This window comes from Acinonyx jubatus, chromosome E1, assembly GCF_027475565.1.
Source record: "Acinonyx jubatus isolate Ajub_Pintada_27869175 chromosome E1, VMU_Ajub_asm_v1.0, whole genome shotgun sequence".
NCBI lineage: Eukaryota > Metazoa > Chordata > Mammalia > Carnivora > Felidae > Acinonyx > Acinonyx jubatus.
The window spans coordinates 41,367,116-41,432,869 of record NC_069397.1 but is presented as its reverse complement, the minus strand read 5'-3'; the positions used below and the strand labels follow the sequence as shown (position 1 = coordinate 41,432,869).

General features: G+C 54.3%; 5 protein-coding genes and 1 long non-coding RNA gene across 21 annotated transcripts in view; 2 read left to right on the top strand and 4 right to left on the bottom strand.

Moving 5' to 3' along the window:
* Window positions 1–12,615, top strand: part of UBTF (upstream binding transcription factor) — a 16,001-nt gene extending 3,386 nt beyond the window's left edge. For 5 of the 7 annotated variants that reach the window (XM_053211595.1, XM_053211593.1, XM_053211594.1 and 2 more), the window contains 19 exons: window positions 1–138; window positions 1,562–1,737; window positions 2,292–2,375; window positions 2,473–2,628; window positions 4,808–4,872; window positions 5,159–5,279; window positions 5,637–5,747; window positions 6,090–6,223; window positions 6,383–6,524; window positions 6,786–6,827; window positions 6,955–7,068; window positions 7,159–7,314; window positions 7,719–7,874; window positions 7,977–8,087; window positions 8,529–8,617; window positions 8,720–8,909; window positions 9,758–9,805; window positions 9,898–9,969; window positions 10,067–12,615. The exon at window positions 1–138 is cut by the window's left edge. In XM_053211595.1, coding sequence (XP_053067570.1) covers window positions 81–138; window positions 1,562–1,737; window positions 2,292–2,375; window positions 2,473–2,628; window positions 4,808–4,872; window positions 5,159–5,279; window positions 5,637–5,747; window positions 6,090–6,223; window positions 6,383–6,524; window positions 6,786–6,827; window positions 6,955–7,068; window positions 7,159–7,314; window positions 7,719–7,874; window positions 7,977–8,087; window positions 8,529–8,617; window positions 8,720–8,909; window positions 9,758–9,805; window positions 9,898–9,969; window positions 10,067–11,107 — 3,066 coding nt within the window. In that variant the 5' untranslated portion in view covers window positions 1–80 and the 3' untranslated portion in view covers window positions 11,108–12,615. The remainder of the gene's footprint in view (window positions 139–1,561; window positions 1,738–2,291; window positions 2,376–2,472; window positions 2,629–4,807; window positions 4,873–5,158; window positions 5,280–5,636; window positions 5,748–6,089; window positions 6,224–6,382; window positions 6,525–6,785; window positions 6,828–6,954; window positions 7,069–7,158; window positions 7,315–7,718; window positions 7,875–7,976; window positions 8,088–8,528; window positions 8,618–8,719; window positions 8,910–9,757; window positions 9,806–9,897; window positions 9,970–10,066) is intronic. The other 2 variants (XM_027049060.2, XM_053211598.1) reach the window with 2 other exon arrangements.
* Window positions 12,616–14,990: 2,375 nt separating this feature from the next.
* Window positions 14,991–19,257, bottom strand: LOC106974315 (uncharacterized). The gene is made up of 4 exons (XR_008293963.1): window positions 19,121–19,257; window positions 17,572–19,036; window positions 15,896–16,065; window positions 14,991–15,724 (listed from the first exon to the last, which is right to left on the bottom strand). It is a non-coding gene; the product is annotated as an uncharacterized LOC106974315 (long non-coding RNA).
* ATXN7L3 (ataxin 7 like 3) lies at window positions 18,171–25,788 on the top strand. Of its 5 annotated transcripts, none has more exons than XM_027049040.2 (13): window positions 18,171–18,371; window positions 19,731–19,841; window positions 20,141–20,273; window positions 20,478–20,649; window positions 20,841–20,938; window positions 21,102–21,124; window positions 21,453–21,498; window positions 21,650–21,735; window positions 22,044–22,112; window positions 22,386–22,429; window positions 22,706–22,777; window positions 22,871–23,028; window positions 23,141–25,788. In XM_027049040.2, exons 2-13 carry the CDS (start codon window positions 19,791–19,793, stop codon window positions 23,287–23,289), a joined length of 1,101 nt encoding a protein of 366 aa, XP_026904841.1. In that variant the 5' UTR covers window positions 18,171–18,371; window positions 19,731–19,790; the 3' UTR covers window positions 23,290–25,788. The 5 variants fall into 5 exon arrangements, with proteins under 5 accessions (XP_026904841.1, XP_026904842.1, XP_026904840.1 ...); XM_027049041.2 differs by having other exon boundaries at window positions 21,432–21,498; window positions 21,707–21,735; XM_027049039.2 differs by having other exon boundaries at window positions 21,432–21,498.
* A 62-nt stretch (window positions 25,789–25,850) lies between these two features.
* TMUB2 (transmembrane and ubiquitin like domain containing 2) lies at window positions 25,851–30,101 on the bottom strand. Of its 4 annotated transcripts, none has more exons than XM_015071529.3 (4): window positions 29,944–30,101; window positions 29,266–29,390; window positions 27,391–27,957; window positions 25,851–27,134 (listed from the first exon to the last, which is right to left on the bottom strand). In XM_015071529.3, exons 2-4 carry the CDS (start codon window positions 29,298–29,300, stop codon window positions 26,768–26,770), a joined length of 969 nt encoding a protein of 322 aa, XP_014927015.1. In that variant the 5' UTR covers window positions 29,301–29,390; window positions 29,944–30,101; the 3' UTR covers window positions 25,851–26,767. The 4 variants fall into 4 exon arrangements, with proteins under 4 accessions (XP_014927015.1, XP_053067538.1, XP_053067539.1 ...); XM_053211563.1 differs by lacking the exon at window positions 29,944–30,101 and adding an exon at window positions 28,480–29,134 and having other exon boundaries at window positions 29,266–29,912; XM_053211564.1 differs by lacking the exon at window positions 29,944–30,101 and adding an exon at window positions 28,778–29,134 and having other exon boundaries at window positions 29,266–29,912.
* Window positions 30,102–38,035: 7,934 nt separating this feature from the next.
* On the bottom strand, window positions 38,036–45,791 carry ASB16 (ankyrin repeat and SOCS box containing 16). The gene is made up of 5 exons (XM_027048870.2): window positions 44,959–45,791; window positions 42,961–43,228; window positions 40,226–40,718; window positions 39,735–39,848; window positions 38,036–39,280 (listed from the first exon to the last, which is right to left on the bottom strand). Exons 1-5 carry the CDS (start codon window positions 45,521–45,523, stop codon window positions 39,095–39,097), a joined length of 1,626 nt encoding a protein of 541 aa, XP_026904671.1. The 5' UTR covers window positions 45,524–45,791; the 3' UTR covers window positions 38,036–39,094.
* A 3,762-nt stretch (window positions 45,792–49,553) lies between these two features.
* On the bottom strand, window positions 49,554–65,022 carry HROB (homologous recombination factor with OB-fold). Of its 3 annotated transcripts, none has more exons than XM_015071523.3 (10): window positions 64,770–65,020; window positions 63,743–63,793; window positions 58,290–59,465; window positions 56,785–56,868; window positions 55,193–55,333; window positions 54,493–54,601; window positions 54,220–54,305; window positions 53,746–53,871; window positions 52,265–52,382; window positions 49,554–50,167 (listed from the first exon to the last, which is right to left on the bottom strand). In XM_015071523.3, exons 1-10 carry the CDS (start codon window positions 64,770–64,772, stop codon window positions 50,076–50,078), a joined length of 1,986 nt encoding a protein of 661 aa, XP_014927009.2. In that variant the 5' UTR covers window positions 64,773–65,020; the 3' UTR covers window positions 49,554–50,075. The 3 variants fall into 3 exon arrangements, with proteins under 3 accessions (XP_014927009.2, XP_053067897.1, XP_026904670.2); XM_053211922.1 differs by lacking the exon at window positions 64,770–65,020 and adding an exon at window positions 63,983–64,514; XM_027048869.2 differs by lacking the exons at window positions 49,554–50,167; window positions 52,265–52,382; window positions 53,746–53,871 and having other exon boundaries at window positions 54,279–54,407; window positions 64,770–65,022.
* Window positions 65,023–65,754: the final 732 nt, after the last annotated feature.

Here is a 65,754-nt window from a genome sequence, read left to right as displayed (position 1 = left end):
GTGAGGTGGTTTTGACCGCGGGTTGCCCGGCCAGCACGACCCGAGGAGGTGGCTGGAGGAGGTGGCTGGACGGCTAAAGAATGAACGGAGAAGCTGACTGCCCCACAGACCTGGAAATGGCCGCCCCCAAAGGCCAAGGTAGGAGCTCTTTAACTTAAGCTCTCTTTTTCACATGGCTGTCTGCAGGGTCCGCTCTCCTTCAAAAGGGTTGCCGTCTGCATTCTCTGAATTGAGATGAGGTCGGTGTCTTCAGTTTTATGAGTTAAGTTCGACCAAACCCAAATTATTTGGCCTTGAGACAGTAAGCTGTATTTTTCACACTCCGTTTCCTCTCTTAGAGAGGGAGAGGGAGGCCTGTGCGAGCCTTCTTTCTGGGGCTCCCAGGCAGACCCCAGTGTGCCCTCTCTACACCCGGTGTCGGGGAATGGGAGGTAGGACGAGGAATGTGGGGGGAAGAGGGAGAAAAGAGGGATTGGGAAGGCTTTTCAGGTTTTTATTGTTATTAAGAGGACAAGATTTTTGGTGAGGCAGGTGGAGAGAGAGGATGTTTTGGTGGCTTTGAGGCTCCAAGCCATAGGCCGTCCATAACTAGACCCTATCCCATCCAGTAGGGATCCCATGGGGGGGAGGGGGCAGGGGGTAGGATGAAGATGAGCATCTGGCCATGACTGTGGGACACTGAGAGGAGAAAGGATTATGGGTCCATGTGACCCACCCTGCGGAAACCCTGACCAGATGCAAATGCAAATGAAGAGCCCTTTTGACTACTAGCCTTGGATATCTGTTCTCCTATCTCACTTTCCAGAGTCACCAACCTCCAGGGAGGCCTTCTGGAGCTGTATTTCAGTGACTGGAAATCGCTGGTTCAGACCCACCCCTTTTTTTTTGCCTCCCTAGGGAGTTGGGCTCAACTCCCTGGATCCGGGGGATCCGGTTCTCCCTGGAGCCAGGGCCCTTTGCCCACCTGCCCGTCTTGCCTCCCAACTCCCCTGTATGGTTCTTCTGTTTCCACTCCATTTTTCTTACTGGCCCCAAATTTTCCTTTGGTCTTCCCTGAGAGGCCAAGAGGGAGTGGGGGATGATGGGATACCCATGTCTTTAAGGTTAGTTTCCAGTTGCGCTGGAGAAAAACGTCTGCATGGATTCTCCTTACTGCCCACACTCCATCCTGTCTTTGCACATCTCCGGTGTCTGCCTAGAACTTAAACTTGGCAACACATATCAATGTGTTGTGCCTCCCTCCCCTCTCCCAGTAAGTTAGCTGTTTTCCCACTGAGCCCCAAATCACTGTAGCTCATTTCTTCCTCTCCCCTGTAATAAACAGTAGCCTGTGGCGGCCTAGCGTGTTAGAAACAGTCGTAGTCTTGGTGCCTTCTGGACGGGAATCCCAGCTCTAATCCATATGGTCACAGTTTTCCCTTATGACAAGGTCGTGTCTTGTGCGTGCCTTCCCATATAGGAGGCAACCGGGGATGTGGGGTTCTCTGGGAAAGAAGGACTAGGGAAGAGATGAGGGGAAAGGATGGAGCTGGGCATGACTGCCTTTCTTTCCCCTCCCCAGACCGCTGGTCTCAGGAAGACATGCTGACTTTGCTGGAATGCATGAAGAACAACCTTCCATCCAACGACAGCTCCAAGTTCAAAACCACCGAGTCACATATGGACTGGGAAAAAGTAGCATTTAAAGATTTTTCTGGAGATATGTGCAAGCTCAAATGGGTGGAGATTTCTAATGAGGTAACTGATCTCCCCCCCCCCCCCTTCCTGACACAGCTACACGAACTCTGCCTCAACCTTCCTGGTGGGGGAGAGGAAACAGAAGTCTGTAAACAGGAAGGAAAGAGACCAGGCGAGGTGCTCATGTGGTCGTCCTTGTGCGTTTGGGAGGTGGCATGGTTGACAGCACTGGCCTAGAGTTCTCAGTTCTGCCACTTTCTAGCTGTGTGGCCTTGAATACTTACCGTCTTGGAGCTTCTGTCGCCTGAGCTGTTCTGGGGATTGAATGAGGTGCTGGCATGGACAACCGCATCGAGGTCAGGTGGTCACCTTGTTGCTGTCCTTTGGTGTATACGGACTGCCTGGTCCTCTGCAGTAGGCATGGGCCAGCGCCTGGGTGCCTGCCTGGGGTGTCAGGGGCTGTCTGAGTTGTGTGGCTGTTGGCCTCTGCTCCTCCCGTGATAAATTCAGCCTAGTGGAAAATAGAGGAGACCTGCTGGAAAAGGGGTTAGGCTCTGGGGTGGTGTTTCCCCGTCCTGAACGTCCTCTTGCACTCACTTCCCTTCTTCCTCCAGGTGAGGAAGTTCCGTACGTTGACAGAATTGATCCTTGATGCTCAGGAACACGTTAAAAATCCTTACAAAGGCAAAAAACTCAAGGTGAGTTTCCAAGAGGAGGAGCATGGCATGTAGGAGAGGAATGGTCCAAAGAACGGATGCTGTCTGACCTTCACCGTGTCCTTGACCCTCCTTCCAGAAACACCCGGACTTCCCAAAGAAGCCCCTGACCCCTTATTTCCGCTTCTTCATGGAGAAGCGGGCCAAGTATGCGAAACTCCACCCTGAGATGAGCAACCTGGACCTGACCAAGATTTTGTCCAAGAAATACAAGGAGCTGCCGGAGAAGAAGAAGGTGGGGGGAGGGGGGCTTTGGCGGGAGGAAGGGAGAGGCAGGTAGCAGCTGGTTTGGTGTAGGTCAGCCGTCGGGGGGAGGCTCAGACAGAGGGACTGGGCGTCAGGGATACGGGTGGGTCAGCGTAGCAGAGTGTAGGGTCTTGGGCAGCCACACTTGATCTCCCCGTCCCGCACACCGTCAGGCATGGGCATTGTCGAAGGTGTAATCCAAACTGAAGCAGGCGCTCAGACCAACATTTTGCCCCCTGGATCATTCACAGCGTTCTCTCACTCGGCTCTGCCCCTGTGCACGCGTCCTCGCTCTGAGGCTGGCACAGCAGGTCTACCCTCTGATATTTCCCAGTGTGGTCTCATTTGATGTGTGCCGTATCCTTGGAAAGGTAACCCCCCGGAGGAGGAGTTATTCCGATCCTGTGGGCAAGGAACTGAGGCTCAGGTGGGACTCGTGTCCCGGGTCCCACAACTAGTGACAGCAGAGCAGGACTTGGGTCCGGTGCTCTTCTCACTGCTGTGTCCGTCCGTACGTTATCAGGTGGGCTTCCTTCCTCCGTACGCATGTTCGCCCAAGGACATACCTTGTCCTTTGGGGCCTTGTGCTATCCCGGGCCATCGGAGATCCTTAACCTTGGGCGGAGGTTACCCGAGTCGCCCAGGGCAGGGGTGGACACGAGCGCAGTGAGGTCAGGTGGACCCTCACAGAAGCTGGCAGCAAAGCAGTGGAGGAGCCTGTAGCAGGGCCCGAGGGAGTTGGGGTGGGGAGAGAGACAGACACCGCTGGTGCTGGACTTGCAGGGTGGAGCCAGGGAGAGGAGTCGGGGAGGGGCAGCGGGAGAGGCAAGAGGGCACGTTTGCCGGAAGAGGAAACAAAGCCATAACCCAGCCGGCACACCACGCGCAGCCTTCTTCTGGTCTGTGTACTCTGGCTGCAGGCTCACGTGCCCTTGGTTCTGTGCCCAAAAAGGAGCCAGCTTGGCTGGGGGAAACCGGCTGCCCAGGCCAAGCAGGAGTAGGAACTGGCGGAGTTCTCCTTGACCCCTCTGATGGGGATGTTGCAGAGCTGGCTGCCCATACGACGCCCAGACACACACGGGATGGGAGGGAGAGGCAGAGGGTCCAAGGACCAGGGAAGGACAAGAAGCTACATGGTAGGGTGGACAGGGTGCTGGCCTGGGGGACGCAAGACTGGGGCCTGGTCTCCTGACTACCACTGAATTGCTCTGTATGTGACCTTTGGTAAGTTACTTCGTTTCTCTGGACATGGTCTTTATCTGAGGTGCAGAGAGTAAGCCCGATCCATCCGGTGCCTTCCTGTTCTGAAGGCTGCTGAGTTGTGTGAGGAGGGCCAGAATTGGGGCAGGGTAGGCTGGGCGCTGCTCCCTGTCTTCTGCAGGAACCACAGGGGAAAGTGAAGCTGTCCCTTCCCGTGCCTCGTGCCTCTTCCGTGAGAGGCAGGGGTTAGGCTTGGTTGTCATGAGCCCCTGGTCCCTTCTAAGGCTGACTCTTGTGAATGGGGGAGAAAGGAGAGCTGGACACCGAGTGGGAGCCAGGACAGGAGGCAGATGAAAGGAAAGAACGGATTGGAAAGGAAGTTTGAGGAAGGAGCCTGGAAGAAGGGATTGGAGTCAGGGAAGAAGGTGATGGGAGGGGGTTAGGAATGGGAACTGGATGTAGTGGCTTGGGAAGAAAACCCAAATTCAAGAGACAGATCTATCAGAATGTCATTTACATTGCAAGAATTCACTCTAGGTTCCTTCAACACCATCTCCCCTCAGCCCTCGAAAACGGGGTCCAGCCTGGCCCTGGCCCTGTGGGCCACCCCTGAGGCAGCAAACCATTATCAGCTGCCACAGACATTGGAGGATCATTGGAGGAGGGAATGATCCGGAGGAGGCCTACACCCCCCCCCCCCCCCAGCTCCTCATCATGGAGAGTTTTGCGGTGCTGGGGAAAGGTGGGGAGGTAGGGTCAGGGGGAGTCCCAGCCCGGTCGCTGCTCACTGTGACTGGCTACGGTTGAGTCTCCCCAGCCCACTGGAAGGCAGGCCACCATCTCCTGCGAGCTCATGCCACCCTCTGTCCACGTCACCACTGGGAGGCAGAATAGCTAGCAAGGAGGACTCGGTGGTTTTTATAGCTCAGGCTTTGGGTCCTGGATGACCCCGTCCCCTCCTCCCCCAGATGAAATATATTCAGGACTTCCAGAGAGAAAAACAGGAGTTCGAGCGAAACCTGGCCCGGTTCAGGTAAGGCAGTGGAGCCCAGAGGAGGGCCACAGGGCATTGGGTGTGGCAGGATAGGGTGACACTGACCAGAGCCTCGAGTTTGCCATTTGTGAGGCATGGAAGATGGATGGGTCCTGTGTAGACCCTAGTGGGTCATGCTCAAGGGCAGGGACAGGCAGGCGGCTGCTGTCCCAAGAGGCCCCGATTGATAGGCCTAGGAGCCTTGGTGGGTGGGGCAGCTAGACGGGGTCTCCCGGGCAGGATTCCCCCCGCACCCACTGATTGTTGCTCCCCGTGCCCTGGCTAGGGAGGATCACCCTGACCTAATCCAGAATGCCAAGAAGTCGGACATCCCCGAGAAGCCCAAAACCCCCCAGCAGCTGTGGTACACCCATGAGAAGAAGGTGTATCTCAAAGTGCGGCCAGATGTGAGTGTCCGGCCAGGGGGTGGGGATGGAGGGCGCACGGTGGTGGCAAGGGGGGAGCCGCGCCAGGTCGGCCGGGCACGGTGCAGGGGAGCAGGAGAGGAGGCCCCTCCCCAGGGGTGGGCTGCATGGACAGGGCCTGGGCCAGCTGGCGTGCGAGCGTGTGCGTGCGTGCGTGTGTGAGCCTGTCCCCTTGCACCCAGGCGGGACCCCCGCCTCTCCACCTTCCCCTCCTGGCCTGTGGGGGACACTCATGTGACCTCCTGTGGCCTGAGGGGGCGGGGGCCTCTGTGCCCCCCTCCCCCTCCCCTCCCCCTGCCCCTGGCTGCCTGTGTGTGTCTGACGGCTTTTGGTTTGCAGGCCACTACGAAGGAGGTGAAGGACTCCCTGGGGAAGCAGTGGTCTCAGCTCTCGGACAAAAAGAGGCTGAAATGGATTCATAAGGCCCTGGAGCAGCGGAAGGAGTACGAGGTTAGGCTTCCGCTGCGCTCCTCCCCATCCGGCTCTTCAAGAGCCTCTGCCCTCCGTCTCTGTGACCTCCGCACTCTGCGGGAGGTGGTCACTCCCTGTCCCTCCATTGAGGGAGGGGCCTTCTGGGCCCCTCACCTCTGCCCCTACCTTCCCCGCCCCCCTCCCCTCCATGAGATCTCAGGCTAGGGCAGGGCAGGGCACCACGTCTCGTGTGACATAGCAGACACACGGCCACCCCCCCAGCTTTGCTCCCTGCCTCCCCTCCCCAGCGGCTCTCCCCCCTCCCCGGCCCCGGCTAACCCCACACCCCGTTGCCCTCCATCCCCCCACCTCACTCTGCAGGAGATTATGCGTGACTATATCCAGAAGCACCCCGAGCTGAACATCAGTGAGGAGGGCATCACCAAGTCCACCCTCACCAAGGCCGAACGCCAGCTCAAGGACAAGTTTGATGGGCGACCCACCAAGCCACCTCCGTGAGCGCTGCCCTGGGGTGGGGTGGGCGAGTGGGCAAGCGGGCATCTAGGGAGCTGGGCCAGCAACATTGGCCAACGTCCGAAGTTGAGGAAGCCTGTCGCCTTGAGCCGCCCCGGTCACTCAGGGAGATGCTCCTCCTTTCCTGCTGGTTCTGATAGGAACAGCTACTCGCTGTACTGCGCGGAGCTGATGGCCAACATGAAGGACGTGCCCAGCACTGAGCGAATGGTGTTATGCAGCCAGCAGTGGAAGCTGCTCTCCCAGAAGGAGAAGGATGCCTATCACAAGAAGTGTGACCAGGTGAGCTATGCTGAGGAACTTCTGGAGACCCTTGGGCCTGGCCTCAGAAACCTGAAGCATGACATCTGGCCCCAGCTAGGGGTCAGTCAGGGATTGACCAAACGGATCTTGGGCGCCTGCTACAGACTCGGTAGTGTCTGGGCTGATGTCTACCACCTATAGGGGAAAATGAGGTCCTGTCCGGGTTCTGGACATTTTGCAGAGGACTACTGTCCCTTGAGAACTGGAGGGCCTGACCCTGACTCCCCCTTCCTTCCCCAGAAAAAGAAAGATTACGAAGTGGAGCTGCTCCGTTTTCTAGAGGTGAGCGTTGTTATAGGCGGGGCATTGGGCAGACAGGCATTGGGATGGAACAAGTCCCTTTGGACAACCTGGGAGCAGGCTGGGAGCCAGGTGCACAGCCCCATGCCACCTCTTGTCTCTGGACCAGAGCCTTCCTGAGGAGGAACAGCAGCGGGTCCTGGGGGAGGAGAAGATGTTAAGCATCAACAAGAAGCAGGCCACCAGCCCAGCCTCCAAGAAGCCCTCCCAGGAAGGGGGCAAGGTGGGCAGGGGGCAGAACTGGGGCGGAGGGGGGAAGATGGGGCTCCCCACCAACACCCCATGGGACCCGGCCATCTTCGTTCACCTGTAGGGAGGCTCAGAGAAGCCCAAGCGGCCCGTCTCGGCCATGTTCATCTTCTCTGAAGAAAAGCGGCGGCAGCTGCAAGAGGAACGGCCCGAGCTCTCGGAGAGCGAGCTGACCCGGCTTCTGGCCCGCATGTGGAACGACTTGTCGGAAAAGAAGAAGGTCAGGCTCCCTAGGCCAGAGGGGGCTGCCGGGCCGAGACCAGGCCGCTTCTCCCCCAGGGGCTAGCTTCACTTCCTCACCCTTGACCTGTGTGAGCCACACGTGTGCCTGAGCTCAGAGCGAGCGAGCGAGTGAGTGAGCTGAGTGAGCCAGGCTGGGAGCTCCACAAGCCGGAAGGCGGGAAGCTGTCAGCTGAGGGCTCTGGCTCCCTGGGGAGCAGAGCCGGTTGGCGGGCTGAGCCCCAGGCTGGAGACATCTGCACCAGCCCACGCCTCTGTCTCTGCTCTGCGCTCCCCGCCCTTGCGGAGGGGGTTGGGGGGGGGGGGGGACTTCAACTGCTGGCTGAGGAACGCGCGCCCCCTTGGGGCGGCCGGAAGGCTGACGCCACTGCCATCCCTCCGCAGGCCAAGTACAAGGCCCGGGAGGCTGCGCTGAAGGCCCAGTCGGAGAGGAAGCCAGGCGGGGACCGCGAGGAACGGGGCAAGCTGCCTGAGTCGCCCAAGAGAGCTGAGGAGATCTGGCAACAGAGCGTCATCGGGGACTACCTGGCCCGCTTCAAGGTGGCAGGGAGCTGGAAAGGGGTTGCTCAGCAGGCTGCCTACACAGGCCACCTCTGGCCCCAGGGGACCCTTGCCATAGCTGACACCCCTGTTTGTCTCCAGAATGACCGGGTAAAGGCCTTGAAAGCCATGGAGATGACCTGGAACAACATGGAGAAGAAGGAGAAACTGATGTGGATTAAGAAGGCAGCCGAAGACCAAAAGCGATACGAGGTGGGAAGGGTTCTGCTGCTCGGCCCAGTGGGCGGGGTGGAGCTGGGGCCGCCTCCCTCCACTGCACTGGTGGGAGCATCCTTTTGGGTGGGCAGCTTTCCTCCCTGGGTGGGCCGTGGACCCAAAAGGCCCAGCCTCGGTTGTGTGACCCCGAGCAAATCTCCCAACTTCCTTTTCTGAGCCTCGGTCACACATCAGTAAAGTGGGGACAGTGATGCCGGTCACGTGGGTGCAGTTGTGACTGCACTTTCGAGCAACGGCGCGTGACCCAGGTGTGAGCTGTTGGGAAGTGGCTCCCTGGCTCTGCCTCGGTTTCTCCTCCTCCCCCGGGACGTAAAAGGAGAGCCGGCTCAGGCACTGATGGCACGGGGCAGGAGGTAGGAATGTTTCTGGGTGGGAGGGGGGGTGGAGCGAGTGTGACCTTTCTGGGCGTCCCCGCAGAGAGAGCTGAGCGAGATGCGGGCACCCCCAGCTGCCGCGAACTCCTCCAAAAAGATGAAGTTCCAAGGAGAACCCAAGAAGCCTCCCATGTGAGTCCCGTGTCCGGAACCCACCCTGGCACTGGGGAAGGTCACGGCTGAAGGGCTGCTGGGCCAGGGTCCTAACCCTGCCTGCACCACCCCACCTCCTAGGAACGGTTACCAGAAGTTCTCCCAGGAGCTGCTGTCCAATGGGGAGCTGAACCACCTGCCGCTGAAGGAGCGCATGGTCGAGATTGGCAGCCGCTGGCAGCGCATCTCCCAGAGCCAGAAGGAGCACTACAAGAAGTTGGCAGAGGAGCAGCAGAAGCAGTACAAAGTACACCTGGACCTCTGGGTCAAGGTGAGCGGGCTTGGACCCTGGGAAGAAGGAGGCCTCATCTAGTTGTTCCGCATTCATGATTGCGGTCAGCGTCCTAGCAGCCCTGTAGTTGCTATTGAAGTCCCAACAGTTGCTGTTAAAGAAGAGAAACCAGGGCTCAGAGACGTTAAGTAGGTTACCCAAGGTCCTACAGCTAGTAGGCAGAATAGTCCAAATCAGATTGTCTTTTCCTACTTCCATCCAGGACCAGAGGACCTCTCCCAGACTCTGGTTTGGCCCCAAGCCTCTGAGCTCCCCTTCTGTCCCTTGGTTGAGTGGTCAGATTTGTAACGGGAGAGTCCCCTGTGTCCCTACCCAGCCATCCGGGCAGGTTCGCCAGGGACCCTGGGAAATAGGTTTAGGTTAGCAGGGTTTAGGTGGGCAGAAGTTTGGGGAGCCCCAGACTGCCTCATCTGTGGCTCCAGGCTTGTTGGGTGGGAATGATGATGCCAGGCTATGTTAGCCATTGCCGGGGGGGGGGGGGGGGGGGAGGCTTCTCTGAGCTGAGGAAGGCCCTAACTCGAGCCTGCACTCGGGTAAAACAACAGGAGAGACAGGAAAACCAACAGCCCTAGGAGAAGGTAGCTTAGAAAAGGATTTGGGGCATCTTAAGCAGTCGTATGGGAGCTGTGTTCTCAGATCCTGGGGGGGGGGCTCTCTGCGGAGGCCCAAGGTATGGGGAGGGAAGCAGGGGTAAAGATGGGATGATGGCATGTCAATGCTTAGCCCACTGCCTGGCTCTTGGTCAACACGCTTGGTCAGCAGAAGTTCAGGGGGGCGGGGGGGGGGGGGCGTGTTCCAACCTTTCTCTCCTCCTCTGTCTCCCACAGAGTCTGTCTCCCCAGGACCGTGCAGCATATAAAGAGTACATCTCCAATGTGAGTCGGGGAGCAGGGCGGCGCCGGGGAAAGGGAGTTGTTGTGTGGAACTCACGGCGGCTCCCTTTGTCTGTCTCTGGCCTTTCCTACAGAAACGTAAGAGCATGACCAAGCTTCGAGGCCCAAACCCCAAGTCCAGCCGGACCGCCTTGCAGTCCAAGTCGGTAAGGAGCTCCGCCTGGCCGGGGGAAGGCCAGGAAGGGGTCTGCGGTGCCCCGAGTGCCGGGGCGGAGACCACTGACGCACCTCCTTCCCTCCCAGGAGTCTGAGGAGGACGAGGACGAGGATGAGGACGACGAGGACGAGGATGAAGAGGAGGAGGAGGATGAGAACGGGGACTCCTCTGAGGACGGCGGGGACTCCTCCGAGTCCAGCAGCGAGGATGAGAGCGAGGATGGAGACGAGGCGAGGCGGCCGGGCATGGTGGGAGGGTCGGGCGGACCTTGCCACGAACTCCACCCGCTGACTGCCCGTCCCTTGCCCCCCAGAACGAGGAGGATGATGAGGACGAGGACGACGACGAGGATGACGACGAGGACGAGGACAACGAGTCTGAGGGCAGCAGCTCCAGTTCCTCCTCGTCGGGAGACTCCTCGGACTCTGACTCCAACTGAGGCTCAGCCCCACCCGGGGCTCCCCTCCCCAACCAACCACCTTTGTTTCTCCCCCATGTTCTATCCCCTGCCCCCTGGCCTCCCCCACTTTCTTTTTCTTTTTCTTTTTCTTTTCTTTTTTTTTTTTTTTTTAAACAAAATACGGTGGGGGAGGGGCTGGAGGAGCCCAGGCCAGGACTCTGCTGCCTCAGAGACATCAGCCCTGGGGGGCCCTCCAGGGAATGCAACCATCAGACTGAGCCACCACTGGACCGGGCCGGCCCACCCCTATTCTGCACTTGCGGCTCCGTCATGGACAATGGACCTGGGAGTGGGGTGGGGGGTCCCAAAGAGTTCGGTGAGGCCCTCTACACCTGCAGCCCAACCCATGGGAGGGTGGAAGCTTGGGGAAGACCCCTCCCTTCCCAGAGGGGCTTGCCGACTGGACCCCTACATTGGAACTGGAGGCAGGGAACAGGTGGGGAGAGGAGGGTGGGTGCCTAAGAGCAAACAGGCACTGCCCCATAGCCCTCTCCCCTGCCCTCTGCAGGAAGGAGCTGCCTGGACCCACTCATGGGGGGAGGGGGCAGAAGTGTTTTTTATATATGTGTATATATTTTTTTTTTTAAGCTCTGAGCTGTCAACGAGACGTTTCCTACCGATCTCGGCTGCCGTCTCTGTTGTCATTTCTGGGAGAGGGTGGGTTTAGGGGGGTAGGTTTGGGACTTTTTTAAAACGGTCTTGGCACGAATGGAAAAGTGTGTGTGTGTGTGTGTGTGTGTGTGTGTGTGTGTGTGTGTGTGTCGCCTGTACATAGCATGGGTGCACCTGTGGATGTGTGCAAAGGCACGTGTGTGTGAGTGTGTGTGTGGAAGAGAGAAGGGGGAGCCCGCTTCAGTCTGTGAATCTGGTTGAATGGGTTGGTGAGGCCCAGGGAGACGTTGATCCTGGTGGGAACAGGCTGGGTCAGCCCCTTTCTCCACATCCTCTGCTTTGCCTAATCTCTGATTCAATTTGGGGAGGGGGGTTACTGAAGCCACTCTGATGCTTCCTGTACCTGCTTCCCTCTGCCAGGGCTACAGGGCTCTGAGCTGCTGCTGGTCTCCAGCAGGGCACTGGGGAGAGGGACAGATTGGGTGGACCCGAGAGCTTCTACTTGGTGGGAAAGGCCTTTCCAGTTCATCTGAGAGGTTGCCTGGCCACCTGAAGCTCAGAAATTGGGCTTCAAGCTCTTAACACACATCCCTCCTCCCTGTCCCTCTCTCTTCCAGCTCCCCACCCCGATTCCCTATGATTTCTCAGGTCTGCTCCCTTCCCCACCCCTCCAAACCCCCAGCTGGGGAAGGGGTCTGCAAAGGCTGCTTTTGCGGCTGTCCCTTCAACCCTTCCTGGCCATCTCAAAATTTGGGGTACCCTGATTCCTAGAACCTTAGTAAGCCAAGCCACCTGGTCTCTGTGGATTTAAATTTTTTAATTTTTGATTAAATTTTGGCGTTTTTTTTTTTTCTCTCTCCTTATAATCATGTCAATGACCTATTTAATTGGGGCTTTGTGCTTTTCTGCCTTCTCCCCCTGAATGAAAGTCAAGTGATGGGGGAAGAGTGGGAATTCTACCCAGGAGGTGGAATGGGAAAGGTGGGTCCCGCTCCCAAAGGAAGGCAGACAATCTGCTTTGCCTTGGACATGGTGCTGGGGTTGGGGGAATTGGGGGGGGGGGGAACACTCCCCGCTCTCACTCCCCTTCCTTTGTCCTGACCCTGACGCAGGGGTTCATAGGTTCTATTTCTTCCCAGGAGCCCCTGCAAAGAACCCCACTTCCCTGTTTGAATGCCCCTGCGCTGTTGTGTTTTAGTGGAATGTGTTTTCATTTAAAAACAACTTTGAATGGGGCGCTTTTTTTTTCCTGTTTTAAAAATTGAAAAATTCTTACAGTACAAACAGGGCTGTGGGGGTGGGGGTGTTGGTGCTGTAAGAGGTCACTCTGAGTGCATTTTGGCACTGGGATAGGATGGTTGGAGTCAGAGGACCCCCCCACTCTCTCCCCTTTTTTTCTAATATTTAAGGAGTGTTTTTGTAGGTTTCAACAACAACCACAACTTGAATTTGTACCATGGGAGGTGGGAGGGAATGTCTTAGAGGTGTCTGCCTAAGCTTAAGGCCAACTGTAGAAGTTTTGTTTTCCCTCTTTTTGTACAATAAAGCAAAAAACAAAGGTTTGACTGCTGTCTGGTCACTGGAATCAAGGGCAGGGTGTAGGGGTGACCCAACAGGTTCAATGGGAAAGACTTGAAGTCTGGCTTGTTTGTGCTTCTCTCTAGAACCAGCTTTCTCTTGCTGAAGGCTCCACGGGCAACCTACCCTCACATTGTTCTGGGTTGTTACTGAGCTTCCGATTCTGTCTGTACACCTTGGGTTGTCAGGCCACTAAGGACTCGGAGAATTTGAGGGAACAGGTAACAATATTTTCCCCCAGAGTGCGTTGCCTTGGGAAATTGGGGGTGATGATCAGCTTTGCATGACTAGGGTGAACCCTGATCCTAATAAGGGGTCACTTTATGACTATTCGCCCTAACCATGCAAAGGTTTATCGTTGGGAGTTGGGGTAACTCTCCCACCTTGAGCCGTCCGCCTCTCCCAGGGTTAGAGATGACTTTCCTAACTCCACCCAGGGCTCTGATAGGAAGTAGGCTGAACCTAGACGATTCCTCTGAAGTTAAGGAAGATAGCCTTCCTGGGGTGCCTGGGTGGCTCAGTTGGTTAAGTATCCCACTCTTGGTTTTGGCTCAGGTCATGATCTCATGGTTGGTGAGATCAAGCCCCGCGTGGGGCTCCACACTGACAGCACGGAGCCTGCTTGGGATTCTCTCCCCCTGTCTTCTGCCCCTCCCCTGTTCACACTTTCTCTCAAAATAAATAAACTTCAAAAGTTAAATAAAAAAAAAAAAAAAAAAAAGTGAATCCCTGCACAGGCCTTGGCTGGATTCCTGGAGCCACCGACGCTGGAGACCTAGGCCTCATCCAAGAGCTCTCCCTTGGCCCCACACCCTTCTCCTGTTCTTGGTCAAACTGCTAGAAAACTCACTGCCCTTTGTGGTCTCCATTTCCTCACCTCCCCTGGGGTGACTCAATTGACCAGCATGTTCATCATTCCATCTGGTGGACACCTGTCCATCTCTTGACTTCTTGGTCTATTCTGCAGGCATTGGTTCCTCCTCGTTCTATCCTAGGTGTTCATGTCACCCTATGAACCTCCAATTGTCACCCGTAGGTAACCAATCCAAAAGGTGGTATCTCCAGAGACCAGTCTTCCAAGCTGCAAATCTGTGTAGATTTCTGTGTGCCCTCTGGAATATCTGCCAGGCACCTCACCTCAAGACCCAAAATGATCGCCAACCATCTGGTTATTCAATCTAGAAACTAGGGTGTCAGCCTTGACTTCTCTCTCGTTCACCTCCATGTTCATTTGCTCACCTAGCCCTGTCCATTCCACTTCCTGTGTCTCTCTCAAATCTGTCTACCCTCTCGCCATTGCTGTCATCCCCATCCTATTCAAGGCCACCACCATTGCCCAACTTCTGCAAAGACTTCCTAAAACTGGTCTTCCTGCTTGTACTCCTGCCCCCTCCGTCCATTCTGCACACAGCTACAAAAGTTATCTTTTAAAAAGAAATCTCATGACCTCTGTACTAACAACTTGCATGACTCTACAAGGCCTGGCCCCTGCTTCCCATCTCCCACCTTCGCTCACCCACAATGATCCAGCCAAGCGTTCTCTTTTGTTCTTCAAACATGCCTACCACAGGGCGTTTGTACTTGGTTCTTTCTGCCCCAGATGCCAATCCCTCAATTCTACACATAGCTGGTTTTCTTAACCCTCAGGCTTCAGATTAAATGTCACCTCACAGGCCTTCCCTAACAACCCTTTCTGGTGAGGCCTCCTCCTACATCTTGTTTCTACTATTTGTTTGTTTCTTGTCTATCTCCCCAAGTAAAAGACACTTAACACCTTATCTGCTTGTCCATTACAGTAATCCCAGCACCTTTTAAAGTGCCCTGGCACAGAAACTTGACACTCAAGAAACATTTGTCGAATGAGAGACAAAGTATGGCTGACAAGGCCCTGGCAGATCTGTTGCCCCTGCTGCCTGTTGCCTCTGCACCAACCCCAGCTATGCCAGCCATTCAGGTCTCTCCTCCAGGGCCGGTACCCATTCTGCCTATACACATAACCATTCCCTCTGCCCCCATGTTCCTCGTCACCTCACTGTGTAGTTAATTCAGGGCTCCCCTTAAAAGATCACTTCTCCCGGGGGGGGGGGGGTCTTCTCTGACCCCTTGACAAAAACATCTTCCTGTCATTTGTCCCCCCCCCTTTTTTTTAATGCTTTTATTTATTTTTGAGAGACAGAGCATGAGTGGGGGAGGGGCAGAGAGAGAGGGAGACACAGAATCGGAAGCAGGCTCCAGGCTCTGAGCTGTCAGCACAGAGCCCGAGGCGAGGCTTGAACCCATGAACCATGAGATCACGACGTGAGCCGAAGTTGGACGCTTCACCGCTTAACCAACTGAGCCACCCAGGTACCCCCAGTTCCTTTTTTTTTTTTTTTTTTTTTAATGTTTATTTCTGAGAGAGAGAGCAAGCAGGGAAGGGGGCAGAGAGAGGAGACAGAGGATCTAAAGCGGGCTCCTTGCTGAGAGCGGAGAACCCAAGGCGGGGCTCAAACTCATGAATTGTGAGATCATGACCTGAGCCAGAGTCAGATGCTTAACCAACTGAGCCACCCAAGTGCCCATGCCATTTGTTTCTTCAGCAGCCCGATGCCTTCACAGTCTTGTTTCACCCACACCAGGCTTTGCTGGGGTGTAGACTCTACTAGGATAAAGTCTGTGGGTTTCTCTGGCTCGCTGCCCTAACGCCACGCCCTCACCCACGGCCCAGACCAGCACGGTCCTCAGTATTTGCGGACTGCTTGGTGCTACCTGGGGAGACCAGGCATGTTCCCAAAGAGGTCACCGCCACAGAGCAGCCCAGGCCAGGGCCTGGATGAACAGAACCATCCAGTAGTAAAGGAGTTGGTGTGAGGATGGCCACGGGTGGGAAAGTGAGGAAGTATTTAGGTAAACAGAGAGGAGACAGGAAGGCTTCTTGGGCATGTGTAAGTTCCTCAGGGCAGATACACTGGGCATATTTAGAGACTAGGAAGCCGATCAGCATCACTGGTGTGGAGAATTCCTGATTCACACTTCAGAGCTTCCTGAAGACTTGGCCTCATTCTTTTGCAAGTTCAATGACCTTCAGAGTCTCCACCAGCTCATCCCACAGCACCTACAACACAAACCAAGTCGAACTTGTCATTCTCCTTATATCCTCGCATTTCCTCCTCAGAGCTTAAAGAGGTTTTCAGGGCCTCTTTGTCCTTTACTCCATATACCCCAATTGATAATTATCCACATGCCAGAGTGATTCTACTTAAAATTCAAATCTGGTCACGGGCACCGGGGTGGCGTAGTTGGTTAAGCATCCGATTCCTGGCTTCAGCTCAGGTCATGATCTCGCAGTTTGTGGGTTCGAGCCCCGCACCAGGCTCTCTGCTGTCAGCACAGAGCCCACTTTGGATCCTCTGTCTCCCTCGCTGTCTGTCTCTCCCCTGCTTGTGCTCTCTCTCTCTCCTTTCAAAAATAAATAAACATTGAAAAAAATTAAAAGCTGGTCAAATGAGTCCTTCCCCTTGAGGACTCTTCGTGGCCTATAGGGTTTAAGTCCATATTGCTCAACACACCTTTAGTCCTCTATGGTCTGACCTGCTCACCTCCTGCTGCTTCCCCACTCATTCCTGTGTTCCAGCCAGTCCCCAAACTGAGCCATATTCCTGAAGCTTGCTGTTTAGGATGTCTAGTGCCCTCCTAATCTCCCACTACAAAAAGCCTTTACTGACCAACTCGCTTACATCATTTTATCTATCTTTCTGGCCACCCCATCCCCTGTGCATCTCTGTTTTTATCACAGTGTTTGGCAATTATTTTCCTACAGTTTTATCTGACAAACTGTGAACTTCTTGAGGAGGCACAACTGTCTTATTTCATCTTTGCATCCCAGCACAGCGCACTGTAAGAATTCTTACAGGGCACGTAAGAATAACAGGTAAGATTTATAAAGCACTTACACTGAGCTAAGAGTTTCACATGCACTGACTTGTCAGTCCTCACGACGACCTAATGAGATAGGCACTATCATTATACCCAGTGACAACAGAGGAAACTGAGGCAACAGACAGCTCATTTGTCCAAGTTCATTTTTCAAGTCCACAGATTTAAATTCTAATCTGACTCCTGGTCTGAAACATTTAGGATTATTGTCGCAATAAATGTTTGCTGAAGACTAAACAGCCAGTGACGGTCCCAACCAAGTATATGAAGACTTTCCTCGTTTAATCTCATCTTCTAGGGGGGAGAGAGCTGTCAGACACCCGCTCCAAAACTCCAGACCTAGAGAATAACCCAGATTGAAGCGCTAGTCTGGGTATCGGTGCGGCTAGGAAAGGCCCTTTCCTCCAGAAGGTAATGGGGGACTGTGAGAGCCCGCGGATACGGACACACCCAGGGGAGTAGCACTGGGTCGGGGGAAGGGTCTGGCTAGTGCCGGGCAGGCTGGCTGAGAGGTGGGGGTCCAGCGTGGGTTCCGGAAGCAGGAAAAGCGAGCAGGTGTGGGATCTAAATTAGGCTGAGGGCGGGGAGGGCGCTCCGCTCAGAAGGGCACAGCTCGGCCTCCGCTCTCAGTGGAGGACCCTCATCTCGGGCATTCGTTGGCTCGCAGGCCTGGAGTGGGCTGAGACCCGCCCAGAAACAGGGGAACGGAGGCTCAGACGAGCCCCTTTGGCTCCATAGGTTTTCTGCCCTGAGGTGCTAACAGAGCCCCACTTCAACTCCGGCCTCTTCAGAGAAGTGGCTGCACGCTTCGGGGTAAATGCCGGAGTGGGGGCGCCGGGGCACTACACGGGGCGGGGGGGGGGGGGGGAAAGAGCCGGGAGCCCCGAGGGAAGGGCGGGGGAGCCTGGGCCGGAAGGCGTCCCAGCCTCGGCTGGGAGCCGGCGCTCTCTTTCGACGCCACCCGCTGCCCCCGCCCCGGAGCCGGCCGGGACGGCACAACGTCTCCGCCCCCAGCGCACCGCGCACCTCACCTTGAACGTCGCTCCACCCACCGCCATCCTATTGGGCCGACCGGACCGAGGCGAGACGGCGATTGGCCGAGGTGGCTCCAGAAGGCCCCGCCCATCTCCCCGCCCCCGTCCCCGTCCGCCGGTACTTTGGACGGCGGCGTGGCGCCCCTCCTCCCCGCCCGGTCCCCGCCCCCTGGAGCAAATGCTGCCGAGCTGCGGCCGCGGGGCAGATGCACGCGCTCGGGCCCTTCTAGCAGGCGCGAGCAGTCGCTGGGCGCGCGAAAGCGAAAGAAGGAAGAGGAAGGGAGGGCGGGGGCGGGGTGTTGAAGAGGGGCGGGAGGAGGAAGAGGAGGAGGTTGGAGCGCGCTCGCGCTTGGCCTCGCGCCCGCGCGGAGGGAGGGGGAGAGGGGCGCGCGCGCGCACGCTCGCGTTCTCGCTCGCCCCATCCATCCATCCTCCGGTCGCGGCACGCGCGCGCGCTCCGGGCTCGCGCCGCACCCCCCGCCCGGGAGAGGCGGGCTGGAGTGGGGGGCGGGGGGAGGGGCGCGCGGACGGCGCGCGGACTGCGCGCGGGCGGGGTGAGGTGAGGAGGAGGAGGCGGCGACGGGACGAGAAGGGAGGGGAAGGGGCCATGGCCGCCCGGTGAGGCGGCGAGGCGGGGGGGCGGCCCGACCCCCCGGCCCCGGGCCCTGGGCCCCGGGGAGAGGCGAGGACGGACCGACGGACATGGGGCTCCGGAGCAGCCGCCGCCGCCGCCGCCGCCGGAGGACGCGGCCCTGAGAGGCCGCCGGGCCCCGGCGCGGCCCCCCGGGCGGGGTGAGTACGGGACGGAGACGGGGACGGGGGAGGGGCCTGCGGGGGGCGGGGGGCGGGGCCCGAGGCGGGGCTTGGGCCCCCTCCCCCCAGGTCTGGGTCAGCGCCCCTTCCCCTCCCCCCGGGCCGACGCGGAAACGCCCGGCTTCCCCCGGCTTCCCGGCCCGGCCGGGGCCCCCAGCTCTCCCCCTGTTTGGGTCCCCCCTGGGCGGGGCAGGGCCGGCCGGGGAGGGGGCGCGGGGCCTTTGTTAGGGAGCCAGGCCCCAGCCCCCGGGACAATAGAGACACCCTCCCGGACTCCTCTCCCCGGCCGGCTGGGGCTGTCGGCGGGCGGGGAAGGAGAGGGGCCGGGACGCGTCCCACTCTGCCCACTCTCTAGGGGTCGGTCTGTCCCGGACCGGCGCCGGCCTCGGGCGGCTCGGCTCTCCTCCCCCCAGTCGGTATGATGCAGCAGCAGTGCCGCAGGGACGGGGGAAGAGCCGAGGCCCGGCCTCCTACCCTCCCCAGTGCCCCTGGCTCATTTGTCAGTCCCCACCCCACTCTAGGCCGGCAGCTCCTTAAACTCGTACCCACCGTTCAGAGGGGCCCCGGACTGTGGGCGCTGTTTCTGAATCCTTTGGTGGGGATTCCTGGACTTTGGGGCTCTTGGAGAGACTTCCGGGCTGGTCCTGAGGGAGGGAGGGTGGTTATCTAAAAGAAGAGCAGGTAAGGGGAGTGCCCACTCCTGGCATGCCATCCCAACCGGGCTCTACCCCCTCTTCTTGCTCATGGGGGCTAGAAATGCTCCTTCGGCTCTAGGTTTCTGTGGGCTCTGCTCCCCTTCCGTGGTCACAGGCTTATTTCAAGGGAAGACAGAGTGGGGTGAAGGTTGTAGGGTTCTAGGGCCGTTCCTACTTCTGGTAGCAGTACCCCCCCAAGTGGACATCCTGGCTGAAAGCAGAGGTGACTCTGAGGAGAGCCTAGGGAAGGGGGGGGGGTATTTAGGAGTCTGTGCAGTTCTTTGCCACACCCTGTGGGTTTGCTTTGAGGCCTTAGAGTTCCTTCTCCTCCCCCTGCTGCATTGCACCATGGGTATCGAAGAGGGGTTTGAGTTTGGGGGACCTGGGTTGAGCTGCTGCCTCCTATAGACCCAGACACTGACTGGCAGCCGAGTCCAGGGCCTGAGTTCAGTCCTGGGAAAGACTAGGCCGCCTTTGGGTTTCGGGCCCTGCAGGACCATCCAGACTTAGTGAGCCTAGGCCTTGGGGAGGGGTAGATCTTGATGCCAGGATTAAGCTCTGGGCAGTGAGGTGCAGAGGGGAGGTGGCAGTCTTCACAGGTGCCTTGGACTCACACCAGCACCCCCCACCCCCGTGTGTGCAGCCGTGTTGCCGCCCGCTGTGCTATGAGCAGTCAGAGCGCCGTCTCCACAAGAGTTTACAAATGAAAATGGAGGAAATGTCTTTGTCTGGCCTGGATAACAGCAAACTAGAGGTGAGGGCTCCCCCACGTGTGCCTCTAGTTCTTTCTCTTGATGTCTCTACGTCGCTATATCTGGCATTCACACCAAAGAGGAATTTGGGTAGTCAGCCTGGTTCCTTAAAGGGAATAGCCAGCTGAAAAGGTCCAAGGCTCCGGAAGAAGAAAGGACGCGAAGTCAAGATGAGGAAAATGGCAAAGAAAGCATTATTTTTGGCCGGGGCGAATTGGCAGACTTGGTTGGTGAGAGGGAGTTGCTCTCAGTCCAGGGGGCTGTGACTCTCCTGACCGCGGATGTTCTCCCCTGGGCCCAGGCCATCGCTCAGGAGATATACGCGGACCTGGTCGAGGATTCTTGTTTGGGATTCTGCTTTGAGGTACACCGGGCTGTCAAGTGTGGCTACTTCTTCCTGGACGACACGGACCCTGATAGCATGAAGGATTTTGGTGAGCTTCAGGGTTGAAGGAGAGCAGTCCAGCCCAGCCCCGGGGGCGCTCGGAGGTCCCTTCTCTGGAAACTGCGCCAGAAGTAGTGCCTGGAGCTCCTGTGAGCTTAGGCAGGGGGGTTTCATGAGGCCACGGGGCCATGGGCGGGAACACGAGGTGAGGGTCCCCTGCCCACCCTGATCGCCACGCCTCTCCTGTCCCCAGAGATCGTGGACCAGCCGGGGTTGGACATCTTTGGACAGGTTTTCAACCAGTGGAAGAGCAAGGAGTGTGTTTGCCCCAATTGCAGCCGCAGCATTGCCGCCTCCCGCTTTGCTCCGCATCTGGAGAAGTGCCTGGGAATGGGCCGGAACAGCAGCCGGATCGCCAACCGCCGGTGAGGGCTTCTCCCGCTGCCGGAACCAGAGCTGCGCGTCTTCCGTACCCTGTGCCGTGGTGTAGTCCCTCGGGGGCGTTGGTAGGGCACAGAGGGTGGCTCGTGCTTGGCCTCCGACGCGGCACTGTACCCGTGAAGTTGGGGGCAGAGAGGTGGCCGCCTTGACCCGTTCTCTCCCCTCCCGTCGGCAGGATTGCCAACAGCAACAATATGAACAAGTCGGAGAGTGACCAAGAGGATAATGACGACATCAATGACAATGACTGGTCGTACGGCTCAGAGAAGAAAGGTGTTTGGGGATTTGGGGGGCATTGGGGTGAGGTGGCAAGTGGGAGTTGGGTCACAAGTTATCTTGAATGAGGAGGAGAGAATGCAGCTTTGTCCTTTTCCGTAGAGGTCCTTAAATTGAGAACTTAAAGTGACCCTGTCCTTTGTCCTTTTGTCCTACACAGCCAAGAAGAGGAAATCAGACAAGGTGAGAGCGGGGGCAAGCATGAGGGAAATTTGGGCGAAGGACAGACACCCTCCCATTTGGGCAGGGAGTCCTCGGGTATTCTGACTCAAGTCTGAGGTCATCGGGTGCCTCTCTGGGTTTCGGGATGAGGGTGTCTGTGGTGGGCAGGAGGGCAGCGGAGGCCCTGGGGGAATGGGGGAGGAGGGAATATGGGTAGATGGGCCTCTTACTGGGGAGGAAGAGTAGGAATTTGAGGATGTTTCTTTGTCAAATCTTTTTTCCTTCCCTGGGTTCTCGGCTCCCCCTTATCGTTACCCTTTCCCCAAAGCTATGGTATCTCCCATTCCAGAACCCCAATTCCCCTCGAAGATCCAAGTCTTTAAAACACAAAAATGGTAAGTGGGTCTTGAACAATGGGAGCGATTCTAGCTGTGTCTTCTGGGACTCCTTGCCGGAGGGTGGAGGTGGGGAGCTTAGGGGACAGGGGTGTCGAGGGAGGGCCTGTGATCCTTCTGTCACCCCCACTTCCTCTCTGGTTATTTTCAGGGTTCTCTGTCTGTACCTCTGCATCAAACACCCTTCCCCTTCTTTTTTCTTCTTCAGGGGAACTTAGCAATTCGGATCCTTTTAAGGTGAGTAGGTGCTGCCCCTCTTAGGTTCTCTCCCGTTTTTCTTGTTGGGAGTTGGGTGGGATTTGGGCAGGTGGGGTCAGGATGCTGATGGCCCCAAGCACTAGATGGGGTATTTAGGTCTTGGCACGTTTACGTTCTCGCTGGGTCCCAGCCCCTCCCCGATGAGCAGGTGGGGTGGGCAGAGTCACTGGAGAACTGCTGGGCAGTCCCATGTAGAAAAGGATGAGAGGGATGGGTTCCCTGTCCTCCCCTCCCCCCTCCCTCTCGGGCTGCCCCCTCTCTGACCTGTACCTCTGGTTCTTGCCCAGTATAACAACTCAACTGGGATCAGCTACGAGACCCTGGGGCCGGAGGAGCTGCGTAGCCTGCTCACCACGGTGAGAGACCAGGGGAGGGAAGGCCCTTGGGAGTGGGCTGGAGCCACAGGCGGTGGTCACGTCCCTGGAGGAGGCTGGTGACAGCAGGCAGGGCCATATAGCTCACTCTCTCTGGAATTAGGTTTCCTGGCCAGTGGTGGTCTGGGACTGTCTGTTCTGGACACCCCGGGGCCGTTTCTGCTCGTGCAATCTAGAGTTTGTACAGAAGAGAATATCTAGTGTCTGGAGTGGGCTCCCCTCCGCCCCTCCTTTCAGCTTCTGTTCCTCTTCCAGCAATGTGGGGTGATTTCTGAACACACCAAGAAGATGTGCACAAGGTGAGCTCAGAACCTAGCAAAGGTGCCCAGGGGCCTCCTGCACACGCATCCTGGGCATGGGGTGGGAGTACCCTTGGACTTCAGCAATGGGGCCCCCACTCCTCCCCTCCCTCCTCTAATGGTCAGGCCTTAGGCCACAATCTGGGGGCACTCTGTGTATCCCTCGCCTGTCTGTCTGTTTGTCCCTCCTCTGTTGAGGGAAGGGGCTTCACCTGAGTTCCTCCTACCCTTCTTCCTGCCTTGTCAGGAGGGTCTGATTAATTCTGTCCTTGCCAGGTCCCTGCGCTGCCCCCAGCACACAGATGAGCAGCGGCGAGCCGTGCGGATTTACTTCCTCGGACCCTCAGCGTAAGCGACCCTCCGAGAAGGGCGGTGGGTTGTGAAAGATGAAGATCGTGATTGGTATCCCTCAAGCCCTTCTTTGGCCCCTTCTCTTTCCAGCGTCCTTCCAGAGGTCGAGAGTTCCCTGGATAACGACAGCTTTGACATGACTGACAGCCAGGCCCTGATCAGCCGGCTTCAGTGGGACGGCTCCTCTGATCTCTCACCCTCTGATTCGGGCTCCTCCAAGACGAGTGAGAATCAGGGATGGGGTCTAGGTAGGTGATACATCTGGGCCCCCGGTCTCTCTGCCCGAAGCTGAGGACGTGGGGACACCTGCGTTCTCCTGACACAGCCCAGCCCTCATCCCGCGTGCCTCTTTCTTTTCAGGTACCAACAGCTCAGAGTCACGGAAAACCAAGAAAAAGAAATCCCATCTGAGCCTGGTAGGGACTGCCTCCAGCCTAGGCTCCAACAAGAAGAAGAAGCCAAAGCCACCGGCACCCCCAACGCCCAGCATCTACGATGACATCAACTGACTTGGGTGCAAGGGATAGCCTTTGGCTGAGCAGAGCCCTCTCTCCCAACCCCCACCCAGGTGGCGAAGCCTGGCAAATGGACGGCTGCTGGGGGTTTGGGCTTGGGAAGCTTGGTGGGCCAGGCAAGCAGAGGATCCAGTTATGCGCCCCTGGGGGGTGTCAGGGTCCTCTGCGATGGAGCACGACCCCTTGGCATGCAGGACTCAGACCTGGACATATTATGCCTTGGACATAAGTTTGGTGGGGAGGCGGTTTTCCTATTTATTCTGTGAGTTACTGGATGTCCAGCTAGGCCAGGGGCCTGACCTGGGCACTGTGCCAGGGCACTGCCTGCCCCCCACCCCAGGAACTGGACTCAGCCCTGCCGAGGAGCATCGCGGCTACCCGGGAGGCTGTGGGCTGGAAGCTGAGCCTGGAGGGGGCCTCCCCCAGCTGCCCTCAGCAATGTGAATGGGTCCGGTGCTTGGAGCTGAGGGGCAGGGCTGGGCGTGTCCTGTCTGTGTGCAGAATCCTATCAAATGCCCCCAATCCCAGGGGTAGGCAGGCACAGCAAGCTGTCTGCTGAGGTGGGTGTCCAGAACTGCCACCGCCTTCCCTGCCCCTCACAGGGGCAGCCCTTTCCCCTCAGTCCCCATGGGCCTCCTTGGCAGCAGGAGCTGTCCTTTTGTTGTTGGGTGCCAGGAAAGGGCCTCCAGCCTCTACAGCTTCACGGAACGGGCAAGGGGAGGGTAGGAAGAGGGAGCTGTGTATCAAAATGACTCCCCCCTACCTTTCCTCCCTGACCCAGGGCTGGTGAGGAGTGGGGCCCCAAGGTGAGAGGGAACGGTGCTGCTTTATTTGAAATGTTTTCTTACCTCATTCCCTGCCCCAGGAAGGGGCCCAGCCTCACCCTCCTGGGGTGGCCCCATGTTCCTCCTGCCTCCCCTGCCCCACTGCCCTAGCAGGGCAGCCCAAGTTCCCGACTGCTGCTTGCTACCCCCCTCTTTCACCTTGACCAGCTTCAGTTCCTCTCTCAATGCTCCTGCCTCCGAAGCCTGCCCTGTTTCCCCTTCCTTAGCCGCTTTTAAGTTATTTATTCTGTACTTGTGGTTTGGGGCTCTGAGGAAAATCCCGACCTTTTACCTCTCCCCCCTTGCTAGGAGTGGGGTGGGAAGAGGCTAGTCTCCGTGCTCTGGGTCGTCAGTGGAGGGGGAAGGGGTGTCATGCCCTCCGGTGGGACTACCCTGCCAGCGCGGCCACCTGCCTGGTCTACATCCTGAAGAGATACACCATCCCGCCTCCATGTGGGCGCCATCACTCCCAGGAGCCGAGCTGGAGGACTGCAGTCTGGGCTGGGAGCAGAGCTGACTGATGACACGGCACGGAGTTGGCCCTGAGCTGTGTTCTCTGGCATTTGCTGGATGTGTCCCCTGCCCTCTTCCCAGGAGGAGCCATCCCACATTTGGGTAGCTAGTACCCAGGACTGGTTGGACTGATTTGGGTTAGGGACCCTAGAGGGTTAAGGGAACAACAAGAGCTAGGGCTGCAGTACCCTGTCTGGAACCCCAATCTCCCCTGCCCCCCCCCCCCCGGGGTGGTTCTGATTGTGGCTGACGCCTGGTTACAAATTGGTTTTTAACCCACGAATTGTGATTATTTTTTAAAAAGCCAAACAAATTTTGGCAGGAGTTAGAATAAATCCTAGGGCCTGGGCTCCTCTGTTCTTGACCCTCTGTAGCCTTCTCCCTCTAAGGGGAAGCCAGAGGGGAAGGAGGATTTCAGCCAGCCTCCAGCCTGCTTCCAAATGAAGTCTTGGGAGTGGGTTGAAGGTGAAGGGAGGAAGGCCACAGGCCACTCTCCCTTCTGAGAGGCAGCTGCAGCTCAGGCCCTACCATACCCTTTCCCCTCTGGCCTCTCCCTTTCCCCCTTCTGGTTGGAGGAGGGAGAAGTGGGAAGTAGTTTGGGAACTGGTTTGTCCACATCCACTTCCCCATTGTTCCTTGGCCCGCCCTCAGGGCAGAGCCCCCTGCCCAAGCTGGGTAAGAGATGGGCTTGGTCCAGCAGGGACCCTGAGGGAGCAAACCCTTTTCCTTCCGGGGAGAGTGTGCCCCCCCTACCATGTAGTTGAACAGGGGCTAGGAGCTCCCCACTCCCCTCCCTCTAACAGCAGGCTGTGTGGGTTTCAATTCCCATCCTTCCCACCCCGGCTAGGTGTCGTCCACCCTGTATCCTATCATGTGTCTGAGTGCGTGTGGGGGGGGTTCTGTACTAATTTCCATGGCCGGTGGCTTTTCCTTCCATGCATCACTCCCCCCCGCATGCCCAGGGGCCACCCGCCTGGCATTACCGCATGCTGGGGTCATTGGGGGAGGGGGGTGGGGCTCACGCTGTCCTGTGGTCTTGAGATTTTTATTTTTGCATATGTAATCCATCCTGTACAGGTAGCTAACTTTGTAAACGCTGTGTATTTCCCCCGCCCCCATGGCTGCTGGTGTAAATAAACTGCATTTCCCATTGGTAGCCCAGCCTATCCACCCTCATTACCATGTTGATGGGGACAGAGCAAAGCCATTCTCTTAATGTCACAGAAGGAGGTTCCACAGCCACAAAACGGAACTTTATTTAGTCACAGACACTGACCCTCCATCCATGAGCCCCAGAGGCAAGGGCCTGGGGCCCAGGGCTCCATACCCAGAGCTCGTCCTTGGAGCTGGGCAGGGTAGGACACTGGCTGAGGGCCAGAGCTGTCTCTTGCTTACAGCCTTAGGCCTAGGGTAGCAGCAGCTGTGGCTTGGCCTCTCCCAATGCTGGGGGCTTGGCTTTGTGCCGCACTCCCCTTCCTGACTGAGCTCTATAAAGGACTATTAAAAAAAAAAAAAAATACAAGCAAAGTGCTTTGAAAAAGGGGAGAACACTGGAAACTATCCAGAACACAGAGAACACCCTATTCCTGCTACAGGGGTGGAGGGAGAAGGTAGAGGCGGCTAGGTGCCTACAGGGGAAGCGGACACAACCTTCATTCCTGCTGTGTGACTTTAGTCTCAAAAGATGGATATTCCCTTAAGAAACAGAAAAATACTCCAGGCTCCCTACAGAAGTATGCTGGGGCCATGCTGAGCTGCCCTGGCAGGCAGCCCTGGGTACTGAGGAGCAGACATGCAAGACAATGGAAAGAGCTAGGGCCACAGCTGGGAGGGAATCCTCCGAGCCCCGGCTGCCCACTGAGCTAGACCGCCAGCTCAGCTCTGAATTTCTGGACCCTAAAAGTGAAAGAAGATGACGCCCTCGTTTTCTACCTGAGTTGTGCTTGCACAGAGGGGACGTCTGTACCCTCGTGGACGTGAAGGGGAGGCCCTGTACCTGCCTCCTATGTCCTAAGGAGGAGGACCCACCACATCCTTTCCACCCCTCCCTCCCAAGCCCTTGGGCCCAGCTCTGGCCAGGAAAGGGGGAGGCCATAAAGAAGGAAGACCATGCCTTTCATTTTCTCCCTATATCCTTATCGTCCGTACATCCCAAATACTAGGAAGCTGAAAAAGACGGTGACCCCCACCAGGGAGACGGTGGCAGGTGCTGTGAAGAACTGGCGGTAATTGATACGGAAGTACCAGACCACACCCAACAGCACCACAAACACGGGCACCATGAGGCTGCCCACACTGACGCCAAGGCTGGGGGGTTCAGTGGCCGAAGAGGGGGCCAAGGATGCTGAGGGGCCTGGAACAGCTGACCCTGGGGGGGAGCGGTGGCAGTGAATCACACAGTTGTCAGTAATGTTCAGAGAACGCAGTGTGCGGGCTGGGTCCTGCAGCAGACGGCCCTGGTAGATCAGTTTCATCTGGCTCTCTTGTCCAGGGAAGTATTTACTGTAGGGATGAAAGAGGCAGAAGGAAACACAGAAGGCGAGGAATGAGAAGGCAAACAGGCCTGGACTGACAAAGCAGGGCAATGAGGGGAAAAACCAAAGGGTGAGTTTCTAAGAAGTATCCTACACAATCCTAGTGGGGGCTGGATGGACCTGACCCATCCCTGCTGCTCCCATGTGGACACCAGCCTCCTCCCAGGTGACCAAGGGCTGAGGGCACGGGCTACGAGAAGCCTCCCGCTCTCCAGGCCACTCACCTCTTCAGGGCACCCACAGTATCCTCCGGCCTGGCCACAGCCAGCTCCTCGGTGTCATTGAGGAATTTGAGCCGCACATTGATGAGGCCAGGGCTGGGGGGGAGGCAGCTGCCATCCTCAGGTCTCAGGGGGGCCTCTGGACTGCTGCTTTCTGGGCCCGCTTGTCTTTTGGTCAGGCCTTGGATGTCAAGCAGATGCTCAAGGCTCGGCTCAACGCCACCCCCGGCTCCGGGCTCCCCTGTGGGGTCTCCCCCACCTTCGCCAGCCTCTTCAGCCTTCTCGTCATTACCCTCTGATGGATGGGGAAGTTCAGTGGGCTCTGGGGTGCCTTGGCCCGCTACTAGATGGTCCACGTGTCCCAGGTGGAGGACGGATGTGTCGCCAGCTGACACAATGGTGCCCAGGAGCTGGTTGCTACCGCTGTCTGCTACGTAGGTAGAGAGCCAAGCTAGGACCAAGGCTAGAATCAGCACCACCACACCTGCCACCACAGTCACCTCATTACCCACACCCTCAATGAGGGTGACATCAGAGAGCTCCATGGCCTGGCTGCTGACTGGGTCGACACTGCAGGAACAAAGGGGGATAGCATAAGCAGGGTACGTGGAGTTGCAGCCAGGTCCCTAGCTTGTTTACGTTTTAACTGAGCCAGCCCTGAAAGAAAATGGGAGTTCGGCTCCCCATAGAAGGGGGAACAAACCTTCCTACCTCCGGACCCCCAACCTAAAGCTAAGGACTTCCCTTTTGTCTCCAATGTGAAACACTAGTTTTCGGGATCCACACCTTCCCTCTCTCACATTTCAACCTCCCGAGAGCATGGATCATCAGGAAAACCTCAGGACTTTGTTGCTGCTGCTGCTGCAACCAGTCGTTGCTTTTTTGGTAGGCGGGGGAAAACATTTGCCTCTTTGAGCCCTGAGTTTCTCTAGGATTTCTATCACTTGGTCCAGCAACTATACCCCCCCCCCCCCCCCCGAGAAGCCTCCAAGGAGGCTTCAGAGAGACCAAAGAGCCTGAAATATTTCATTCTAGGGCCTTCTGGAAACACAGCGCGGCCACTCTTGCCAGATTGTCTCATTTGAACCCTACCTCGTTCGTGGTCACCTATTCAGGTGCAGGTGTCAAGAACCAAAAAAACATTTTTTCACCAGAAGCAGAGTCACAGACCACCCCAAAGGGACAACTGTGTAGGGCCCATCAGCAGACATTATGCAGCAGGCACTGTGTCTCCCGCCTCTCAAACACTTCCGGCGAGCCCTAGGGAGCGAAGGAGGACGGACACCAGAAACACCACCCTTCTGGGTCATCGTAGGCTCACGACTGCAAAACCACTACCTAGGTGGAAATGCCTTGGAAGAGATTCCAAAATAGCTCTCACAATCCATACCTGTCTCTCTCTTTTCGTACCGTGTAGTTTCTCCCTTGGTAGTTCCTTAGAAAGGCAGGAAAACCTTTCTTTTGCTCCTTAGAGGACCTACTCTTTCCCTTGGAGAGTGTGCTGTTTTCACAGCTGTCCCGGGCAAATCCGATCGGATGATTATCATTAATAAACTATTCTCACGATACCTATAACATTTCATTACACTCATCTACTTGTCCATCTCTCCCTACTAGACTTCTGGATGACAAGTATTTTTCTCTGTACCCCAGTGCCTAGCATGATGCCATAGAAACTGCTCAAAGAATATGTGCGTGACATGTCAACATCTGAATAGCTTCCACATCCTTATTTAGAACATGGGCCCTGGAGTGAAAACAAAAACAGAACACTAATTACAATCCTGCTCTTGCCTTTTACTAGCTCTGTAACCTCGGACAACTTTCTCAGAGCCTCAGCTTTCTCATCAGTAAAATGGGGTTAAAAATAGCACCTACCTCATAAGGTTGTTTTGACGGTGACGGGAAATCATCGAAGCAAGATACCTAGCACAGGGTCTGGCACATGGCAACCGTTCAATAAATAAATGGTAGCAGTTACTTCTCGCTCCCCAGACTAGCCCCTGATGGTAGTAAGAAGGTTAATGTCACCAAGCCTGATTTACAGAAAAGGAAACTGCGGCGAAGAGAAGCGAAAACGACTGGCACAGACACAGGGAACTTTCGGGGGCAGGGGCCAGGCAGGACCCCAGGTCTCCGGCCTCAGAGGCCTCTGCTCGCTCCTCAGCCTGCGAGCGACACTGACGGCGCGGTGAGGAGGGGTCCCGACCCTGCGTTTTCTGAGGCGCAGGCTCCGCGTTGAGCGGTCCTATTCCCGCGGCGCCGGAGAGAAGTCCGTGTGCCCACCTGAGCCGAAAGGCTGCCCGGTTCCTGGCCAGCAAGCTCAGTTCTCCCAGCCCGTAAGGGGTAGAGTCGGAAGAGGGGGTCACAAACCATCCACACCCCTCAAACTTCGGGGCGGGGCTGAGGGCCTGAGGGCGGGGCTTGAGTACGCGGGGAGTCATGGGAAATTAAAGGGGGATTGGACCAGTACGGTGCCTGGGTAGGGAAGGAGATCCTCACCAGAAAGGGCCAGACCAAGTGTTTTGACTTCGCCAGGAAGGCCCATGGACTCACCTTTCCGTAGGGGCCGGGGGAGGGGCTGGCTATCCCCGATTCTGTCCAGGGTCCGGTTTCTTCCGGCTTCTCCCGGAAGCTGTTTGAACCAGAGAAGGAAGTCCCGCCTCCGCGCTTTGCACTGATGACGTAAATCTACGTAAGGCGGGCTGACGTAAATGTATTCTTTAAATAAAAGGGACAGGTTTCTCAGCGGAAGGAGGGGCGGAGTCACTGTTGGCGGGATCATCGCCCTCCCGGGGCGGAGCCACACTCACTGGGAGGGGCCTAAGGAGCCCATGGGTGGGGGGCGGGGCCAGATGGGATTGGGGGAGGTGCTTGGGGGAGGGCGTGGCTTCGCGTCTGGAAAACTGAGGCGGGCTGGCACAGCTGGGCAGAACGTGAGCGGCGCTTCCCTTGTCCCAGCCTGTTCTTCCGGTCTTGTTCCCAGCCTCCCGGGCTGATTGGATTTAATACTGCTCTGTCCTGTGCACTGAGTTCCTGGTTAGCGGGATCAGTGAGGACTGACCTCCAAAAGTTCAACTCAGGCTAGTCTATAGACAGGAGGCAATTTAGTCACCGGCCGGCTGCTCCAAGAATGTGGCCCCAGGTAGCGTGGGACCTTGGTGAATAAGGCGAGAAAGCATTTCAAAGAAGGCACAGATTCAGCGCAGGCTTAAGGCGCAAGGAAAGGAGCACAGAAAAAGACAGGGGGAAAAAGGTTCATCTCCCAAGAACTTATCCGGATTTTTGCAATTAAAATTCTTTCATGGGGCGCCTGGGTGGCTCAGTCCGGTGGGCGTCGAACTTCGGCTCAGGTCATGATCTCGCAGTCCGTGAGTTCGAACCCCTCATCCGGGTCTGCGCTGACGACCCTGCTTCGAATTCTGTCTCCCTCTCTTTCTGCCCCTCCCTCGCTCACACTCTTGTCTCTCTCTCTCTCTCTCTCTCTCTCTCTCTCTCTCTCTCTCTCTCAAAAATAAAATTCTTTCGGGGGTGCCTGGCTGGCTCAGTTGAGGGTGTGAGTTTGAGCCCCACATTGGACATAGAGATTATTTAAAAAAAATTTTTTTTTCCAAAAGACATGTTAGGATTTTTGTCGTTTTCTGGTGAACTATTGAATGAAGTATAAAAAAGGCAGACAGGGGTAAACTTATAAGCGAAGAGCTGGTGGTTTTCACCAATTAAATACCAGTGGAACCCACACTCAGATAAAAACATAGCAAATGACCCCATAACCCCTCTTCATGTCCTTTTCCAGCCACTGACTTCTGTCACCATAGCTTAGTTTGCTCTGGTTTTGTACTTTGTATAAATGGAATCAAACCATCTAGCTTTTTTCCCCCAAGTCTTATTGTGAAATACACATAAATTTACCGTTTTGACCATATAATTTATTTATTTACTTACTGGTTGATTTATGTTTTAGAGAGAAAGCATGCACAAGTGAGGGAGAGGGGCAGAAGGAGAGAGAATCTTAAGCAGGCTCCACGCTCAGCATGGAGCCTGATGTGGGGCTCAATCCCACAACCCTGGGATCATGACCTGAGCTGCAACCGAGTCGGATGCTCAACTGACTGAGCCATCTAGGTGCCCCTGTTTTGTTTATGTAAGTAATCTCTACACCCAACCTGAGGCTCAAACTCATGACCGCGATCAAGATCAAGAGTCACATGCTTTACCACCTGAGCCAGCCAGGCGCCCCCCACTTTAACCATTTTAAGTGGCTAAGTCAGTGGCATTAAGGACATTCCTAATGTCATGCACACATCACCACTATCCATTTCCTATACCCATGCCTCCTTCCCGCCTCTATTATACTTTCTATGAATTTTCTTATTCCAGGTATCTCCTATAAGTGGAATCGTACAATATTTGCCTTTTTTGTATCCGGCTTATTTCACTTAACCATGTTTTCAGGGCTCATCCATGTTGTAGACTCTACCAAAATGTCATTCCTTTTTCAGGCTGAATAATATTTCATCGTATGTGTATAGCACATTTTCTTCATCCGTTAATCTGTTAATGGACATTTGTGTTGTTTCCACCTTGTGGCTATTGTGAATAGTGCTGCTACGCACATTGATGTACGAGTTATCTATTTGAGTCCCTGCTTTCAATTCTTTGGTCTGGCTTCTTTTGATCAACAGTACGTTTGTGAAATGCAAGGTATTTAAAAAAATTTTTTTTTACGTTTATTTATTTTTTGAGAGACCTAGAGAGACAGAGCACAAGTTGGGGAGGGGCAGAGAGACAAGGAGACACAGAATCCGAAGCAGGCTCCAGGCTCCGAGCTGTCAGCACAGAGCTCGACGCAGGGCTCGAACCCACAAACCGCTAGATCATGACCTAAGCCGAAGTCGGACGCTTAACCGACGGAGCCACCCAGGGCCCCAGCAAGGGATTTTTTTTTTTTTTTTAATGTTTATTTATTTTTGAAAGAGAGGGAGAGCACAAGTGGGGGAGGGGCAAAAAGAGAGAGAGGGAGACACAGGATCATAAGCAGTCTCCAGTTTCTGAGCGGTCATCCCAGAGCCTGTCACAGGGCTCGAACGCATGAACCGTGAGATCATGACCTGAGCAGAAGTCGGTCACTTCACTGGCTGAGCCACCCAGGTGCCCCTGAAAGGTAAGGTATTGTTTTAATGTCTGCATATGTGTATTTTGGGGGGTTAAAACTTAGTGTTTTTATTTTGAAGAATGCTGGAGGGGGCAGGGCATCATAATATAGCTACACGGAGTTTTGAAGAGTGAATAGAGATTTATCAAGCAAAGTTCCAAACAGAGAGAGTAGCAAGTTCAAGGGCTCTCAATAAATACTTGGGGGAACGAATAAGCCAATGAGCTGAACCACTATTAGCGCTTTTGAGAGTTTATTATGTGCCAGGTACTGTGCTAAGTACTTCATATACATTATCTTATGGAGCCCAATCAAGTAGCTCTTATTATACACATTTTATAGGTTTGGGAACTGAGGCTCACAGAGAATAAATAATTGTCCACATGAGGCCATTTGTGCTGTAGCTAAAGTCATCCAGTGCCTGTGCTCGAGCTGTCTCTCTCTTTCTCTCTCTCTCTGTCAGTGTGATCTTATTGTCAGTATTTGGTCCCTTCCTTTTTTCATTAATTGTGTACCATGAAGCGTCTCCTATGTCACTGAATCTTTTTATAGCATCATAGCATAGCTTTAAATAGCTGTTCAACAGTATTACTTCCATGTTGCACCGTAATCTTTTTTAATGTTTATTTGTTTTTGAGAGAGAGAGAGAGAGCATGAGCGGGGGAGGGCAGAGAGAGACAGAGACAGAGAATCCGAAGCAGGCTCCAGGCTCCGAGCTGTCAGCACAGAGACCAACGCAGGGCTTGCATCCACAAGCCGTGAGATCATGACCTGGGCCAAAGTTGGACGCTTAACCGAGTCTCAATAAAAATTTTTGTGTGTCTTTGATGACAGATTTTTGTACACATCCATGATTTTTTCCCTAGGATAAATTCCTAGAAATGGAATTGCTGGATCGAAGGGTGTTCACATTATCAAGGTTTTTGATGCATGCCCTCTAGCAGGTTGTACCTATTTCCATTCCTATAGCAACGTGAGTGGCACCCACTACTGTTTCCTTCCCCCAAAACAGGGTGGAGCCTAGAGAGAATGGGGATTAATGGGGGGAGGTGCTGAGAATCCTGATACAAGATCCTACAAGGAGGAAAGAGCAGAGGGAAAGGGGGAAGTGAAAATCAAGGCTATCTGAGAAGGGAATACTTGACTGAGCAGTGACCTCTGAAGCCCAGGAGGGCGGAGCCAGTGGCCAGGGCTGCCCTGCAGAGGAGGCTGGAAATCCGGCTTTTTGACTGCCCCAGCTATCTGACTAATCCATCTGGGGACTAGGCACAAACACTCTCGTGTTTCGTAAGCTGCATGGACCGACTTCTGCCAGGACGCTTATCATACTGTATTGTCGTTTTTAATTTTTTTTGTTTTACCAAATTCCTTAAAGGGAGGAGCTGTGGTTTTCGTGTCCTATTTATTTATTTATTTATTTATTTATTTATTTATTTATTTTTACTCCACTATGCCCCCAATCGATTCTGGTGCCTGCCTACAGGAGTTACTTGGTCAAGATATATTCAATGAATGATGGTTGGATTCGGAGAAGCTGGAGGGAAGAGATGGGGAATTTGAGAGAGTTCTCTTCTCTGCTGGCCAAAGGTGAAGTCCTAAGACGGCCGTGGCAGGGAAGAAAATGGATGGAACAGAAGAGGAAGAAGGATTGGCTAGGGGTGAGGTAGACTTGGAATGCTCAGCTGCTGGGATGAAGGGTTGATAAAAGTGGAGGTTGGGCATAATGTATAGAATTGTAGAATCACTATGTTGTATACGCGAAACTAATGTAACGTTGTATGTCAACCATACTTCAAGAATACAAAAAAATTTTTTAAAGTTTATTTATATTTGAGAGAGAGAGAGAGAGAGAGCAAGCAGGGGAGGGGCAGAGAAAGAGGGAAAGAGAGAGAATCTCGAGTAGGCTCTGTGCTCCTCGTGCAGAGCCCTGAGAGCCCAACATGGATGCTTAACCGACTGAGCCACCCAGGCGCCCCCAGAAGTAGACATTTTTTATGTTTATTTATTTTTGAGAGGGGAGGGGAGAGAACAAGTAGGGGAGGGGCAGAGAGAGAAGGGAACAGAAGATCTGAAGCAGGCTCTGCACTGACAGTAGAGCCCGATGCGGGGCTCGAACTCTCAAACAACGAGATCATGACCTGAGCTGAAGTCAGACGCTTAACCCACCGAGCCACCTAGGTGCCCCTAAACATTTTTTTAAAGAGAAAAAAGAGGGGCGCCTGGGTGGCTCAGTCGGTTAAGTATCCGACTTCGGCTCAGGTCATGATCTTGCGGTTCGTGAGTTCAAGCCCCGCGTCGGGCTCTGTGCTGACCGCTCAGAGCCTGGAGCCTGTTTCAGATTCTGTGTCTCCCTCTCTCGCTCTGACCCTCCCCCGTTCATGTTCTGTCTCTCTCTGTCTCAAAAATAAATAAACATTAAAAAAAATTTTTTTTTAAAGAGAAAAAAGAAACCGGGGAGGTTGAGTCTAGCAAAGGATGCATTTTATGAATGTGGAGAGAAAAGGACAAGAAACAGTTAAGAGTGTTTTGAAAGGGGCTTTCCGGGGCACCTGGATTGGAATGTGTACAGTAAGTCTGTTTTACTAAAACTGCTCCTTCCCCAAGCACTCTGTGTCATTCATCCATGTTTGCCAATCTGATAGAGAGAGGCGTGTCTGTTCCTTTGATTTCCTTCATTGGCTTACTGGAGAGTTTTCCATTTTTCGTATTTCTTCAATCACTTTGTAAATTGATTGTTTAGGCCTTTTGTGTTTTCTTCCCTTAAAAAAACTTTTAATTTCACAAGAATCCATGGGTACCTGTTTCTAAAAAATTCAAATATGAAAAAAAAAAAAAACTTAAAAAAAAAAAAAACCCACATAGTGGCAGGGTGCCTGGCTGGCTCAGTCATACAGCATGAGACTCTTGATCTCAGGGTTGGGAGTTCAAGCCCCACACTAGGCGTGGAGCCTACGTCAACAACAACAACAACAAACACATGGTGGGATTGAAATTTTTTTTTTAAATTTAAAATATGGACCATATATTTTTTCTTTCTTTTTTAATGTTTATTTTTGAGAGAGAGAGAGAGAGAGAATAGAAGAGAATAGAATAGAGATAATGAAAAGAAGTCCATGTCTGGACTTCTAACCCATAGGAACCATAAGATAATAAATGTGTGTTGTTGTTGTTGTTGTTGTTTAATGTTTATTTTTGAAACAGAGAGAGACAGAGCATGAGCGGGGAAGGGTCAGAGAGAGAGGGAGACACAGAATCCGAAGCAGGCTCCAGGCTCTGAGCTGTCAGCACAGAGCCCGATGTGGGGCCCGAACCCACAAACCACGAGATCATGACCTGAGCGGAAGTGGGACGCTTAACCGACTGAGCCACCCAGGCGCCCCTTAAATACAGACCGTGAAATGCCCCACTGTCACAGTCCTTCTCCCCTCCCAGAGGAGACTTTTTGGGCACCTGCCTCTGGGCCTTTCTCTCTTCATCTGCGATCGTGGGGTCTGGTTTTGTTTGTTTGCTGGACGTATCGCATTCCGACCTATTTTTTTCTCTTCAACAACGGCCTTGAAAATCTTTCCAAGGTAATACCTTGTGCTGGTCACGTGGAAGCCCTCCCCAGTTCTTTCCTGCTGGAGAGACTACCCTTTGTAAGGGCCGCGTTGTACACCAGAGTATGGATTTATTCACTATTTCCCGCTTCGTTGTGTCCTCCTTGCAGGCAGTGCTGGGGCGAACGTTCCCATGCGTGCCAGCCTTTTGTGTAACTGGGGAGCAGTGCTTAAGGGTGCCACTAAATCGCCCACCAAAAAGGCAATTTCCCTTCCCACCAACAGGATGAGCAAAAAGTTCCATCTTCCTGGGCACTGTGTGTTATCAGTCTTTACCAATTAATTCCCTCAACCTGGTGGGCGAATAATATCTTATTATTGTTTCAGTTTGCATTTTCCTGATTGCTGGTGAGGTTGAGCATCGCCATTCATGGATTTGACAGATATTGGAGGGTCCACTCTCCGCAAAGCCCTGCACAGGCACCCAGTCACCAGTGGTGAATAAACCAGATACTGTTCCTGGGGCGCCCGGGGGCTCAGTCAGTTAATCGTCCAACTTTGGCTCAGGTCATGATCTCGAAGTTTGTGGGTTCGGGCCCCACGTCGGGCTCTGTGCTGACAGCTCAGAGCTTTGGATACTGTCTGTCTGTCTCTCTCTGCCCTTCCTCCGCTCTCTCTCTCAAAAATAAACATTAAAAACAAACAAAAAACCCAGATACTGTTCCTATCCTCACAGATGAAGGAAGTGAAATCTTTTAGTTGCAGATTTCCCCCCCAATATTTTGTCTTTTTTTAAAAAGTTTATTTATTTGGGGGGGGGGCCGCAGAGAGAGAGGAAGAGAGAGACTCCCAAGCAGGCTCCACGCTACCAGTGGGGGCTCGAACACATGAACTGTGAGATCACGACCTGAGCCGAAATCAAGAGTCAGACGCTCAACTGATTGAGCCACCCAGGCACCCCCAATATTTTGTCGTTTACTTGTGCTTATGATCTGGTGGTTTTATAACCAAATAAAAAAATTTTTTTTTCTGTATTCAATCTATTAATCTTTTATGCTTTCACCCTGGAAGATCTTCTCCTACCCCAAAATAACATACATAATCTCATGTCTCTTTGGGGGTTTTATTAAGTGGGTATTTTGTCACGGCTGTAAATAGAACAGAAGAGGCAGAGCTCACTGGGGTCTGCCTACTGTTAAGGGGTGGACCCCTCAGCATCCTCCCCTGAGAGCGAGGCTCCCAGCTTGGGCCCAGGACTAGAGAGGATTTCCCTCTCTTCTCTTTGGGTCTGCGAAATTAAAGCAAAACTTTCTTCCAGAAAGGAGAGGCTGCCTCTCTGCATGCCAAGGTACAAAACCGTCCTCGTGTTGGGGGAAGGGAAGATCCTCACATGCATCTCTCCCCGGAGGAGAGTGGGCTGGGCGACAGCGGCAGGAGGCGGCCCCCAGGACTCCTGACCCATCTCTACCGTGTGACTCCAGGTAGTAATGGCAGGGGACAGCCCAGGTCCCTCAGCAAAAGGACTCTCCTGTGGTGGGTACGACAGGCTCAGGGTCTGGCAGGGGCCTTCTGTTTGTTCTTATACCCTTTTTCCAATCAGAAGAGTAACAGGTGCTCCGTGCAGAAAACTTGGGAACCACGGAAGAGCACAAAGGTGGGGTGAAAGAAATGGAGTGAGGGGGACCTCAGCCACATTTTTTTTTTAAATTTTTTAATGTTTACTTTTGAGAGACAGAGCGTGAGCGGGGAAGGGGCAGAGAGAGAAGGAGACAGAGTCTGCAGCAGGCTCCAGGCTCCACGCTGCCAGCACAGAGGCCGATGTGGGGCTCGAACCCTCGAACCCTCAAACCCTTGAGCCATGAGATCATGACCTGAGCCGAAGTCGGATGCTCAACCGACTGAGCCACCCAGGCGCCCCGTATCTCAGCCACATTTCAATCTCGCACATCCACGCTTTGATTCTGGGCACAAGTCATTTATTTGCATTCATAAAAACTGCTTTGGCTCAAAAGGTTCCTCTTAAAGATGAATGATGGTACTTTAGACTCTGGGGCCAGAGGAGGAAGTGAGAAGGGGGACAGCTGGTGGCTTGTCCTCCTGTCACAGGCCCTTAGAGACCACAAGTGTAGTGACCATTGTTTAAGACACCATGCATCACTGCACAGGGGGCACAGGGGGGCACGACCGTAAACAGGTCCCAGGCATCACGCATTTATTCCTTCCTCAACAACCATTTGCTGAAATGCCTGTTCCAGGAATGCAGTCCTGGTCTCAGCCAAGCCGATGCAGACACAGGCTCTTATTTTTAAAAGTGCAATCCAAAGAGGGCTCTGAGGAGATCGTGCTATTGGGCTGATAGCGCTATTTTGTCCTCAGCTTCGACCAGGCCAAAAAAATGCGGGAACGGTACACCAGGCAGAGGGAACAGCGCATACAGGTGCCTGGAAGCGAAGCAGCGTGGCTCTTATCCAGCAACCAGCTGCTAAGTTTGCTAAGGCTGGGTCACAGGAACCTCAGAGGGAGAAGGGGAGGGGGGGTGGGTCAGAGGACCAGAGAGCTTGGCGGAGGCAGCGGTGGAAGATGTATCAATCTTACTGAATTTGGATTTTAGCCTGCAGGTAGTGAGGAGCCGCTGAAGGGCATGATCAGAGTTGTGATTCCCAAAGGGAGTTCCGGCATCCTTGCCGGGCATGGGTCTCAAGACCAGGCAGCGAGGTCTTCCCGTCAAGCAACAAAGGCAGTTCGGGCAGAGGCAGTGCAGGTACAGGCAGAGTCTGTGACTCTTGACGGGGCCAGACAAGGACACGGGTGGCAGGGGATGGGGGGAACAACAAGGATCCCTCCTCCTGGCCTGGGGGCCGGGTGGATGGGGGGGCATCCACGTAAGCAAAGGAGATGGAGGTGGGTGAAGGCGGAGTGTGCAGACCTTCCCATCGGACAGCGGAAGCCCGGGTGGGGTTGGAGGTCAGCAAGCAGCTCGGGAAGCCGCGGGAGGGATGAGCTGGCGTGGGACTCACTGGATACGCCCCTCAGCACGCAGCATCAGGTAGTCCCTGAGGACGGGGGGCAGTGGGAGGCTGGCGATGGCCTGGCGGCAGCGGCCACCCAACTGGGCCCGCACAGCCAGCCGGGCCAGGTGCTGCAACCGCCTGGGCTGGTTCACCATGCACAGGGCCGAGGTGTAGAAGGCTTCATGCTCCTAGGCCAGGAGTGGAACGGGATCAGATGGCCCAGTACCATTGACTCTGACCTCTCAGGATGACCTAGAGCTGGGGGCCCCGGGGGCATTTGCAACATGCACCCCCCCCCCCCCCGCCCCAGGTGTTTGGTGCATCTTGAAAGACTCAGATTCAGAGCCCAGAGGCTCGGCAGGGGTCATGGGAGATGGGACCGCGCTGTAGGGCAGGGTCTCAGCCATGACTGTACCCACGCCCAACTCCAAAGATGCCAACACAGCCCGCTGATAAATGCCCGTGCTGGCACAAGTGACAGAGGCAGGAGAGGTGTGTGGGATTAGAGGTTGTTCTGAGGTGCCGGGGGGAGGAGGGCCCTGGGAAGCCCATCCCGGATGGATAAGGCCTGGGGCTCATCCTTCCTCTCCATCTCCCCCAGAGCCCAGGAAGGAGCTGTGCCCCTGGGGTGGACATGCTTACCTGCCACAGCTCTGGGAGCACTGCCTCCACCCAGGTATCACAGGATGGGACATAAGGGTAGGCATTAAGCAGGACTTCCAGGGCCCGAGGGAAGTTGGCACAGTGTTTCAGCATCTAGGAATCAAAAGAGGGTCTTAGGGTCACCATGGCTCTCCCAGCCAAGGGCAGACCCAAGCCCAGCCGAAGCCGAAGCCCCATTCACACCCAAATTTGGGAGGCTAAAGTCTGAGTCTCTCCCCACTCTTTCCCATGCCTCGGTTTACCCCACCTTCAAGTGGGCTGCAACCTGTTGGCCCCAACCAGTCTCCTTGGGAGCTCTCTTCTCCTTAGACACGCTCCCCTATAGCCCTCAGTGGTCCTTTCCAAGGTGGGGACAGACGACCACAGAGCCAGGCTCTCAGTCTCTCGGTCCCCCTCTTCCCGGGGAGGGAATTCTAGCCGTGAGCTCCCCACCCAACCCGGGCCTCCTTGCACAGGCCCTCCCTGCACACCTCAGGGCGCACAGGCTCGGCCCCGTAGTCAAGCAGCGCTGAGAAGAGGACCTCGGGCTCCCAGTTGGGGGCGTCCTGGACGGCCTGCAGAGCACAGTCCATGGGCGTGTGGCCCGCCCCGTTGGGCACTCCAGCGCAGGCCCCGTGGCGCAGCAGCAGCTCGGCCAGGCCCCCGCAGCCATTGGCACAGGCGTTGTGCAGCGGCGTGTGGCGCTTGCGCCCGGCAGCGCGGGCATCTGCCCCGGCCGCCAGGAGCCGGCGCGCTGCCGCCTGGTGACGTCGGCAGCTGCTTGGGCCCTCGGCCCCCGCGCACGCCGCGTTCAGGGCCGTCTCGCCCTGGCTGGTGCGCAGGTGCACGTTGGCGCCGTGCTCCAGGTAGAGGGCCACGTGCTCCTCCAGGCCGCGAGCCGCCGCCACGTGCAGTGGTGTCATCTCGCTGTCCTGCGCCGCCAAGTTCACAGTCGCGCCCGCTTCCAGCAGCAGCTTGGCGCACCTGGGGGCAAGGCGCAAGGCCCAGAGGCCAATGCTGAGGGACCAAGGCCTGGCCTGCGGTCATCCCCTTCCCCCTTGCTTCCCATCCCGCTGGCCTAGAGGCTGGAAGCGAGCGTGGTGTGCACCATCAGACTCACAGAAGCCCCAGGACAGACGGCAGAGCTTCAAGGCCTATCGATGTCACCAGGAACATCTCCAGGTTTCAGATAAAACCTCAGCCAAGAAAGGGCTCAGCACGGCCAAGGACCCACAGCAAGTTAGAGGCAGCGTCAGAATTAGTACTCACTGCTTCAGACAGTTCCTCCCAGAATCTATTTCCTCAGTAAATTCTAATCATGGGCTAATTTTTGTTTCTGAAACCTGACTCCCCAAGCGGATTGGGACCCCGCCCGCCGCCCCGCCCCAGGGCCTGGTTCTGATCCCCTTGCCAGTGGTCTCCTAACATTTTGATAGCACAAAATGTTTTGAAAACCCACTACTGTGTCCTTGATGAATGTTACGCATAGAAAATTAGAGTATGAGACGGAAAGAAAAAGAAATAGAAGTCCTAATATTTTCTTCTTCATGCCTCCAACCTGGAAGACCACCCTTCTGGACCAGTGATATCCACTCAAGCAGAGGAAGGCACCTGAAGACCCACCCGCTCTCCTTTCCCCTAGAGAAAACAACAAAACCCAGATTTTAGGGAGCACGTGTTTCACGGTCTTCCAGTCCCTGGAAAAATTATAGGCCAGAACACTGTTGAGGCAAACATACATCATTAACCACCACGGGGTAAAACAAACACGAAACAAACTCCATTAATGATGCAATTAAACTAACAGTAATTTATAATTAAAAAGCCAGAATGGGAGCCACTGGAAGCCCAGGAGCAGATCCGGCATCCCCAGCAAAACCCTGATAACCAGGTGTCAGTGTCCCTCCCCCAAATGGCCAGTATTCCAGCCCCCCCCCACCCCCCCCAGTTCACAGATGCAGGAGGCTCCATGCTCCGTGGCCAAGAATGGAGTAGCAGCCCAGTCATCCGTAAATTTTCTTTCCTCGGTCAGTTCTAATCATGGGCTAATTTTTGTCTCTAAATACTACACTTAAATAACACTTAAAGTGTCATGATCTCGTGGTTGGGGCGTTGGAGCCCCACGTCGGGTTCTGTGCTGACAGCTCGGAGCCTGGAGCCTGCTTTGGATTCTGGGTCTCCCTCTCTCTCTGCCCCTCCCGCGCTCGCGCTCTGTCTCTCAAAAAAAAAAAAAAAAGAATAAAGATTAAAAAAAATTTTTAATGAAAAATAAATAAATAACACTGGAGCGCTCACTCAGGAGGGTTTCAGTAAGTTTCACTTAAAAGGATAAAGTCGGTTGGAAAGTGCACCATGTGCTCATAAGAATTCAAGAAAGGGATGGAAACTTAGAATCACTTGGGTCCATTGCTGATCTGGATCCAGCTGGGGAGAGGTCCCCAGCATGTGGGCTGTGGAGTGTCTCCCAGAAGCCCTTGACTCCCTACCACTGCCAGCCCTGGCTGGGGACCTGATTTGGAAAAGTACGAATACTGTCATGTAGGGGGGGGGGCCAAAACCCTGTTAATCTTTTTTTTTTAAGTTTTTTTGTTTTTTTTTTTTAGTATAGTTGACACACAATGTTACATTAATTTCAAGTGTACAACTTAGTGATTTGACAAGTTTATACATTATTCTATGTTCACAAGTGTAGCTACCGTCTGTCCTGTTACATCCCTATAACGATGTTCCTTATGCTGTGCCTTTTATTCCCCTGCCTTATCCATTCCGTAACTGGAGACCTGTATCTCCCCCTCCCCTTCACTCATTTGGCACAACCCTCGACCCCTGGAAAAACTTGTCGATCTTAAAATTTGGGAGGAGGAGGTGTGTGTGTGGCTGGGGCTTGTACTAAGGTTGGGAAACACTGGGCTACATCTTTCTTGATGCCTGACTTAAAACAGGTAGGAATTTGGCTACAGAGGATGCATAGAGGCTAAGAGACTGTGGTTGGGATAGGTTTTCCAAAAAAACAACAAGGCTTCTGCCCCCAGGGCTTAGCTCACATGACGGACAAGTTACTAAAACTTTTTGAGTCTCAGTTTTCTCACCCATAGGATGACACCTGTCTCCCAGGTTGTTGTGAGGACATGTGTTTGTGAGGTGTTTCCCCTTCTTCCGGCCATGTGAGCTGGACACACACACACACACACATACACACACACACACCCCTCCCCTGGGCACCTACTGCAAGGACTCAGGGGCTGTGCAGAGGTGCAAGGGGGTCGTGCCCTCCTCGGACAACACGTTGGCCTTGGCACCGAAGGTCAGCAGCAGCTGCACACAGTCAGACTGGGCCCGGGCACAGGCCTCATGCAAGGCTGCCCGGCCTCCGACCCGGGCATCCAGCTCAGCTCCCTGCCGGATCAGGTGGCGGGCACAGTCAGTGTAGCCTCGGGCAGCAGCGATGGTGAGGGGTGCCGTCTGCTTCGTCTTAGGCGTCAGCACCCAGAACCCTGGGGAGAGGAGGCAGTGTTGGGGGCAGGGTATGTGATATCTGCAGGGCAGGTTGTGGCATGCAATTGACCCTGGCCTTCCCTCTGCACCCTTGGCTGAGCACGAACGCTGTGCAGGGCTGTACCTACGGAGAGGGGCTCACTCAATATAAATTGAGACAGCCTTTTATTTTATTTTACTTAAATTTTTAAATTTTTATTTGAGAGAGAGAGAGAGCACACACACGAGAGTGGGGGAAGGGGGCAGAGAGAAAGAGAGAGAGAGACAGAGACAGAGAGAATCCCAAGCAGGCTCTATGCTCAGTGTGGAACCTGACTCGAGGCTTGATCCTAGGTGAGATCATGACCTGAGCTGAAATCAAGAGTCAGACATGCTCAACCGACTGAGCCAACCAGGCACCCCCAAGGGCTTAGGACACAGATGCCTAATATCCAACTGTAAGTTGTTTGCATTACGGTGAAGGAGATTCCTGGGTTTGCCAAATTTGGGGTAAAGCATGCTTTGTTTTTTATTAGGATTGAAATTAAGGCCGAGTTCCATTTGGGGATAGATATGCTTCAGGATGAGACCAGGATACCCTGGGTCGGGTCACATTTCTAACAGTTAAGGCCAAGCAGGAGTCTGACGCTGGCAGTGACTGTGAGAACATAAGCTCTCCGAGGATTTTGAGCCCCCAGATCCATGTGTGGGATTTGAGGCAATCTCTGTCGGTCTTAAGAGCAGGGCGATCTCAGTTGAGGTATTTGGTTTACACAGACAAACCCACGGGTCAGAATAGCACCTAAGGAAACTCTCTGGCAAGTACACAAAGATGTTCATCATATTGCTATTTAAAATAATTTTCTAAAAAAGGAACCCTATCTACCCAGTCTATTTGGGGGCTGGTTATATAAATCATGGCACACTCATACAATATAATTTATGCATCTACTTAAAATATTATGTGGAGGCGCCTGGCTGGCTCAGTTAGTGAAGTGCGTGACTCTTGATCTTGGGGTTGTGAGTTTGAGCCCCACATAGGGTGTACAGATCACTTAAAAATAAAATCTTACTTATTTTATTTAAAAAATCTTAAAGCGTTTATTCATTTTAGAGAGAGAGAGAGAGAGAGAGTGAGTGGGTGCATGTGCGCGCGTGCACAGGGATGGGGGTGCAGAGAGAGGGGGAGATGGAGAATCCCAAGCAGGCTCAGCACAAAGCCAGACACGGGGCTCAAACTCACAAGCCATGAGATCATGACCTGAGCAGAAATCCTTAAAAATAAAATTTTAGGCGTGCCCGGGTGGCTCAGTCGGTTAAGCGTCCAACTCCTGCTTTCGGCTCAGGTCATGATCCCACGTTTGTGAGATTGAACCCTGCGTCACCTGCTCTCTGCCCCTCCCCTGCTTGCGATCATGTTTACATGACTCTCTCTCTCAAAATAAAAAAACTTAAAAAAAAACCCTTAAATATGTGTGTGTGTGTGTATGTATGTATTCAGAGAAAAAATTGCATTAGAATAACTGTTCCCATGTAATTGATATGTTAATATAACTTCAACTCTGAAAAGACACACAAAACGCTAACTACGCTTCATCTCTGCTTAGGAGGGAGCTAGAATGGGCTGTAGGAAGGAATGGTCAAGGCTGTGGTCGGGAGGGAGGCAGCGGGGCCAAGGCTGTCCTCTTCCCCACCCCCGCCCCCACCCCCTTACCCTCCCTCATCTTCTGCCCCACTGGGTGCTCCCTACCCTGTTCAGCTGACCAGGCCAGCTGGTTGCTCACAGTCTCCACAATCATGTTGGCAGCGTCTTCATCCTGGAACAGGGCTTGGACCTGTGGCAGGTCACCGGAGAACAGAGCATTGTGCACGGCCGGGTCTCGGCAGCAGCGGCGTGGCCTGGTGAGTCGGGCACGGGTGCTGGGGGGGCACCTTTGGCTTCGGCACTGCTGGGCCGCAGCCCGCCGCCGGTCCTCCCACTCCAGCCACTCCCGCTGCAGGCGGAGCGCGCGCAGCGCGGAGGAGGTGAAGGGGAAGGTCTCTTCTGCCATGCGGAGGGGCCCAGGGGTCTGGGCAGTGGCAGCTGGGCACAGCCCGGTTCCCTCAGGCCGACTGCCTCCCTCGCTCTGAGCAGCCACCCTGCCCCTCACTCGTGACCCAGCAAGAAGAGCAGCTGAGGCTATAAATAGGTCCTTCGCTGGTTTAGTAAACACCGCTTGCCCAGAGTCGTGATCCTGGTGCAGAGAAGGTGTTGGGCCAACGCCTGCCCCGGCTGACAGCCTCCCAATGGGGCAGTGGCCCTCAGCTGAGGCCATCCGGGACGGAACTTCATGGTCAGCATCCCCTACTTCTCTGGAGAGAGCATCTTGGGTTGGCAAGGGCCGAGGGGAGTGAAACAGTCAATCTGGGAGACGGGCAGGACAGGGAGGAAGAGCCTGAGTGCCCCCGCCTCTCAGATGTTGGCTGGAGGGCGGAGCCCAGCCCAGGAGATACGGGCAGGCGGAGACAGGATGCAGCCAGGTCTTCCAGCGTCTGCCGTGGTAGGGATAACTCTGCACACATATGCACAGGGCTTTGCAAGTAATTACATTACCTTTACGTTCATCTTCTTCTTTTTGATGTTTATTTATTTATTTTGAGAGAGAATGTGCCAGCAGGGAGGAGCAGAGAGAGAGAGAGAGAGGGAGAGAGAGAGAATCTCAAGCAGGTGCCTCGCTGTCAGCACAGAGCCTGATTCAGAGCTCAAACCCACGAACCATGAAGTCATGACCTGAACCGAAATTAAGAGATGGATGTTTAGCCAACTGAGCCACCCAGGCACCCCAACTTTTACACCCATCTTCACTCCAAGGGCCATACTTCCTGGCTCACGGAGGTAAAAAGCTTGGTTTTGACAATAAATTATACAATCAAGCCACTGATCACACTTGAACACCTCTGAGGTGGGTGGTTTTATGTCGGTTTTAACGATGAGGAACTTAAGGGGAAATTAACAAGGGAAATTACTGGCTCCAAGGTCACCGCTTGGAGCGGAGCCAGGACTAGGACCCCAGGTGGCCAGACTGCATAGATGGTGCACTTTGGCTCCAGCTGCTGTGGCCACATGAGGGCGGACAGTGGTGAGAGCCTTTCCCCACCCTCCCAGCAGGCCAGCATGATCTCTAGAAACTGCCCGCAATGAATTTTGTGTCCCCGCCCCCCCATCCCCCGGCACCTAAAAGGGCTCACCTGCCTGCCAGGCAAGGGGTCCACCTGACAACTGGGGACTAGGACCAAAGACACCTACAAACCACAAACTCATTCACCAAGAGAAAGCAGCTGTCCTTCCAGGAGCCTCTAGGGGGAGGAACGAGGCCGTGAAATAGCACTGGCTGGTGCTGCGGCCAAGCGGGGGGGGGGGGGGGGGGGGGGGGAAGGGGAGGGTACAAGGGATGCCCCAGCCTCGGCTGTCCCAATCCCCGACCTCTCCCAGTGTGCTGGCAGGAGGCCCCTAGGCCCCTCAGGGCCAGCCGAGCCCCACGGCGCCCCGGTCCATCTGCCCCAGCGCTGCGGGCTCTCCTGGCCCCTCGGCCCGCAGCGCCTCCTCCCCTCCCTGGCACCGCAGCAGCCCCTGCTCCCTTACCTCCGACTACGTCCTCCCCCTGATCCCTCACACAAAGTCCCAGCGCTGCTTCTCACACTGTCAGTCACCATCTCAGTGCCCTTAACTCAGACAGGCCCAGCCTCCTGCTGTTCCTTTCTCTGGCCACAATCCCTCTGCTCTGCCACCCAAGTGGAGGGATCTAAAATGGTTCATTTCCTAGCTTGACGGTGTCTGCTGGCTTCCAATAGCTGCCCTCTCCAAAGTGAAGCCCGGTTCCTCGGGCCCAGAGCATCCTCATTGAGGCTCCTCACCCTTCCCTGCCACTCCCCTGCCCCGTGCTCCAGGAGGACTTCACACGGACTTTGCGAAGGACCTAGCCCAGTGTCCCGTGGACAGAAGTCGGCCATGCTGGGCCAGGGCAGGGCCAGGATTTATTCAGCTGGGTCTCTGCGGCCCAGCAAGGGCCTGGCACACAATAGGTCTGGATGTGGTGTTTAGAAGCGCTTGGCTGGCAGCAGGCTGGCCCCTTATGTGTAGTGCATTGACTGAGGGCCCTTGTTCTCTGCCAGCCCGAACACTCATCTGCCTGCCCAAGTGGGTGGCAGCAGCCTGGGCTGTTTCCGGCACTGCCCTTACCCTGCTGTTCACCCACTCTGGCCCCAGCTTCTTGGTGGTATTCCAGGGTGGGGGATCCCAGAGGAGGAATGACATCATGCGCAGCGAGGTCTTTGGAGATCCTCAGAGAAAGGCGCCTCTATAAATGCGGCTGTGATTAACCCTGTTGGAACCCATTTGGTGTTTTAATTGCCCCGCCAACGGCCTAGCTCAGCACCCACAGCTGGGTTCCCAGGGTTGGGAGCCGATGGGCCGGGTGGGGCCAAGAGGGGCAAAGGTGAGGTGGGTGTCCCCGTCCTTCTGAGGCACACAGTGGTCATGACGTGTAGGGTGAAGGGCTGTGTTGACCTCCTCAGCCCCTCTGCAGCCTTCTTGTCTGTCACGCAGGCCTGAAGGTGCTCTGACTACAACCCAGTCCTCAGAGATACCGTGTGCTGTCTCCTGTCTTTAGCCTTAGCTTCCTGAGGGCAGAAAATGGAGGCTTTTACTCCAACCCCCACACAAACCCCCAGGGAGCCCAGTTCTAGTGGCGGGAACAGTGCCAGGTGACTGGATGCCCACCCTGCCCTCTGGGAGCTGAGCCTGTAGGGTAAGGAAGGACACAAGCTTCCAGGATGCTGGTCAGGACTGTGAGCGGTAGAGAGCGGGGCTCAAGAGGACTGAGTGGGGAGTGGTTTTGCAGGCCAAGGGGCACGGAGTGGTTTAGGTACCGGACGACCCCCCAGCACAGGTGGGCTGTGTCCCAGATCTGAGCTGCGTCAGCAGGGCTGGGGAATTCGCAGTGGCTAGAAGAGGGAGAAGTGGAGGATCTGTTTAGGTAGGAAGGTTGCTAGCAAATTAGCCCCTTCTTGCTCCTGGGCTTGGAACACAAAAGCCTTTTAGAACAGGGCCCCACAGCAACCAGAAGCCAGCTGAACATGGCGTTCTTAAAGCACTTGCTCACTTCAGCCTTGAGACAGGGATCCAGGGGATCAGCCTTTCTTCGGGAAGAAAGAGATTAGCGCCTTCCCCCAGAGCGGCACCAGACCCACTGGAGGCCTCAGACGCACAGCAGCTTAGGGAAGGCTGAGGCCGACGCAGGGGAGGCTGGCAGTCAGACTAGGGTCTTTAACCCACACCCCCTCAACCATGAGCTGGGGGACAATTCCTTTCTTCCCTTCATTCCAGAGAGGAAAACAAGGTTGGCAACTTGGTATAATCACACCTTGTACACATACCCCTTGTCCAACTCTGGTCTGAGAGGTAGCACAGCAAAGCTACAGGACAAGGCACTGTTGGACAACACAATAAAGTAGCGTTGGGTTATGACCCGACACATAAAACAAATACCCACGAGCCCACACTGATATAAATGTAGGCCTGAGTAAGAAATGAGGGAGAATCCCCAACAATCTATACAGACATTCTGCCCTTAGAGAGGGTAGAACAGGACTCCTCATTCCTCAGCATGGGCAACACCTAGTGACTTTCTGTCAAAGAGGACAGTATGAAAAGAGAGAAGAAGAAAATTTACAGTGGAGAAACCTGACAAACGCCTCCTTTAGCCAGGTGGTCAAGGTCAACATCAACCCTTGATGTGTGGTCTTACTTCTGTGGTCTTCCTCCACAAGACACGTAGCCCTAGTCTCATCTTTTTTTTTTTTTTTTTTTTTTTTAATGAGACAAATTCCAATAGGGGGCCTCCTGGAATATGCTGGACCCATACTCTTCCAAGCTGTCAAAGTCATAAAAAACAAGGAGAGTCTGCCAGAGCCAGGAGGAGCCTGAGGAGACAGGACAACTGAATGGAATGTGGGGTCCTGGACCAGAAAAAGGACAGCAGGGAAACTGTAAATCTGAAGCAAGCACGAAGTCCAGTTAATAATCATCATGTACGGATACCGGTTCTTTGGTTGTAAGAAGTGTCCACGCTAACATAAGATGCCGACAGGGAAACTGGGTGTGGGATACACAGGAACTCCCTGTGTTATCTTTGCGATAATTCTGTAAATCTCAAACTGTCTAGAAGAAAAGTTTATGAAGAAAGAGACAGAGAGAGACAGAGAGAGAAGGAAAACGAGCGGCTTGGCTCCGCCCTGGCCAAAGCCCCGCCGGCAGGACAGACAGGACCAGGAGCAGCGAGGGTGGAGGGGAGAGGGAGGCGGGCGGAACAGGCAGCTGCTTTATTTCAGAACAAGACACCACAGCCACACCCCTGCCCCCCAACACCTGGGAACCTTGGGCACGGGTGAGCTGGGCAGCCACAGGCCTCAAGAGACAAAGCAGAGGGAAGTCTGAGTGTGTTCCTTCCCCGACCGGAGGGACGGCCGCCACTGCTGTGGTGTGGCTCCTCAGGTGTTCAGGGGATAGGGAGTAAGGAGCTCAGGGGCCCCCAAAGTCAAGGTGAGGCAGAAGAGTGCCACACCTTCCCTGATGGCAGAAGGAACGGATGCACCCAAGGGCTTGGAGGACAGAGGAGCAGAAGGGCCACCCCTGGGCTGAGTTCCGGTATGAGTGACAGCAGCAGAGAGTCCGAGGGACAAGGGTGATCCCAGGGAAAGCATCCAGGGTGGGGGTGGCCATAAAAGTCCTCAGCTGTGTTTATTCCCCAGTCGTGCCAGGCCCCCTCTCTCCCGGGGACCCGATCAGACACAACCGGGGCCTTGCTTGGGTGCTGAGAGGCTGCCTGCTCACGGTGGGTGCCTTGCCTCGGGGCAGTCCCAACTGCTGGTCCCACAGAAAAAGTCCTCAGGGAGCTCACTCAGGAGTCCATCTAGGTCATCTGCAGGGGGAGATGGAGAGGGTAGGCAGACTTAGTGTCAGCGTTAGGGTTCCACGTGACTCAGGTCCAAAGCTCCTGCCCTTCAGGGAGGCCTGGACCAGGCCACACAGTTGGGCAGTGGTGACCGACTAATGGGCCCGAGGCCGGCCTGACTCCCACCTTCCCTCTGCTTCCCCCCCCCCCCCCACACACACAAGGGGTACGGACAAAATGCCTGGGCCGTTCTGTCAAGAGAGACGCTTTGCCTGGGCCTCAGTGGTTCCTCTCTTTCCATCCAGAGTGCTTGAGCAGACAGACGTTCTCTAGTGCTACCCTCTCATTGGCCAGAGGGAGAAAAAAGGCGGGGAAAGCCATTTGAGGTGTTCAGAATCATTCCCTAATCATTCAGAAGCATTCCCTAATCTGGTATCTCACCTCAAGAGCGTGAGACAACATCATCCCCTTCCCCAAAGGGCATTCAGGGGCGTTTGGAATGAAAGTAACTGACCCTGACTGTAGTTCTCAGATGGGTGCTTGTGTCTGAGAACTTGGAAATGGAGCTTGGTACTGTTACTGCTGACACAGCAGCTAACACATACTGAGCGTGTGCTGTACCGGGTGCGGGGCCCCACCCGCCGTACTCACCCCTTCCTTCCAGTCCTCACAGTATACTTCACGGGGCAGTTTATGGTGCTCCCTGTTAGAATCCCCACTTTATCTGAGAGAACCGAGTTCAAAGAGGTCAAATGGCCTGCCCGTGGTGAGCCTACTCAAGCTCCATCCCATGCCAGCGCCACGGCTTCCAGCTAGAAAACTCCCGCGCCACGGACTGGATCAGGCCGCCCGTGGAGTAAGTCGGGCTGGAAACTAGCCCTGCAGAGGCGAGTCTGGTCTGGCTCAGGGCACGTGATAAACATGGCTGCTGGAAGGATAGAAGCCTGTTTGGGGGCCTTCAGAATTTGATTAAGGTGACCAGCCCTGTACTCGGGGAAGTGGGACCGAAATTTGTAACAAAAAAAGGTGCCCCTCACTAGCTACATTAGGACGGTTCGGGGAAACTCTATGTTTAATGAAGGGGAATGAGCAATCAGTGAGGGCCTAGGAAACTGGGAATCAGAGTAAGAACGAGTATTGGCGTCTCCAGGCCCTGTCCAACCACCACGAGTAGTTGTCCGCTCGGCATGTCTGTCCCTACAGTGGAGACGTGACACCAGCCACAATATCGTACAGGCAAGTCTCCTCAGTCTCACTCCCTGACCACCGGCAACCTTCTGAGGATGGTTTGGCTTGTCAGCAAGCTTACTTACAAGGACATTCCAGAGAAGATTCCAGCATAAGGAGTACCTTCTCATAGGCTATAAGTAAATGGGCTCTGTGGTTTATCCGTTGGTCTAACGCGAAATTGGTTCATGTGAGACACTTAAAGATTTATTTATTTAAGTAACCTCTGCACCCGGTGTGGGGCTTGAACTCACAACCCTGAGATCAAGAGTCGTACACTGTTCCGACTGAGCTAGTCAGGCGCCCCTAACGCGAGACACTTACCCATAATCTCAATGAACTGTGAGGCCAGACAGGGTTGAATTCATGGAATCGAAAAGCTAAGGCGCAGACTTGGATTGTGCTAGCTTCATCTGGGGGATGCTGCCCCCCGAGGAACAAGCTGGCTGTACCCTAACCCAGTATTTGGGCCTCTCGGGTCTGTGTCCTGGTCCCACACGGATGTGTGAGTCCTCAGCACCGCCTGCAGGGCCTCTGAGCTTGGTCAGGATACGGAAATCTGCCTCTGGGGTCTGGCCATCAGCCCACGGAAGACTCAAGCTGTGGCAGAAGGACGGTGCCGGTTCATCTCCTCCTTGTGACTAAAAGCACACGGCTTGGAAATGGGGGAGACCTGTGGCTCACGCTGTATCTGCTTTATGTGGCCCCTATCACCCTGGTAGTTAGTTCGGGGCCTGCAGCCTGGCCAGAAAAGACACCACATCCGATTTCTGTAAGGTTGCGTAAGACCCAAAGATTCACAGGAGGAGGAGAAAGACGCAGCCAGGTTCTTCTGGCTGTGCTATTCAAGAGGAAATAGGAGAACCTCTTTTGCTCCTGGGGAGCTGACTGCCTTACCTGCTTCTGGGAGTTCTTCCTCAGGGGATGCCCCTGCTTCTGCATCGTGCGCTGTTCTGAGGCCTCTTCCAGACTTCGCAGTCTCATGGTGGAGGCTGCCAGGGAAGCTCCCTGGGTCCTGGGGACAGACAGCCTGGTTACCAAAGCCTGTGCTCTGGATATCCCTCTGGACAATTCCACATCCACCCAGACGACCTCAATGGAATAGGTGGGGGTTCAGGAAAGACAATACAGAGGAGCGTGGCAGGGGCCAGTCACCCAGGCGAGGGAGATAAAAATACCCAACACCCAAAACAGCAGGTAATTAAAAAAACAAAACACTTTTTGGGCACTCTTCTTTCCTAATTTTGTTGGCATCTGGTGCTTTAGGAAATCTATATATAGTTGGAGCAGAGAGTGAAGAAGCCATTCAAAAATATGCTGAGGAGTTAGCCTGGGATTAAAAAGCTTTTAATAATCCCCACACTAGCTGATATATGAGCAGGTAGTGGAAATTAGTAATTAAACTGTTAACTACGGTTAGCCCTAGGGGATGGCAGCGGAGAAGAGTGAGTTACAAGCTTTGCTTTATTCTCTGTACCATTTCGATTTTTGTCAAGGGGTATGGATATCTTGAAACTTAAAAGAAAAAGAAAGATGATCTTTTGGAAGCAGGGTGATTTTGAGAAAATGTGGAAGGTTAAGGGGAAAGATAAGAGAAATGGAAGTAGGCCATTAGAGCCAAGGGTGGAGCGTGAGCAGAAGTCATCAGGTCTAACCCTTCACTTCCGAGATGAAGCAACAGCAGGGGCAAGGACGGGACTTGCCCAAGGTCACGTTACAAATTACCAGCAGAGTGGGGACATGACCCAGGTCTCCTGACCTCCAGGCCAGGCCATGATAACAACCTAGGATCCCGGGAAGTGTGGAAGTGGCCACAGAGGGGGCACTGTGTGCCAAGTCAAGGCCAGGCTCTGCACTCTTAGCCTGGAGTGGAGCTGCCTGGAACCCCGGGCTCCTTTAGTTCCCAAGGGGGGTGTCCCCACCTGGGTTCTGTGTGGGTGCCGCCTCACCTAGCATAGGTGGGGGCCAGGAGGGAAGATGCAGACTAAGTGCCGGCTCACCCGACAGTCTGTATGTAGCTCACTGTTCTCTGCCACCTGTAGCAGATCTGAGCCTCCGTCACCTACCGAGGGCCACACCCTCTGGGGGATGCACAACTTGCTTAGTTCTCAAGTGACTCCTATCCTCTCCAGTGCTCAAGCCTGCCATCAGATCACGATCCCCAAGAAGCCAGCTGCTCTAGGTCCTGTTACTGTGCCATCTGGCAGGCGGCTGGACCAGGAACAGAAAGAGATGACCCTGTCCCCAGAGGCATCTCTTCACCTCAGGGCAACTGCCCCCTTCACACCTCTGCTCCCCAGGGTGAAGGAGGGGAAGACACCAGAATATACAGGCAGAAAGCGGATCTCCCGGGCCCCGTTCCATCCCGCTTCTCTTACCTTGGGGAAGGGCGGAGATGGCTTGAGGAAGTTCCCATCCCCAGAATCTGGGCCGTAAATATGGACCAGGTTGTTGGGCGTCACGTTGAGGTAGTGATTTCGGAGCGAAGGAGAAAACACTCCAACCTGGGGTCGAGGAAGGGGAAGGTCAGTGCCCTGACGGGGCGCTAAGATGCTGTCCCATGCCACCTGGTCCCCGCCTGCCTCTCCCTCTCTGGCTTCTGCACCAGGCTCACCCAAACCGCTCCTGCCCCCGCCCTGTAGAAGCACATACCACACCCTCCTCTCCACACAACACCCCCCCCCCCATCCCCATCCCCATCTGCCCCACAGAATAGGAGGCGGGGTCTAGCACCGGCCCAACCATTCCTGGCCTGGGGACCGGGGAGGGAAGGGAGCCAGACGGACAACTCAGGGGCCTTCTCCAGGGTTGGGAGGGTTGGAGAGGAGGTCCGCATTTGGAGCCCCCCATACCTGCTTCAGCAGCAGCACTGAGCCAGGCTTCAGCTCACTCTGCCGGGCCTCGAGCAGCAACCTGTGCACCGTGCCCTGCATCTCTCCTGCAAATACCGCGCGGCCCATCAGTCTGGGTCAAGGACAGCGCAGTGACTGGTTTGGGCCCTGGCTGGGAAGTGGGCTGCTCACTGCCTCAATCTTCCCATCTGCAAATGAAGAGGGTGACTCCTCCTCATCTCCTGAACTCCACGAAGGCCACTCATCAGACACCCCTAGGACCTAACTTCTCACCCGTGGGGTCCTTGAAAACCACACTGGCGTCCATCGTGCTCCGACTCAGGGACTTGATCATCACTGCCATGTTGGGGACCTTGTTCCTGGGAAGCTGCCTCAGGGCTGCCTGGTTACAAGGAGAGGCATTTGCTGAGCAAGCCACATCCCACCTGTAAGGTTCCCAAGTGCACCAGGGCAACCGGAGGGGAGGAGGAGGGGAGGAGAGTACAGGTGTGGTGATGCTCTTTTTGTGGGGGGCAAAAGGGCCGTCTGAAGGACCCATCCTGTCTCTCTCTAGCAGACCCGAAGCTGGCAGGTCCTTTCTGCCCCCTGCTTCCTTTCTCCAGCATATATGTGTTTATAGAGAGCTACATCACAGCAGGCCACGAGAATGTGTCTGCATATGACCCTTGACCTCCAGGGAGCTCGAAGGGTAACAGTGTGCTTACCCCCGCCTCATCCAGGGCCTGGATGTGCAGAGACATAGCCATAACCCACTTTCTGCTTCCGCCTGTGCCTGACACTGTCGATGCTGGTGAAATGCTAGGTGAGCGGAAGATGATACAACCAAAAGGGACTCCGTGCTGCTGCTCAGAGACAGACCTGGGGTAAGAGGGAGCAAACGGACAGCCCCTTTCCTAAGGTGGAGTAGGACAGCAGGTTGGTAGGAAGGGTAAAAACGGTCTTTCTTGCACATCTCAGCACCCAGGACCCTTACCTTCCGCAGCACCATGACGATGCTATAGGTACAGAGAAAGCAGGTGGGGTCTCTCTCCTCCAGGCCCAGAGCAGATTTCATGGCCAGCCAGGGCCCTCGCCCAAAATCCTCCTCCACCGACGCCTGGGAACTAGTAACAATCTGGCACCACAGAGCAGAGGGGGAGCCTGTGTTAATGGACCCACCTTGCTACAGACCTTGACCGAGACAGGATGGAGGGGTGGGAGGGAAGGGCACATTCCCTGCAACATGGTAGCCACCGTCTCTGCTTTCGTTTATCCCCTAGGTCTCAGAATGGTACGTGAGATCTGGTTGCACAGCACATCTTTCATTTAACAGCAACAGCAAAGGTGCTCCTTGTTTATTTCATTTTAGGGCACCCGGGTGGCTCAGTCGTTAAGCATCTGACTTCGACTCAGCTCGTGATCTCACGGTTCATGAGTTCGAGTCCCACATTGGGTGAGCACAAGCCCCGCTTCGGATGAGCCGCACTGTCTCTCTCACCCCTCTTTCTCTCTCTCCCTCTGCCCCTCCTGGGATCCTCTCTCTCTCTTTGTCCCTCACTCACTTGCACCCTCTCTCTCAAAAATTTTTTTTAAATTTTAAATCAGTTCCTGACTTTAGTTGTCCCGAAGCAAAAGACGGTCTATCCATGCTTGTCTCTTGTGTAACAGCCTCGAAAAGTCTTAGGGCCAGGGAGCCCCCACTTACATTGATAGGCTTTCACAGTGCCTTAAGTCATTTCGAAACAGTCATATTTTATTTGGGATGCCTCTGGTTTAACTATTAACCTTCTTATATTAAAAAATGCTCATATTAAAAAACGCCTGGGTGGCTCAGTCGGTTAAGCGTCTGGCTTCGGCTCAGGTCATGATCTCGTGGTTCGTGGGTTCGAGCCCTGGGTTGCGTTCTGCGCTGACAGCTCGGAGCCTGGAGCCTGCTTCAGATTCTGTGTCTCCCTCTCTCTTTACCCTCCCCTGCCCGCACTCTGTGTCCTCTCTGAAAAATAAGCGTTAAAAAGAAAAAAAAAAAATGCTTTGAACCCAGAGGAGTATTTGCTGCTTTGGACCTGAAGCGGACTGACAGATCTGTGGAACTACAGCAAAGAGAAAAACTGCTAGAGAATTAAAAGCAAAAGTGGGTGTGAGGGCAGAGGAGGGCAACGAGAATCCCAGTGAGGAGGAAGGATGGGTCTCCCCCACCAAAGAGGAATCCACTGGAGGCAAGATGAAGGCAGATCGTTCCCCACTCAATTCTCAGAAACCTGAGAGGAGGGGCTCCTGAGATACAATTTCCCAATACCTATTACGCTCCCCTCCCCTGAGGAAAGACGGGAGTTAGCTGGGCCTTTCTTTCCTAGAGGAGTAGGGAAGACTGGACCCCTGGCCTCGGTCGGCATCAGGACAGGCTTCACTTTGTGCCAGGAGAATCGCCACTTTCCCAAACGGCCTTCGCCACGTGCCCTTTGGTGCGTCACCGCGGGGAGACGCGGGGAGAGCATAGACTCTGCTTCTCAACTCCTAAAACGTGCAGGGATGTCCCTCACTCTTAAGTGATGCCCAGGAAGTGAACATCCGCAGGGAACCAGTTACCTCGGCCCGGAATTTAGCCAGGGCACCATGAGTCGGAGTCTGGGGTGTGGAAACCATGATCTCCTCCAGATTTTTCCCACTGTGCTGCAAGGGGAGAGAGAAGAAGAAGGCGAGAGCGAGCTCAGCAGCTGTTATTTACAAGTTGCAGCTTCTTGTCTGGGTTACATAATGAGTTCAGGAAACTATCAGGGACAATTAACACATATTACGTCTCTCCTAACGAAGTCTCAGGAGCCTCGTTGGCAGCTCAAAAAAAGATGCTTTGGGGACTGTTTTGGGAATGTGAGGGAGCTGGAGCTGGCCCAGGAACAAAACCCAGGGCTTCCTGAAGGAGGCAATGACCCGGATAGAGAGGCCTGGGCTAGGCAAAGGGGCAGCTTTCCCCAAATCCCTTCTCAGGGACCGAACCCTTCCCTGCAGAGATCTAGCCCAGGAGGAAGGTAGATGGCCTCCTTGGATTTCCCTTAAAGTGCCAGCGAAGAGCAAGGAACAGGCAGAAATTATCTGAACCGCCCTAAAACGTGAGAAAAGGAGTACACCAATCACCACCGGATCAGACCCGCAGAATCCCGTTATCTGGGATCTGATCCAAGATGCTTTGACGGATACTGTCCCTCCACCACCGCTGAAATCCAAACTCTCAGCACAGCCCGGCTTCCCCACGCCGACCCCGCACACCAGCCGCAGTGAGCTGTTCTCTGCACCCCTGATGGCATCTTGCTCTTACGCCACTGTGCCTTCGCACACGCTCTTCCCGGTCTTGCCACCGCTGACATGCCTCCCGGAGCACAGCCTTCCTACACACACCTGTTAACCTCCTAGCCATCCCTCCAAAGCCCACTCGGTAAGCATAAGGAGTCCGGTGTCTCCCTTGCACCTAGGGAATGACCTCTACTCACACTACGCATTTTATGTCTAATCGCTCGTTTGCGTCTGCTTCTTCCACTGCGCTGGAACTACTTCTGTTTTAACCTCTGCATTCCCAGTTCCAAGCGAACTGACCAACACATACAAGTCCTTAGGAAACAGACGTGAATTAATCTGCCTTGCCTTAGTGCTAGCAAACAGTAGGTGCTCAACAGAATAAAAGTTGTGAGGTTCTCAGAGCCAAAGCACCTCTCTCGCCTGTGGTTTTTCAAGCACTTGATTCTTTCTTCCCACTTTTTTTGACTTCTTCTACCACTTGGAAAGCCCCCCTCTCTGGGGTGCCTGCGTGGCTCAGTTGGTTAAATATCCGACTTCGGATCAGGTCATAATCTCGCGGTTTGTGGATTCGAGGCCCGCGTCAGGCTCTGTGCTGACAGATCCGAGCCAGGATCCTGCTTCGGATTCTGTGTCTCCCTCTCTCTCAAATAAAATAAACATTAAAAAAAACAAAACAGCCCTCTATCTGCACTTTCTCCTTCCCTCCCTCCCCCAGGAGTGAAGATATTCTGGGACCAGATTCTCCCCCTTGTCCCCGCAACGTCCTGGACCCCTTCTGCCAACGAGAACCTGTCACTCACCTGGTGGGGCAGGATCCCTGCGGGGCCGGGGAAGCGGCGGGTTTTGGTGCGGGCGGGTCGCTGGGGTGTCCGGTTGGCAGCAGTGACCAGCTGCACCAGGTGGTTGGTGACTATGGGTGGCTGGAGAACTGCTTGGGGGACCAGGGAGGAACGGGGGCTCTTTGGGGTGCCGGCAGGACACTTGACGGAAGCCGCTGGAGCTCGGGGTTGTAAGGGGCTCCGAGGAAATAACGCAGAGATAGTCCTCGAGGGAGTAGAACAGATCGAGTTGGGAGTTCGTGGACCAGGAAGGTGAGATTTGCCACGCAAGCAGGCATTTGGACGTTGGAATGACTGACCAGGGAAAGGACTTTGCGGGCCGCTCCGAACAGGCCGGCCAGCAGCTTGGAGAGGCTGTGCCGCTCGAAGAGCGGGCCCCTGAGGGCAGGCTTCCGAGTGGGGTTGCTGAGCAGGAACTGTTGAGGCAGTTGGGGTAGGAAGGTTGCTCACGGCACCGGGTCTCAGGTGGGGCTGTGCAGTCCTACAGTGGACCCCAGGTGCTGGGGGCTCATCGTCGGCTGACATGACACTCGTTATGTGGGAGGCAGGCGTGGGCCCCTTTTGGCAAGACCTGCTCAGCTCAGCTACGCGAGCCTTTTTAGCCAAAGCTAAGTCCTCCTGCTGCCAGGTGGGCGGGATTCCCGTGGCCTCACTGCTGATTCCAAGTTCCAGCTCCACGCCAGGCCCCTCCAGCTCCATGCTTGCCAGGACCTTATCAAATTCATCTTGTTCAGGACCCTCAAAGCCACTAATCATCTGCTGTTGGCTCTCAAAGGTGAGCAGGGGGCAGGAGGCTGACGTCTGGGGTCTCGCTGGCTCTTTGAGCACTTCTGGCAGGGACACTCGTCTCTGATGACCAGTCCAGCTGCTAGAAGTCGAGACAGGCCTTAGGGGGGCTGTTCCTATGGAAGGCGGGTCCCTGATGGCCCTGGGCATGCTGGAGGTAGGAAGGCAGAGTCCCAGGGCTGACGGGCCCAAAGCCTCTGAAGGAGCAGTGGGGCATGACGGCAGCTGCCCAGAAGACTGTGCCGGCACGGTCTCCTGTGGCCTAGAAGAGACAGGTCTCAGGCATCCAGCATTCAAAGGCCGTGAGCCAGCAAACTCGTTCTCTGCATCCTCCACAGCAGATAAAAAATCCTACAAAGAAGCAGAGATAGTGGGTCTTGGCATCTGGAAATCAAGAAACACACTCTGTCTCTCTTTTTTTTAACGTTTATTTATTTTTGAGAGAGAGAGAGAGAGAGAGAGAGAGCACACACCCACACATATAAGTGGGGGGTGGGGCAGACAGAGAGGGAGACAAGAGAATCCCAAGCAGGCTCCGTGCTGTCAGCACAGAGCCCAACACAGGGCTTGAACTCATGAACTGTGAAACTGAGCCAAAAATATGAGCTGGACACTCAACCGACTGAGCCACCCAGGTGCCCCAAAGGAACACTCTTGCTCTTACTTTCATGTATGTGGCGTGTATATAAGCACGGATATATGCAAGTGAGAAACCAAGCCATGAAAGGCAACGGTGGAGTCTCTCACCATCTTTGACCTTGTCCATGAGCCCACCTCCAGACTTTTTTTTTTTTTTTAAGATTTTATTTCTAAGTAATATCTATATCCAACGTGGGGCTTGAATTTACAACCTAGAGATCGAGTCCCATGCTCCACAGGGCACCTCGTGGCTCAGTCGGTTAAGCATCTGACTTCAGCCCAGGTCATGATCTCACGGTCTGTGAGTTTGAGTCCTGTGTCAGGCTCTGTGCTGACAGCTCAGAGCCTGGAGCCTGCTTCAGATTCTAGGTCTTCCTCTCTCTCTCTGCCCCTCCCCTGCTCATGCTCTGTCTCTCTCTCCTTCAAAAATAAATAAATGTTAAAAAAAAAAAAAAAAAGTCTCATGTTCCACCCACTGAGCCAGCCAGGTGCCCCAGAATGTTTCTGGTAGGAGCCTGGAGGTGGTGGGATGCCTGGCTAGCTCAGTCGGTGGAGCATGGGACTCTAGATCTCAGGGTTGTAAGTTCGAGCCCCACGTTGGGTGCAGAGGTTAGTTAAAAATAAAATCTTTAAAAAAAAAAAAAAAAAAGGAAATAAGGAATGAAAGAAACATTCTTTTTTAAATTTTTTTTTTTTAACGTTTATTTATTTTGAGACTGAGAGAGACAGAGCACGTACGGGGGAGGGTCAGAGAGAGAGGGAGACACAGAATCGGAAACAGGCTCCAGGCCCCGAGCTGTCAGCCCAGAGCCCGACGCGGGGCTCGAACTCAGAGACCACGAAATCATGACCTGAGCCGAAGTCGGCCGCTTAACCGACTGCGCCACCCAGGCGCACCAAGAAACATTCTAAGGCTAAGTCTTCAGGTAGCTTCTCTCGGGGGACAGGGAAGCGGTGGCAGTCAGGGGAGTGGCAGGAGAAGCAAACATACCAGGGCACAAAGGAATCCAATCACCCAAGGCCACACACCCATCTCAAGAAAACGAGGTTTCTGGTGTCCAGCCTGTGCAACAGGGGTCTATCCAGCTGGTCATGCTGCCTGTTCTCAGCGCACTCCTCCCCCCTCCTCCACCACACACACACACACACACACACACACACACACACACACACACACAGCCTTCACTAAGCCAGAGGCCTTGGATCCAGCAAAATAGGCAGAAGTTAAATATAGCTTTTCAGGCAAGTTAAATTAAGTATGGATTCCAGTTGGGAAGCAAGGTGAGATTGACACCTTCGAGAGCAACAGACCTGTTCTGAGGGTGTTTTTGAGTTAGAACTGCTGATTTAACTGACGGGAAGGTCCCCTCCACCCCCAACCCGTGCTGCTGCAGTGGCGTGTCTGGGCCAGAGAAAGGTTTGTTTCTGGCTTTGTGTATTATCGGGGGTGTAGCATACTCTAGCAGGACTATCATGGGATTTAGCAATAATAACAATATTAGAATTACAGCAGCAATAAAATCCTGATGATCCTGGAGGTTGACAGATCCCTTTTCTCCTAAAGAGCTCACTCACAGGGGTGCCTGGGTGGCTCAGTCGGTTGAGTTTCCAACTCTGGCTGAGGTCATGATCTCGCGTCTGTGAGTTTGAGCCCCGCGTCGGGCTCTGTGCTGACAGCTCTGAGCCTGGAGCCCGCTTTGGATTCTGTGTCTCTCCCTCTGTCCCACCCCACCCTCAAGCTCTGTCTCTCTCTCTCTCAAAATAAATAAGTAAACATTAAAAAAAAAAAGAAAAAAAGAGCTCACTCTCAGACATGATGTCATCTGCCTTGGGAAGGGGGAAAGGGACTGGCCATGGAACAGAAACTTGAACTGTCAGAGTCCTTCACTCTTCTTTTTTTTTTTTTTAAAGTAATCTCTATGCCCAATGTAGGACTTGAACTCATGACCCCAAGATCAAGAGTCACATGCTCTACCCACTGAGCTGGCCAGGCACCCCACAGACCTTCATTCTTTTTTAAGAAAAACTTTAATGTTTATTTATTTCTGAGGCAGAGAGAGCCAGAGCATGAGTGGGGAAGGGGTGGAGAGGGAGGGAGACACAGAATCAGAATCAGAAGCAGGCTCCAGGCTCTGAGCTGTCAGCACGGAGCCTGATGCGGGGCTTGAACTCATGGACCGTGAGTCATGAGACCTGAACCGAAGTCAGTCGCTTCGTGACTGAGCCACCCAGGTGTCCTGAGACCTTCATCCTTAATCCCATTGCTGGCCCAGCCGTCCTACCATCACCTGGTAAGAACCAAGTGGGGCACTTAGCCACTTTTGCAGCCTGTAAATACACATCTACAAAGCTGAAAGACAAGGACAAGGACACATCTCCTCGACAAAGCTGGCAATTTTGAATTTTTGTAAAAACCGAATTAAAGTCTCCAAGTGATAACAAAAACATGTAACAATCTGAAACCATGCCGGGTGCCAGGGACCATGTAAACATTTTACCAGAATTCTCACAATGAATTTTCACAATGGCCCTAATAGATATTATTATTCCTGTTTTATGGATTCAGAAATAGAGACTCAGAGAAGTTAAGTACCTTCACAGAATCAGGATTAGAACTCATATGTGCCCCTATCACTATGTCTTAGGGCTTCTGTGAATGAGCAAAGCCAGAGACTGATTTTTAAGGGGTCTGAGGAAGTTCTGTTTTCCCTTTCAAACCTCAGGTTCCAAAAGCCTCAAAAGAACTGTGAAAAGGACTGTGGGGCCCCTGGTGCAGCATTCATCACCATACTAGGTACAAACTGGGCATCTGGACAAATTCTAAACGTGATTTTTATTTTATTTACTAAACATGATTAAAAAAAATTTTTTTTAATGTTTATTTTCGAGAGAGAGAGGCAGAGCATGAGCAGGGGAGGGGCAGAGACAGAGACACAGAATCTGAAGCAGGCTCCAGGCTCTGAGCTGTCAGCACAGAGCTTGATGTGGGGCTTGAACCCACGAACCTGTAAGATCATGACCTGAGCTGGAGTCAGATGCTTAACTGACTGAGCGCCCCATTCCTAAACATGATTTTTAAAGCACAGAGCTGGGAGACAAAAAATAGGCTGGAATGGCTTGTCGCCGATAAAGTAAAGCAATTCTACTCTATAAATGCAGCTTAATAGTTTCCATATATGTAGACTGGAATCAGGAGGCGAGGACCTCACCCGGATTGTTGGTGCTGTATTCTTAAGCAGGTTAATTTACCTATTTGGGTTTTACTCACTTCAATCCTACCTCTTTTTGAAAAGGATTTCAGGTAGCAATTTTGGGCCTCCCAGAGGAAACTATATCCATTGGATCTGAGCAGAAAGAGAGCTGTGGGGATGGCTAGCTTATTCAGTGATCTCTGACTATACCCCCAGATTACAAAGAGCCCTGCCTGGGCCCATCCCTAGAAGTCCTGGTTTAATTGGTATGTGTTAGGGCCTCAGCAGGGGTGATTCTAATGTGCTGGCTTCCGATCCAGTCTAATCCCTCATCTTCTGAGAAAGAGGGAAGGGAAGAGCCTCTGGAGCAAAAGAATATCCCTCATACTGTAGAAAACAGAAGGCCAGAGAATGAAGTAATTTTCCCTGGCTCACAAAGCCACTTGGCCACCAACCTCAGGCCTCCCATCATCCAGTCACTGTGTTGTCGCTGGCTCTCCATCAACTTTCTTTCCCACCTCAAGTATGTCATCGTAAAGGTGAATCGAATCATCCACATAATATAGCTTCCAGGCCAGGGCCCTTACCATTTAGGCACCTCCCGTCTCTGGCTTTGTGTTTCTAAAACGGTTAAGTAGGCTGTTTACATGTCTCATGTTTTCTCAGCCTCTCACAGACACAAAAGCTATACATGTCAAAAGAAAGGAGGCTGGGGCAGGCTGCTTCGAAATGTTCTGAGTCTGGGTGTTTACAGCTCAAGACCTCCTCTGCTATCTCTGATCACCAACACTTCCTTACCTCATCTTCAAACTCCTCTTCCACAGTAAACAGCTTCTGCAAACTGCATGCCTGAGAGGAAAACAAAGCAATTGAGGTTGGAGGAGAAATTCTGCTTGCAAGTACATTCTGTCCTCACTACGCTTCTTTCCAATTCTAACACGACCACCAGGTGTACTGTTTTTATTTTTATTTATTTTTTATTTTTTTGCTAGTGCTGAGGGAGGAATAAGGGATGAGGAGGGGAGAGATGGGATTTACTTAAAGGCTTGGATGATTTAGAATCCCTTCTTGTAAAATAATCCACGCAGATCCAGCTGCATTAGCCCTGGGAGAGGGGGGAGGAGGCAAGAGGAAGGCTGCCAGAGGGAACCTGGGTCATTCTTTGGACTCCGCGCTGTGCACATGGGCTTAAGGATTTTGCAACATCCCAAAGACCTGGCCTGGGGAACCCATGTCAAATAAGAGAGAGGCCACCATAAATCCAAGCATGCCCAGCGGTGCTAGTGGCCTTGTTTCTGAAAGCCAAACCAGTGGTTTCCTTCTATCTAATCCCATGCCCCAAAGCCAGCGTCCCAGGAGGGTAGGATGTCCCAGTCCACGGTTCCTTCTTTCTAGGCAGCAGGGCTACTGTGGCCAGCTCTTAGACTGGCGTCAAACTCAAGAGCAGCGGGCTGTGCCTAAACCCCGGTTGCCAAAAAAGCAAGAGCTACAGTTAGGCACCCCCACCCCCAAGCGTCCAAGGATCAGAGTGTCCGGGTTAGGGGGAGGGGGTGGGGGCTCTGGAGGCTTGACGTTTGAGCCCACCGGGGAGGATGACCAGGAGTTCTCCAAGAAGAGATGGAAGGCAACAGGAGGGAAACTGAGGCCCAGAGGGAGGTAGGTGTGTGGCGAGGACCTTCCCAAGGGTCTCCGGGCAAGCACTGACTAGAACCTAGGTCTCCCGAAGCCACCAAGCTCTGACCCAAACCCTAGCCGGCCTTGCAGCTAGCACGAGAGAAGGGCTGGAAGCCGGAAGGCAGTTCTGCGGCCTCGGGCGCGGCATTACCATGGCGACGGCCGGCGGGCTCCGGCGAGGGGGGTGGCCGGGAAGCCCCCGACTCGAGGGGTCGCCGGGGCCACTGTCTTGGTTGCGGTGGGAGCGTCGGAGTCCGGGCCGCACGGTCTCTGAGGCGAGGTCGGAGAAAGGCTACTCAGCGACCCTGGCGGGGGCCGACACACCCGGGAAGCCGAGCACCAGCGCCCGAGGCCACTTTCGAAGCGGCCGCGACTCCCGAGTCTCCGCCCTCTTAAAGGGGCTGGCCTATTTCTATCCCGCCGACACAAAGGCCGTTCCTCCATCAGTCTTCCGCCTCGGCCTTAAAGGGAAATGAATGGGCTCTCGGTCGCCCCCCAGCGGCCCCTCGGGTCAGGTCGGCGGCTTCAACAGGAGTTCTGGGAGAGCAGGCTGGGAATCCTGGGTCCCCAGTGCCGCCCACACCCTCCTCTCTAGAGTTAAGCACACCAGGGACCTGGCACTAGAGCGTGAGTCTCATTCACATCAGAATCCGCCCCATTGGTCTGTCTATCCATTCATCTGTCCATCCATCCTTGCAACACGTAGGTATCAAGCAAAGATATCTTCTTGCTCTTTTTACCCTTCATATTTCAGCTTAGATCTCAGATCTTCCCTGTCACTGGTCTCTCAGGTAACATCCCTCCACCCATGGTTTACATCTTTATTGTGTGTCTTCCTCACTAAAATATGAGCTCTCGGGTTTCAGCACCAAAACCAAAACAAACCAATCAAACAAACAACAAACAAGCAAAAAATATGAGTTCCGTGTGGGCAAGGACTTTGGCTTGTTCAGCTTTGTATCTCCAGCACTTAGCACAACGCTCAATAGAATTATTGAATGAATGACACAATGACTACCATGTATCTGGCACAATGCTTAACACTGCAAATAGAGACGTTAAGAAGAGTCCTTGTCCCTCAAGTTCACAAGTCAAGGAGACATAGGTCAAAAAACAGTCTAGGATAGTTGTGCAGA

What these genes read in the sequence shown, in the direction of transcription:
- ATXN7L3 (XM_027049039.2), top strand. Translation starts at nt 19,791, where the DNA reads ATGAAAATGGAGGAAATGTCTTTGTCTGGCCTGGATAACAGCAAACTA. An exon ending in GTCTTTAAAACACAAAAATG is followed by an intron (nt 21,499 to 21,649) that starts GTAAGTGGGTCT and finishes GGTTATTTTCAG; the next exon opens with GGTTCTCTGTCTGTACCTCT. An exon ending in TGCGTAGCCTGCTCACCACG is followed by an intron (nt 22,113 to 22,385) that starts GTGAGAGACCAG and finishes TTCCTCTTCCAG; the next exon opens with CAATGTGGGGTGATTTCTGA.
- TMUB2 (XM_015071529.3), bottom strand. Translation starts at nt 29,300, where the DNA reads ATGATTTCCCGTCACCGTCAAAACAACCTTATGAG. An exon ending in CGTCAAAACAACCTTATGAG is followed by an intron (nt 27,958 to 29,265) that starts GTAGGTGCTATT and finishes TTGTTCCTGCAG; the next exon opens with TGTCGACCCAGTCAGCAGCC. An exon ending in ACTGTGGGTGCCCTGAAGAG is followed by an intron (nt 27,135 to 27,390) that starts GTGAGTGGCCTG and finishes TCATCCCTACAG; the next exon opens with TAAATACTTCCCTGGACAAG.
- ASB16 (XM_027048870.2), bottom strand. Translation starts at nt 45,523, where the DNA reads ATGGCCTCAGCTGAGGGCCACTGCCCCATTGGGAGGCTGTCAGCCGGG. An exon ending in GGCCTGGTCAGCTGAACAGG is followed by an intron (nt 43,229 to 44,958) that starts GTAGGGAGCACC and finishes TCCTCTCCCCAG; the next exon opens with GGTTCTGGGTGCTGACGCCT. An exon ending in ACAGCCCCTGAGTCCTTGCA is followed by an intron (nt 40,719 to 42,960) that starts GTAGGTGCCCAG and finishes CCTTGCCCCCAG; the next exon opens with GTGCGCCAAGCTGCTGCTGG.
- HROB (XM_015071523.3), bottom strand. An exon ending in AAGAGGAGTTTGAAGATGAG is followed by an intron (nt 59,466 to 63,742) that starts GTAAGGAAGTGT and finishes GCTTCTTTGTAG; the next exon opens with GATTTTTTATCTGCTGTGGA. An exon ending in GGAAGAACTCCCAGAAGCAG is followed by an intron (nt 50,168 to 52,264) that starts GTAAGGCAGTCA and finishes CTCCCCCTGCAG; the next exon opens with ATGACCTAGATGGACTCCTG.